Raw genomic sequence first — 72,089 nt, 5'->3', positions numbered from 1 at the left:
ACATCTCCCATCCCGACCGGTTCCTCAAGTTATCATTTTCTTTCTTTCTTTTTTTTGGGGGGGTCACACCAGGCATTGCACAGGGGTTACTCGTGGCTCTGCACTCAGGAATTACGCCTGGTGGTGCTCAGGGGACCATATGGGATGCTGGGAATCAAACCCAGGTCATCTGCGTGCAAAGGCAAATGCTCTACTGACTATGCTATCACTCTAGCTGCCTCAAGCCATCATTTTCTTAGTGATCCCTTCTCTATTTCAGCTGCCTTCTCCCCTTTGCTGACGAGGCAGGCTTCCAGCTATGGAGTAATCTTCCTGTCCCGTGTATCTACTATCCTTAGGTGTCAGCCTCATGTTATGTTGTTTTATACTCCACAAGTGAGTGCAGTCTTTCTATGTCTGTTCCTCTCTTTCTGACTCATTTCACTTAGCATGATACTCTCCATGTCTATCCATTTATAAGCAAAGTTCATGACTTCATCTCTCCTGGCAGCTGCATAGTATTCCATTGTGTAGATGTAAGACTGGCGTAATTTAACTAAACCATGATGACTGAAATTAGTATGTGTTCAAATTATGCAAAGGACTGCCTATCAAATATAGTGTCACATTTCATAGAAATTTAAATTTTATAAATGTGAAATAATGAGCATAAATACTTGAAAGTACTATGTTATCACATAAAGTCTGAAACAATTTAATACTTTCTCTTTTGTTTTTTGATCAAAACCTGGCTATGCTCAGGGGTCACCCTTGGTTGTCCCTGGAGGACCACATTTGGTACTAGCAACTGAACATGCGTCAGCTGCATGCAAGGCAATTGCCTAGTCATTATTCATTATACTTTCTCTCTGGTCCCCATTATCTCAATATATAATTTTTTCGTTTTTGGGTCTCATCTGGCAGTACTCAGGGCTTTTGACTCTACACTCAAGGATCATTCCCGATGGGTGGTGAACCAATATGGGGTGCTGGGAATAGAATCCAGGTAGGTCATTTGCAAAGCAAGCGCCCCACCTGCTTAACTACTGTTTCAGCTTCATATATCTTATGTATTATTATGTATGTATATGAATTTCAGTGCTTTAAAAATTAAAAATATTTTTTAATAGGGCAAGATGTAGCTCAGACATACTTCCCATGTGGGAGGCTCTGAGTTCAATTCCCTAAATATACACAACCAAAAAGCTTTCCTTTTAGCCAAGTAACTGAAGTATTCATTAGATGAATTAATGCTTGCGATATAAAACATACCTGAAAATTATTATCTGGAAACACAACACCGGCTCTTAGTGAAATTTGATTGTGATGTTGTATAGTTGCATTGTAGAGAAGTCTGTGAAATGCTCAGAAAATATGAAACAAAATTACTCTTCTATTTGCTGATTAAAACTTTCTCCAGTATCCACTCTCTTCATCTATTCCAATAGGAAAATTACTAATCAATTTTCTGGGGAGTGAATCTTGCCATGTCTTCACTTACGTTTCTCACATCATCACTACTGTCTTATTTAATGTGGGTTTTAAATTGGATTCTGATTGAAGAAAACTTCAAGCTACAAAATCTCTGTAAGGAACCGCTGAATCTTGAACAAGGTTTTCATGTTATCATTGTTAAAATTTACATATATTTATGATGCTATGATTAGGCAGGAATATGCCTTTATTTTGGTATGAGGAGACTGATCCCATGTTCAAGGTCTGTGTGCTCTGCCACTGAGATACATACCAAACTCTAGGATTATGTCCTTAATCTTTGAAGTTACATGATGACATTTAGGGTTTAAGCTCATCAAAAATAAATATACATCTAGATAAAGCAAATACGGGAAAATAGTAACAGTTCCTGATCCTAGGTGAGAAGTATAGTCTGTCCAAACTTTTGTCATCCTCAGTCAGAGCCAGGAAAATAATATATTGACAAAGGGCATGTTTACATTGTTTGCAGACATTTTCATGCCCTGAAAACCCCATTTTGAGTAACCGTTCTAAGGTTACTCGTTCCTCTCTGAGGCTGTGTGATAAGGCATTTTCTTTCAGCATGTCCGTTTTTAGCCCCTCATAATCGGTATTGCGAGAAATCCTGCGAAGCAGGCATGATCACATCTATGATGACCGCCCAGCACTACGCTGACGCGCCTCCCTAAGAAAAGCACCGCCATCACGCGTTGCGTTTTGTTTTCAAACGTCTGCACTCCCGAGCCTCTCTCGAGAGTTCCCCCGCGCGGCCACGTCAGGACTCGCGAGAAAAGGAAAGCCTCTCGCGCGGCCTGGCGGCCACGACTCGGGGGCGGGGCTTCCGCCGTGAGGGCTGATGGGAAACGCCCTCGCAGGGCCTGTGGCGCACACGCCTCGGGAGCCTGCGGCGGGCGCCGCGGCGCATGCGCAGCCCCGAGAGTTCCGGCCTTCCGGGCGCCGAGCCGCAAAGCCGGAAGCTCAGGTCGCAGCCGGCGGGAGTGGCCGAGGCGGGTGGAAGCCGACGCGGCCTTCGTGCGTCAAGTGGCGCCTGCGGGTCGTTTGCTGCTCCCGATGTTGCGCCCAAGCGCTCTTCGAGAACTGGGGAGTCGTCACGCTCCCACGCCGCCAGTTTAGGGAACGGAGACTGGACACCCCCAGACTGCGTAGGAAAGACGGACCCGGAAGCACATGCCCCTCTCCCGAAAGCGCTTCGCTCTGAATCCCGCCCTGCAGAAGCCTCAGCTCTGAGACACGAGCAGCGCCATCTGGTGGCACTGTTTTCTTTCTGCTTTTTGGGTCACACCGAGCGATGCACAGGGGTTCCTCCTGGCTCCGCACTCAGAATCACTCCTGGAGGGGCTCGGGGGACCCTATGAGATGCTGGGAATCGAACCCGGGTCGGCGCGTGCAAGGCAAACGCCCTACACGCTGTGCTGTCGCTCCAGCCCTGGTGGCACTTTTGTTGGTCGCTTTCAGGGCTCCTCGGTCGCACTTGGCAGTGGCACTGCCTGTCCATCTTGTGTTGGCCTCACTGCTCCTGATTGGGGTTACTTCAAGGAGCAGCTCGAGAGTTTGGGACACGAGACGTCCCGAGATTTGGCGCCCTCCCGGCTTGCAGGTCCCGACCGAAGTGAGCGTGCTCCCTCCCGGGTTACGGGGCCCAGGGACCGGTCACCTGCGAGGAGCAGTTTGACGGCTGCGCTTGGGCCAAGTTGAGCCAGGTGAACGCTGGCTCCCCACGCGGTGCTCTCTCTCCAACACGCACCTCGCTTGTTTCTGTTCTCTGCTAAGCACCCAGGAAAAGCCTATGTTCTCTCTTGAACACGAACGTCTTTCTCTCCCCTCACATTTTTCCCCCTAAATGTTTCAATAAAAACCGTCTTACTTAACCAAGAAAAAATAAAAGTTGGAGCCAAGTTTCAGAAAAGGTGAGCTGGGGCTATGACAAGACCAGCGAACGTGTCAACCATGAGGGAACATGGTTGGAGAAAAGAGATAGTTCCCAGCACTAAGAAAATTCCCAGGCCTTGGGGCTGGAGCAATATCACAGCGGGTGGCCAACCTAGGATCGATTCCCAGCATCGCATGTGGTCTCCTGAGCACCTCCAGGGGTAATTCCTGAGCGCAGAGCCAGGAGTAACCTCTGTGCATCGCTGGGTGTGACCCAAAAACCAAAAAAAAAAAAAAAAAAAAAAAAAAATCTCAGGCCTTATAACAGCCTTGGTTTGGTTTTTTGTTTTTTTTTTTGGGGGGGGGGGGGTGATTAGAGGGCAAGGGGGTAGACTCTGTGCTTTACAAAGGCATCTAACTTCAGGACACAACTCCCCTCCACCAGTGTGCCCAGGTTCTCTCCCATCCCACCAACCTGCCTCCTTAAGCACATTTTCCGTTTGATTGTTGTAGTTTAGATCTGCTTGAAGTCCTGTTGGGTCTGTGTTTTAGATACACATACATACCACCTATCCATACCACCGTTCCCTGTTCCTGGTTCTCTGAACCTCTCATGTCTCCTTCCCCAGCCTTTTCATTTTATGAAAATGAAAACCTAGGGTCAGGTAACCTAGGGTCATGGTTTGCTGATCTTTGATACCTTGCATTTCCTTTCTTCTGTTCTCGAAGTCATCATTTACTTTGATTTTATTTAAAGTCTTTGTTTTTGGCCCACCTCCAGCAAAGTCCAGGGCCTCCCTTACTGCTATATTGTCTCCCCACCCTCACCCTTTTTTAAAGTCTTAGCTCTTTCTGTAGTGTGTGTGTGTGTGTGTATGTGTGTGTGTGTGTGTGTGTGTGTGTGTGTGTGTGTGTGTGTGTATGGGGGGTGCACCCAGACGTTTCTGTCCAGGAGAAAAGATGAAAACCACTAAAAGAGGAGAGAGAGGGACTGTTCTGTTTCAGTTGTGACTTGGTCAACAGATTTTCAGGCATAAAGAAGAATCAGTTTCCATGACCCAGAAACAACTGCCAAGATAGTTAAGGAACAAAGGCTGGGGCTGGAGCGATAGTACAGTGGGTAGGGCATTTGCCTTGCTTGTGGTGGACCCAGGTTCAATTCCCAGCATCCCATATAGTCCCCTGAGCACTGCCAGGAGCATTTCCTAAGTGCATGAGCCAGGAGTAACACCTGTGCATCGCCGGGTGTGACCCAAAAAGAAAAAAAAAAGGAGTAAAGGCCGTTCTTTTTTTGGGGGGTGGGAGGGAAGTGGCCAAAGACAAAAAACAAAGAACTTTTGTTCGCATTATTCTTCCTAAAACAAACAAGAAAATCCTGATATTAAGTATGTTCTTTGGGGGCTGGAGAGATAGCACAGCGGGTAGGGCGTTTGCCTTGCACGCGGCCGACCTGGGTTCGATTCCCAGCATCCCAAATGGTCCCCTGAGCACCGCCAGGGATAATTTCTGAGTGCAGAGCCAGGAGTAACCTCTGTACATTGCCAGGTATGACCCAAAAAGCAAAAACAAACAAAAAAAAAGTATGTTCTTTTGTTTCAATTTCATTGTGGGGGGGGGTCACTTTGGTTATAACTGGTAAGAGTCCTGTTCATGCCAAGCATCACTCCAGTCTGTTGAACTCTTCTTCCCACTTACTATCATGTACTATTTTATTGGTTTGGGGGCCTCATGGTGTGGCAGTGTTCAGGCTTACCCCTAGTTCTGTACTTTGGGATCACTTCTGGTGAGCTCAGGCAACAGGGATTGAACCTGGGTCACCAGTTTGCAAGGCAAGCGCCTTATCCTCTGTACTATCTCTTCAGCCCTTGAAGGCTCCTGGATTTTAAATATCTGAATATTTAAATTGCATTCCCTTTCCCCTACCTGACAAAACAAAGCAAGATATGCTGGCCCTGGAAAAAAAGGAGTTTGAACCATTCAGGTCCACTTATACACAGGTTATTTTTTAAAAACCCATGTGTTAAATTATTGAATTCAAGGCTGAAGAAATAGTGTAGCATATAACGCTTTGGTCTCTCTGGGGTAATTCTCGGTGTGATCCCTCAGCAAAGAGCCACCACTGAATTGGCTCCCTGATCCCTCAAAATTCTCTGGTCCAACCACACTCCACTGAGGAACTCTCAAATGGAGGGTGGGGGGATCTCTATTATATGTGCGTTTTCCATTTCATGGGTGGGCACCTTTAATCACAGTGTTCAAGGGCCGACTGTGTAACACTGATGAAATAACATAAAAACTTAAAAGGGGCTTGCTTACTGGATTACTTCTTAAAACATTACTGTACATTGGAATCACTTGAGGGAGTTTTGAGCACCACAGGCCAGATAACTCAAAGTGCATCATGTGGGATTTTCTTTAAAATAAAAAGTTTAGGGGCTACATTCAGCTATACTCAGGACTTACTCATGGTTCTGCATTCAGAGACCACTCCTTGTAGGGTCCAGGGATTGAGCCTGGGTCACCCTGTGCAAGCAAGCACCCTGCCTGCTCTAGTATTTCTCTAGTCCCCAGGTAGGACTTTTTTTTTTTTTTTCTTTTTGGGGCACACCTGGCGATGCACAGGGGTTACTCCTGGCTCTGCACTCGGGAGTTACTCCTGGCGGTGCTCAGGGGACCATATGGGACACTGGGAGTTGAACCCGGGTCGGCCACGTGCAAGGCAAATGCCCTTCCCGCTGTGCTATCGCTCTAGCCCGGGGACTTTCTTTTTGTTCATTTATTTTTTGGGGTCAAACCCGGTGGTGTTCAGGACTTACTCCTGTCTCTTCACTCAGGGATCACTCCTGGCAGGCTCAGGGCACCATATGGGATGCCTGGAATTGCACCTCGATCTGCTGCGTGCGAGACAAATACTCTACCAGGCCCCTATAGGTAACATTTACTTAAACTGTGAAATTGATGTGCTGCCAGGCTTGGCTATTTCTTTTTTTTTTCTTTTTGGGTCACACCCGGCGATACACAGGGGTTACTCCTGGCTCATGCACTCAGGAATTACTCCTGACGGTACTCAGGGGATCATATGGGTTGCTGAAAATCAAACCCGGGTCGGCCGCGTGCAAGGCAAACGCCCTAACCTGCTGTGCTATCACTCCAGCCCCGGCTGTTTCTTTTTGTGCTTTCTACATGGGCATCAGAATTTCTTGGAGGGGGACAAAAGATAATATAAAGATTATTCATATAAAAATGCTAAAATAGGCACTTAGCGTCTGCCTATCATGGTGGCTGTGGCTTCAATCCTGGCACTGCATATAGTCCTGAGTACAGAACCAGGTGTGGCCCCAAAACAAAACAAATAATAACTTCGGCAGAACCAGGAGTAACCCCTGTGCATCGCCAGGTGGACCCAAGAAGCAAAAATAAATAAATAAATAAAATTCTTTGGAGGCCTTGTTAAAGGTAAGTTCCTGTCCCCAGAACCTCTTGATGTACAAAACGCCGAGTGGACCCATTGCCAGTACTTCCCAGGTATGGTTGAGGCAGTAGGGCTGGAAACCCCATTTGAACTGCTGCTTTGTAGAGAACTGCAGGACAACATTGTTTTGTCCTTCCTGCATAGCCTCAGGTAGTTCAGGTTTATTGGGTTGCTCCCATCACAGTGCTCCCATTTCTCTGTGTTTATTTGTAACTTCTTTCTTTGTGCTCTGTTGACTTGTAAATATTGTTTTTCTCTTCTCCTTAAGTCCTTTGCATAATTAATTCAGAGCAATGTTCGTTTTGTATGGCACAAGAAGACAGTAAATGCTTTGCTTTTGTAACTTGGGAGTTTATTGACTCTCAGGATATTTTCCTCCTGGGCATCTCGACTTAAACCTTACTTCCTAACACCCCCAAAAGCAGGGTCCCCGACAAGGGACTGGATGGAACCTGGGCAAGCAGTAAGCTATATGTTACCCTGGAATCGAGATGGGCCTGGCCACAGTGCCTAATGCTTAACTATAAATTAAGAACTTCGGGGCTGGAGCAATAGCACAGCACGTAGGGCGTTTGCCTTGCACGAGGCCAACCTGGGCTCGATTCCCAACATATATGGTCCCCAGAGCATTGCCAGGGGTAATTCCTGAGTGCATGAGCCAGGAGTAACCCCTGTGCATCGCTCGGTGTGACCCAAAAAGAAAAAAATAAAAAGAGCTTGGTCATGGACAAATGTTGTCATGATCCAAAAAGTAATAACTAGATTCGGATGCTGCTAGGGTTAGGAATGATTAATTTGGCCTGAGCACTGTAGTCTGAGTCTGTGGCAAGACATTCCCAGGAGAGCTGCCCTACAAGCCTCAATGTATCTCTTACTGTATCCATACAAAAATAACTAATATTAAGATGTTGATTGAGTTATTGGACTGGGAAAAGGAGAAAAACACCGTAAGAGGTTTTTGCCCATGAGCTGTCAGGAAGGTCTTTGGAATACCCCTTGAGAGGGCTTTCTTATGTTGATTTTGTTACCTGACTGGGTGTAACCTCAGCCCAGAGTGCTGGGGATTTGGAGAAACTAGAGAGCTGGAGAGAGATGAGAGAGAACAGGCCGGCGAGATAGTGCGAATAGACTAGCAAGGGGGACAAAGGGGAAAAGAATATAGAACACAGGAGCAGGCATGTGGAGAGAGCGAGCCCAGGCTGCGAGATGGGGCACAGAGAGATGAGGGGGAGAGACAGGAGGAGACAGGAATGAGGAGCAGTGTGAGACTAGACTGGGGGGCTCAGAGAGGCTGGGGCAGGCGCGTGGGGAGAATGGAATAAACAGCATCTGATCAACCAACTGGCTTGACCCTCGTTTCGTCTGCCATCTGCCCCATGGCCCAGGTTGCCCTAGCTGAGGGAGCGGCCTGGGGCCCACCTGAACACCGGGGCAGCTAAGGGAAGAGCTGTTAGGGCTTCCCCCCCACCCCCCGTTGCCCCCCCCACCCCGGAGTTTCATACAGAAAACAATTTAAGACAAGCTACCTGAAAGAGATATACAAAAGGTTAATCAACATTTTATGACAAATGCTTTTGGTCAAACTGTTTCCAGGATAAGGTATACCACTTCATAATTTTCATAATTCCATGAACAATGCATGTCATATTTAATTGTCATTATTATTATAGTTTCTGTTTTTTTAAAATCTCCTGATTTTACAGATAGGGAATGTTATTTAGAAAAGAGTTTCATCTGGAATGTCACCTCCTTGACCAAAATCAGTATCAGGACCAGAGTGATAGTGCAGAAGGTAGGGCACTTGCTTTGCATGTGGCTGACCTGGGTTCTATCTCTGATGTCACGTATGGTCCCCCAAGCACTGCCAGGAGTGATTCCTGAGTGCAGAGCCAGGAGTAACCTCTGAGCATCACCAGGTGTGGCCCAAAAAAACAAAAAAGAGGGGGAAAAACACCAACTCCCCCCCAAAAAAAATTAGTATCAGATGGTTTAAATAGTTTATTGATAAACCTCAAGCTGTAAGATGTCTGGGACTCTGCTGCAGGGATCTATGTTGGTTGTAGGGAGGATAGAGGATGCTAGCTTGTTGCAGGTCAGAGCTTTGTGGGAAACATTTTTTTTTCTGTCCTGCTCCTTTTATTTGGGGGGGGGGCACACACAGACGTACCCCACCCAGAAGTGCCCAGGGTTTTCTCCTGGCTCCATAACTCAGGGGTCACTGCTGGTGTTACGCTCAGTGTGCCCTGCTCCTTTTGATACCTGCCAGGTGGATGTGGTTAGAATTGATTTTTAATCCTTTCTGTTAACTTGGAAGCCTAACTCTAAGTTCAGATTCATTTTGTTTTCGTTTTTGTGCCACATCTAGCTGTGCTCAGGGCTTTTTCCTGGTTTTGGGCTCAGGGATAACTCCTGGAGACTCAGGGGACCATATGGAATGCCGGGGATTGAACCTGGTGGGTTCTTAGCAAGGCAAGTGTTTACCTGCTGTACTGACTTGGGACCTGAATTTTTAAAAACTGCAGTAGCAAGGAGAAATGATGAAGCATCCTGACTGATGGAGAGAGATGAACACCCTGTGTGATAACGTTGTGTTTATGTTGTCTCTGAGCTGCGCAAATCACAGAACATTGTTTTGGTCCAGCCCTTGAGAGGCTAGTGGTAGTAAGTGGGTCTCTATCTGATTTGTAGATGATTAGGTTTCAATGGGTGTGTTGAGAAAAAAAAAATCCCTAAAATGTACAGGAAGGCAGGCAGACACAGTTCCTGAGGAACCTAGGATGCAGATGTGGAAACTCTGATTTCAGAAGCTTTGAAAGGGACTTGAAAAACCTCAGAAAATGGTTCCATCTTGATTCCCTAGTTATAAAGTTGAATTCTTGAGGTTAGATTACAGAGTGCAGGGGCTGGAAAGGTGGTAAAGTGAGTAGGGTGCTTGCTAGGTACAAGGTCTGCCCAGTACCCATATGGTCCCCGAGCACTACCAGGAGTAATTTGTGAATGCAGAGTCAGGAGTAACTCCTGAGTATCTTGGGGTGTCCTCAAAAAAACAGATTCCCAGAGTGTTGTTTTCATATACAATTGGGTGTGTTAGGGTGACACTATCCTGTTCCCTTTCAGGGTCCATATACCTTAAGAAGAAGGTCATGCTACAAGAGTACCGATTACTGCATTTGTCATGTCGCTTAAAGGTGGTCAACCTTGGTTTACCTGTGTACTGGTAAAAATAGAAATGTTTGGCACAGCACCAAGGCAGAAATTTAAAAAAAAATCTTTTTTTTCAAAATTTTGCTTTTTGGGTCACACCCGGCAACGCACAGGGGTTACTCCTGGCTCTGTACTCAGGAATTACCCCTGGCGGTGCTCAGGGGACCATATGGGTAGTGGCGGTGCTCGGGGGACCATATGGGATGCTGGGAATCGAACCCGGGTCGGCCGTGTGCAAGGCAAAACGCTCTACCTGCTGTGCTATTGCTCCAGCCCCCAAAAAACATCACTTCTAAGAGTGTGTTTTCTTTTCTTTTTTTTTTTTTTGGCTTTTTGGGTCACACCCGGTGATGCTCAGGGGTTACTCCTGGCTCTTCACTCAGGAATCACTCCTGGCGGTGCTCAGGGGACCATATGGGACGCTGGGAATCGAACCCGGGTTGCCCATGTGCAAGGCAAACGCCCTACCCACTGTGCTATCACTCCAGCCCCCTCTAAGAGTGTATTTTCACCTTCAATCTTTTAAATTTACTCTAAAACAAAAATTGTATGTCAATTTGAATTCAGATTAACCAGAAACTGAGCAGTAAACAAAAAATACTGTAGAATATCTTGAGTTTTGGAGAAAGCAACATTTACGCTGAGCGATAGCACAGCGGGTAGGGCGTTTGCCTTGCACGCAGCCAACATGACCGACCCAGGTTCGATTCCCAGCATCCCATATGGTCCCCCGAGCACCGCCAGGAGTAATTCCTGAGTGCATGAGCCAGGAGTAACCCCTGAGCATTGCCAGGTGTGACCCAAAAAGCAAAAAAGAAAAAAAAGAAAGAAAAAAAGAACTTTGCATGGACCAGCAGAGAATATCTGCGATGGTCACTGGGTTTGCAGATAGGCAGTGATGTAGTCTGTGCTGTGGCTTCCTTGTTCTTTTCTCTGGTGAAACTAGATATTCAGTGACTCTCAGCATTTGAGAAGATATTTTCTCTATTCTCTATTACTGTTAATCTTACATAGTGAAAAAAAATTTTATTTTTGGCTTTTTGGGTCACACCCGGCGATGCACAGGGGTTACTCCTGGCTCATGCACTCCGAAGTAACTCCTGGAGGTCTCGGGGGTCCATATGGGATGCTGGGAATCGAACCCGGGTCGGCTGTGTGCAAGGCAAACGCCCTACCTGCTGTGCTTCAGCCCCCTTACATAGTGAAATAACCCAGCCCAGTGTTGTTTCTCAACCAGGAGCCATATGGCCCCCTACTGGTCACCAGGATCTTCCAAAGAACCACAAGTGAATTGAGTAGATGGGGGATTACACAGACAGGCCCAGGAGTAAACTGTGAGCACAGCTGGGTGTGAGCCTTCCCCCACCCACTAACAAAACAAACAAAACTGCAAGAGTTTTTGTTTTGTTTAGAAGAGGGGCGTGAAAAAAATAAGGAGACAAAGGAATGTTGAGTAGTGTATGGGGTATCGAATGTTGAGTAGTGTATGGGGTATCTTAAATGAGTAGCTCTTCGCCTTTTGGTTGTGTATATAAACATCAAATTTTCTTTGGTAGTAAGGCTAACACTTCCATGTCCACTAAATTCCCTGGTCTGAAATTAACATACCATAGAATCAAAATTCAATAATTAAGGGATATTCAGAGATGGGGAAAAAAAGCCATGAAAAACACAAAGGCACATGATTAGAAATGAGAGTTTTTGGAGTGATAGGACAGTAGGTAGGGCATTTGCCTTGCACGTGGCCAAGCCGGGTTCGATTCCCAGCATCTCATATGGTCCCCTGAGCACTGCCAGGAGTAATTCCTGAGTGCATGAGCCAGGAGTAACTCCTGTGCATTGCTGGATGTGACCCAAGAAACCAAAAAGCCAAAAAAAAAAAAAAAAAAGCTTAAATTTTTCAGATACTGAACAAAGGGAAATACATTCTGCTGGGACACATAATGGCAATTCTTGCCATTAAAAACAATGGCTATCGGAGAGCCCGGCAAGCTACCGAGAGTATTCCATATGCCAGACACAGTAACAACAAAGTCTCCAATGGAGACGTTACTGGGACCGCTCGAGCAAATCGACGATCAACGGGAGGGCCTTTACCTTTACCTTTATAGTTAACAGTTAAAAATATAACACGGGCTGGAGAGGGAGTACAGTGGGTAGGGTACTTGTCTTGCACATGACTGGCTGGCTTACGTTTGATCCCCAGCATCCCATATGGTCCCCCAAGCCTGCCAGACATGATGCCTGAGTGCAGGACCCACCCCCCACCCTCACCCAAAAATGCATTAGAACACTGGCTGAACTGCAGAGTACAGACATTTTCATTGTATGCATTTGAGGAACGAAATAACTCATTGTATATGACAACAAAGAGTTCTTGGCACTTAAATATTTTGAATGAGTGAATTTCAGTGAGAGAACAATCTGAGAAATTCTTCTGTCATTCAGAATAAACAGATATTAGAATATATAACAGTCTTTGGAGATTGTATTAGCGCCGTGATTGACGGTACCATTTAATGAGGATCTTTCTTGTGAATCCGCTGGTGGATGTGGAGATTGGAGCTCTGACTGAAGCCCTTCCCACACTTGCTGCACTCATAGGGTTTCTCTCCGGTATGTACTCTCTGGTGGATGAGGAGTTTGGAGCTCTGGCTAAAGCCCTTCCCACATTTGCCACAATGATAGGGCTTCTCTCCTGTGTGGACTCTGAGATGGATGCGGAGGTCTGAGCTCTGACTGAAGCCTTTCCCACACTCATAGCACTGATAGGGCTTCTCTCCTGTGTGGATGCAACGGTGAATGTGAAGGTTTGAACTCTGACTGAAGCCCTTCCCGCACTCTCCACACTTGTAGGGCCTTTCTCCTGTGTGGACTCGCTGATGGATGTGAAGGTTGGAGCGCTGACTGAAGCTCATCCCACACTCCCCGCACTCATAGGGCTTCTCACCAGTGTGCACGCGCTGGTGAATGTGCAGCTTGGAGCTCTGACTGAAGCCTTTCCCACACTTGTCACATTTATAAGGTTTCTCACCCGTATGAACTGTGTGATGAATGAGCAGACTGGAACTCCTGGTGAAGCCTTTTCCACACCTGTCGCACTTGTAAGGTTTCTCATCTGTGTGGACAGCCTGATGGATGAGGAGGCTTGAGCTCCTGGTGAAGCCTTTTGCACACTGCTCACATTTGTAAGGTTTCTCTTCCATGTGGTCACTCGGACGGAGCTGTAGTGCTGAGCTCTCACCAAAGGCCTGACTACACCAACATTTGTACACTGCCTCAGCAGTGTGAACTTTCTCACTCGGTTGACAGTCTGCGTAGGTGGTATGTGTTTCTTCACAGTCACAACGCTGGTTCGTGGGAGCCTGATGATGACTCCGACTGACTGCCTTTGATTTACAACCATAAATGTCTTTGCACTTATAGTCAATGGGGTCTGAGGAGTCTTTGAACCGGCCATTTTGGCACTTTGCCTCACCACCTAAAAAGGGCGAGGTTCGTTCTGATACCTCAGACACAAGATTCTTTTGAAGGTTCTCTGAACAGTGGTCCATGGGAAGACTTTTCCTCTCCATTGTGCTTCTCTCACTGCTTTCTTCACTTACGGAGAGACTTTTGCTTTCATCATTCTTACAGGATGTCACTGAATTGTCTTGTGTGGTTTTTAGGCTTGCTAAAGATAAGTGTTTCTCACTTTCCATGTTTTAAAAAGTAATCACTTCGAAGAGCCACCGCACTGCTCTTGTTTCTGGAAATAAGTGATACTTTTCTCTATTTCTGAACTAATTTTGTTCAGTGTCCCCATACATTCCCTCATGAAGATTTCCAATATAATCCTGATTGCTAGTTATTGTAATGCCCCATCTCTTCTAATAGGAGTCAGCAAAATCAATTCATCAGATATCTAAGTTCACTCTCTTAAAAAGATATCCACAGAACTTTTCTCCGTTTCTTAGGAAACAAGGGACCTAGTGATGGAACAAAGGTTAGATGTCAATACTTCAGATTTAGATTCCCTAAAACCTGCAGACAATAACTAGAAAAAGTTTAGTCTTGACCTTACAGTAATATCCTTTGAATAAATGTTAAGACAGAAGGCGAGGGAGTTGAGATGATGTGTTCCAATGCTCAACACTGAATGGTCCCAAAGCATTGCTGGGGGTGGCCCTGGTGGCCTCCAGCATCATAGGGTCCTAACAGCACCAGATCGTGGGTTCTTATATTGAGTTGTCTTATGTAATCAGCAGAATACCACTGGGAGTGGCCACTCAATTCTCCAAGCTCTGCCTGGAACCCCCCTCTCTTATCCTCACTCTCAAAAGAGGACTGAGTATAGAAGTGAAAAATTCTTTTTTTTTAATTCAATTTGTCTATTCTTAGTTTTTTTCAAATTGAATCACTGTGAGATACCGTTACAAAGATTAAAGTGAAAAATTCTTTTGTTTTGTTTTTGCGTCACACTTTTTTTTTTGGTATGTTTGTCTTTGTGCCATACCTGGCTGTGCTCAGGAGTTCAGGAGTTACTCCAGGCTCCGCACTCAAGGATCACCTTTGGCAGGCTCAGGGGACCATAAAGGGTGCCAGGGATTGAACCATGGTTGGCCACATACAAGGCAAATGTCCTACCTGCTTCGCTATACTATCTCTCCAACCCCTTGGGTCACACTTTTTTTTTTTTGGCCTTTTTTTGGGTCACACCCGGCGATGCACAGGAACTACTCCTGGCTCATGCACTCAGGAACCACTCCTGGTGGTGCCCAGGGGACCATATGCGATGCTGGGAATTGAACCTGGGTTGGCCGCGTGCAAGGCAAATGCCCTATCCGCTGTGCTATGGATCCAGCCCCCTGGGTCACACTCTTAACTCTACAGAAGGATATGCAACAATTTATTTTTTTATTTTTTATTTTTTTGGGTCACACCCAGCGATGCACAGGAGTTACTCCTGGCTCTGCACTCAGGAATTACCCCTGGCGGTGCTCAGGAGACCATATGGGATGCTAGGAATTGAATCTGGGTCAGTGGCGTGCAAGACAAACGTCCTACCCGCTGTGCTATTGTTCCAGCCCCTATGCAACAATTTTTATGTTGCTGTTGTGTGGCCATACCCACACACCCAGCATTGCTCAGGGATTACCCCTGGCTCTGCACTTAGATGGTTCTCAGGGGATTATCTGAGCTGCTGGGGATCAATCCTGTGTCAGCTGCGCACAGGCAAGCGCCTTACCCGCTTGTATATCTCTCTGGCCCCTGCAAAAGTCTTTTTAAATAAGTATTTTTGCGCTCTTGGGGTCAACGCTAAGAAGTGGAATTACTGATCATATGGAAGTTCTGTTCTTTATTTTTCACAAATTTTTGCACTGTTTTCCATAGAGCATGAATCAGATGACAGTTCCACCAACAGTGGATGAGGCTCCTTTATCACATCTCTGCCATTACTGATTGTTTCTAATCTATTTTTTTTTTATTGGTTGCTGTTGCTGACTGTTTCTGGGTTATAGCTGATGATATCTGAGGCTTACTGCTGTCTCTGTGCTCAGGGATCACCAATCCTGGCGGTGTTTGGGGAACTATACGGGGTGCTGGAGATTGAACTTGAGTCAGCCCCATGCAAGGCAAGCATCCTACCCACTGTACTAATTTTCCAGTCCCACAAAATTTTGGAGCAAAAAGATAAGAGGAATTAAGAGGAAGTGAAATTCTTTAAGAAGGTCTGGGGGTGGGGCTGGAACTATAGCACAGCAGGTAGGGCGTTTGCCTTGCACGGGGCTAACCAAGTTCGATTCCCAGCATCCCATATGGTCCCCTGAGCACTGGCAGGAGTAATTCCTGATCGCAAAGTTAGGCGTAACCCCTGAGCATTGCCAGGTGTGACCCAAAAAGGAAAGAAAAAAAAGGTCTGGGGGTTGGGTTGGGGGCTTGAGAACATAAATTAATAAAAAGTAACACAGGGTCAGGGAGATAGCACGAACTGGAGGACTTGCTTTGCCTACGGGAGCCCTAGGCTGGATTCCTGGCACAGACAGTGCCAACGTGTGGCTCAAAAACCAAAACCAAAACCCCATAAAACAACTAAAAACATCACAGATTATTCTGGTGCACAGCCTTATTGTTGCACATTTATGAGTTATTTGGCAGCCACTAGGTTGCTCTGTAACATTCTACTCATGCTTTTAACTCTTTTTAACCTCCTCCCCCTCTTTTGGGGGGGAATCCAACTCAGGCCCTCACATGTGTAAGGTATGTGACCTACTACATTTATGCTTAATAAATGATTCTTCTTAGTTAGAGAGATAACAAGGCGTTAAGACGTTTGCCTTGCATGACTCCAGCTCAAATACCCGGTACTGCATAGGGTCTCCTGAATATGGTCAGGGGTCACTCCTGAGCACAGACAGAGGAACAGCTCCTGAGATCCACTGGGTGTGGTCCCAAACTAATAAAAATTTAAAAAGAAAAAAAGAAAAAGAAAAAGACTTTCCTTTTGTGCCACACCAGGTGTTTAGGGGTTACTCCTGGCTCTGTGCTCAAGAATTACTCTTGGTGATGTATGGGAGACCATATGGGATGCTGGGTCTCAAACCTGGGTTGGTCACATGCAAAGCAAGAACCCCAGCTGCTGTACTATCCCTTTGGCCTTCCCCCAAACCTTTCCTTCATGTGTAGACTTTTCCCCTATGTCCAATAAACTCATGTATAAGAGCACTACAGATTGTGTTTCTAAGATAATTTAGCATTGGATTGTGTGTGTGTAAAGCTTTCAATAACATTTTGATTCTGGGGATCACACCTGATGGTACTCAGAGGCTAACCTCAGTTTAGTACTTAGGTACATCATGCCCCATTGGTGCCCCAGGGAACATGCAGTACTGGGGATCAAATCCAGGGTCTCTGCTTGCCAGAGCTGCTCTCTAGCCTTTGAGTTATCTCCTTGAGCCTGAATTAACTTTCATTTTGAGTGAAATGCCTAACAGGAGAGGGGAGATTTGTTTGTTTGTTTGTAACACCTGTCGATGCTCAGGGGTTACAAACTGGCTCTGCGCTTAGGAGTTACTCCTGGTGGTGCTCAGGGGACCATATGGGATGCCAGGGATTGAACCCAGGTTGGCAGTGTGCAAGCACCACTAGGTGTGGCCCAAACTAATAAAAATTGAAAGAGAAAAAAGTTCAAGAAAAAAACTACCCTCTGTACTATCATTCTGGCCCAGGAAAAGGGGAGTTTTAAGGGAGAGGAGCAGACCACGATGATCCTTTTCCTAAAAGTTCTCTGGGGAGTTGGCCAAGAACAGGATGCTCAGTGAAAAACAATCAGTTCAGTCAGCAGTGACCCGTGCAGTGCCTGGTGTCCTTAACTGAGAGCCAGGTGTCCTGAGCATTTTTTTAAAAATTCTGTATAATTTTATTTATTATTTATTTGAATCACAGAGAGATACACAATTACAAAGTTGTTAATGGTTGGGTTTCAGTCATATAATGTTCCCAGCATCTTAATGTCTGGGACCCACGGGTGTCTCATAATGAAGTGGGTCAGTACAGCGAAAATCACTAGGCGGGATATGACAGGTGACACTACATAGGCACTCGATGCTGATGCTCTTGCTTTATCCCCTCTCCTCGGCAAGCCAACACGGATTTCTCATAGATGTCCATTTTTATGGAGAAAAGTCCTCAACTCACCTGGCGCTGTCATTTGCTCACCTCGGGACGGCGGGTCCTGGAAAGGGAGTCGGGGAAAGAGAAAACGCCAGGAAATGACAGTCCCGCGACGACGGGAGTGGGGACCCCTGTTCCCCTAATTGGCCGGCCCTCCCCGGCTCTCTTCTGAGGCGCTCCAGGTGCACTCCCCACGCGTCTCTTCGCAGGGTTTCTGAGCCAACACGCCAGTGAGCACTCCCCTCGCTGCTCCCACACACATGCTCCGTCCGCCCCGAGAAGCACCTGCTTCGGCGGCCCGCGGTGCTCGACCGGGTCCGCTTCCAGACGTGGCGTCCCGATGGCCCGAACAGCCGACGGAGCAGGACCTCCGCTCGGCGCCTCTCCGGATGGATTCGTTTCTACGGTGCAGGGGTTCGAAGGCGACCTCCTGTGGGCAGGGAAATGCTGCGGACACTTGGGTCCCTCACAGGAATTTCTCTTGAGCCCCCAAACCTTCCGACCAGGCCAGTGACGGGCTGACAAGGTCTGTGGCCAACGAGGGGATCCTGGGCCGCCAAGGGCGGCTCCCAGCCCGGCGCGGAAATGGGCCCGTGGGAACTCTGGCAGGCTCAGCTCTGGAAGGGGTGTGTGTGTGTGTGTGTGTGTGTGTGTGTGTGTGTGCCGGTGTGCGTGTGTGGTGTGTTTGGGTGTGTGTCTGTGTGCAGGTGTGCGTGTGTGTTGGGGTGTGTGTGTGCAGGTGTGCGTGTGTGTTGGGGTGTGTGTGTGTGCAGGTGTTCGTGTGTGTGGTGTGTTTCGGTGTGTGTCCAGGTGTGTGTCTGTGTGCAGGTGTGCGTGTGTGTTGGTGTGTGTGTGTGTGCGTGCGTGTGCGCACGCGCGTGTGTGACTGCAGCGGGTCGGGTGAGCCGGGAGTGCAGCCCCGGAGCGCAGCCGGCGGCGGAGGTCGCTCGTCCCCGTCGGCCGCCGCGCCCGGCTGCTGGGCTCCGACCGCCCCGAGCGTCCCCGCGGCAGGCCACACCCGCGCGGCCCGGGCCTCGCTGAGGGCGGCAGCGGGCGCGTCTCACCTCCCACGTGGACGCCACGCCTGGAAGCGCGAGCGGCCAGACCCCCGCGCGCGCCCCCGCCGCCAGCCCCGAACTACAACTTGGAGGAAGCCACGGGCGGGGCACGCCCACTTCCGGCGGCGTCTCCCGCGAGCTGCTGCGGGGGCCGCGCACAGGGGCGGAGGAGGGCCGGGGCTTAGCCCGCCGATAGTTGGAATCTCCAGTTTAAAATATTGTTTTTGTCTTGGGACCACGCCTGGTGGTGCTCCGGGATTACTCCTGGTAGTGCTCGGGGTACCATATGGGGGATTGAATCTGGGTAGGCTGTGTGCAAGGCAAGTGCCGGATCTGCTGTATTACTGCTCTGGCCCGCCACTTCGACATTTTTAATTGCTTTTTACAAAAGTGAAGCTATAAATTAAAAAAATATATATATATACACATACACATATATTATATTGTCTTTTGGGGTCACAACCGGTGATGCTCAGGGGTTACTCTTGGCTCTGCACCCAGGAATTACTCCTGGCGGTGCTTGGGGGACCATAAGGTGTGCCAGTGATCAAACCCAATCGGCCCGTGCAAGGCAAATGCCCTACCCACACTGCCCACTGTACTATTCTCTGGCCCCCACAAAATAATTTTATTGAAAGAAATTCACTTAGAGAAGTGTGAGTGTGGGAGAGAGGGAGGGAGAGGTGTTCGAGAGACTGCAGCCGGTGGGAGCGCGATATAGAACAGCAATTAGGGCAGTTGTCTTGCTGGGGTCAACCTGGTTCCATCTCTGACACCCTATAAGCTCCCCCAGCACAGCAAAGAGTGATCCCTGAGGACAGATCCTGGCATAATAAAAAAAAAAAAAAGCGAGGGATTGAGGAATTCTCCTGAGTGGGAAAAAGCAGAAAAGGAATTTTGGTAAGCTATGTCAATTTTTCCAAATTGTCTTGGCCTGTAGCTCTCTGCATACATAAAAGTTAACCAGGATATGTTGAAAGGGATCTTAATTGATCCTAATGCATCTGAAGACAAAAAAAAATACATCATGAAGAGATCTCAGCAGCATATGTCCTCTTCCCATTTTAACATGTACTATATTTGCATCTCTTGGGCTTTTATTTTTGGTTGGTCACACTCTGCAACGCTCTTGGATCAGGATCACTTCCGGCAGTGTTCAGTGTGGCATGGATGAATCCAGAGCATATGCTACATCCTCTTTTCCTTCTTATGGTTTCACCATTTCTCATTTTGAAGTTTTGCATTTTTGCGCTACAACTGGAGGTGTTTAGGGGACCCAGATGTGTGGTGCCTGGGATGGAACTGAAGTTGGCCTCAAGCAAGGCAAGCACTACTTACTTGTTCTTGTCCCGAGCCAGCGCCCTGAGGTGACCTGGGGATGCCCTGGTGTGTTCAGGTGCAATCAGCCAACGGACAGAGAAATGGGGGCCACGCGTCTGGTTGGGAATCAGTGGCCGTTTATTTAAGTCTCACAGCGTTAATTATAGAGGAATAGTGAAGGGTTGGGGGGTAACAATTATACATAGGTGTGGTTGAATATTAGCATAAACAAGGAACAGATGCAAAGCCCTTCCTTTGGGGGAAGTTCTTCTAGGAGATCCACCCGAGGACAGAATCTTATTTAGGGGGACCCGCACTCTAGATTCCTGCTAGATCACCCAAGAAATTCTATTGAAGGGCGCATTGCTTTCTCCTTTCCTTAGCTAGTAATCCATATAAATAATCACAGTAAATTTACTTTTTTTTTTCTTTTTGGGTCACACCCAGCGATGCACAGGGGTTACTCCTGGCTCTGCACTCAGGAATTACTCCTGGCGGTGCTCAGAGGACCATATGGGACGCTGGGAATTGAACCCGGGTCGGCCGCGTGCAAGGCAAACACCCTACTTGCTGTGGTACTGCTCCAGCCCCCAGTAAATTTACTTCTTAATAATATTTCTGGTGATTTTGTATGAACACAGTATTAACACAGTATATATGTGTACATATATATATATATACACATATATGACAGTATATATAACACAGCATATATTAAGTTTAAAGGGTGGCTCTTCCTGGAGATATTTCACTATATATCCCAGACTACAGTTCTCAGGCCAGGTTAGTTTTTCCTAACCCCAACAGGATCCTTACTTAGTTACTTCTTTTTGAGTCATGTCAGAGTTTGTTCCATGACTGTGCTCATAACTTATTAAACTTGTTATACTTCTCATGGCACTTAGCCTGACCCTTCTTAAAGCCAGGGTAGCTTACAGCTTGCCCTGGGTGCATCCAAGTCCCTTGGTGGGATGCCCTTTTGTGGTGTTAGGAACGAAGGACAACTGAGGCTTAAATCAAGTAAATATAACATATGCCTAGGAGTACATATTTGGAATCAATTGGCTCCCAAGTTATAAAAGCATAGCATTCAGTGTCTTCCTGTGTCTATACAAAAAGGACACTGCTCTAAAATCAACTATGCAGAGGACATAAAGCAAAGAGAAAAGCAGTATTTCACTTACATATATAACATCCATAGCCCTCAGAAGATTTGACTTTACAATTTACAGTGTCTGGATTAGAAATATTGGTGACTAACAGATAGGGAAAGAAAAACCCAAAGGAGAGGTTAAGGATAAACACTGAGGATTGGGAGTGCCCAATGGACTTGGATGTGCCTAGGGGGCACTGTGGTGGGTGTAACTCAGTAAACCTAAGTTCCCTGCAGGGGGGTAGGAGGGTAGAAAGGACAAACCAATGGGATTTCTTACAATGTTTAGAACTATAATCCAACACTTACTTACCGACTGTACTATTTTTCCTGCACTCATTTTGAAATTCTTTTTTTTTTTTTGGCATTTTCGGTCATACCTGGAGATACTCAGGGGCACTCCTGGTCCTACACACACTATTGCTCTGCCCCTATTGTATATTTTTAAAACAGAAAATCAATGTATCTTGAACTACAAAATTAACAAAATATTATTTCTAACGTGCCTCCAAGTCTCCCTCTATGCCCTAGGAAAACCAGAACTCAAACTTTATTAGATAAGAAAGATAGATCTCCAAAGTTTGTGTGTGTACCTTTTTTATAGTTGCTGCTACTGGAATTCCTGTATATACTAGCTCCCTGGACTGTTTCTACAATACAAACATAAAATCAGTTGTATTTTTCTGAAAGCTGCAGGAAAAACAATTCATAAGATACTTATTAGTAAAGCAAGTAGCTGACCTATAACATCTATTTGTAGAAAAAAATAAAAACAAAAGCATTTTTTCCCAGGACCTTCACTGATTATAAGACTGGGATGAAAGGAAAATACAGACAAGTAAATTACTGCTGATTTGTTTTCTTTATTGAATTACTTCTACTATAAAATAGCAATGTATATACATGGGAATTTAATGCATCACCTATACATACATACATATATATACACACATATATAATTATACACAACAAGCTTTAAAAGGCAAAATGGAAGTTACAATTATTATGAATATAGTATTTATATTCAAAGACTATTCATAGGTGATTTATTTGGCTATTTTAGCTCGAAGTCGTCGCTTAAGAATCTCATGATCACTTTCCTTCACTTTCTGGTTCATCACAATCTAAAATAAACAATTTCACAATTAAAACAATGAAAAATGAATTAAAAGATATAATGACTGAGATGTTCATGAGCTTAACAATGGAAATAGTAGGTACAGTATGAGATCTTTTTTTCTCTTAAACTGCAGGTATATTATCATTTTTTTTGTATTTTGGGGGTTACACCTTGTGGTGAACTTAGGGTTCACACCTGGCAGTGATAGGACTGCTGGGTATTGAATACAGATTAGCTGTATGTAAGGCAAGTGCCCTGCCCACTGTACCATCATTCTAGTTCCAGATATACTAACTTTATAGAAAATCACGCCCTATCCGCTGTGCTATTGCTCCAGCCCAGGGAGCAATAAAAAACAAAGTAACCCAGGGGTTATTTCTAGCTATGTACTCAGGGATTCCTCCTGGAGGGGCTCAGGGGACCTTATGTGGCCTGGGAATTGAACCCAAGTTGGCTGCATGCAAGACGAGCGTCTTACCTGCTGTACTATCTCTTCAGCCCATATTTAGTATATATTTATCACATAAGAAGTTAACTGTCACTGTCACTGTCCTCCCGGTGTTCATTGATTTGTTTGAGCGGGCCCAGTAATGTCTCCATTGTGACACTTGTTACCGTGTTTGGCATATCGAATACATCACGGGTAGCTTGCCAAACTTTGCTGTGCCGGCAAGATACGCTCGGTGGCTTGCCGGGCTCTCCGAGAGGGGTGGAGGAATCGAACCTGGGTCGGCCAAGTGCAAGGCAAACGCCCTACCAGCTGTGCTATTGCTCCAGCCCCACATAAAAAATATTCTTAAAACATGTATTTTAAGAGACCTGATTTAGAGAGAATAGAAATTCAATCCATTTATACTTTAAATTGTTATCAAAACTTTAGAAAATTTAAGGAAACTGAAATAGCAGCTTACCACTTGGCCAGATATATCAATAGGAGATGAAATTTCCTGTGTGTGCAATTTCCGTTTGGCCCGTTTCGGTCGAGACACATTTTCTTTACTTGCTTCTACAGTTGAGGGCTTTGAAGAACTCATTGTTTCAATTATCTTCTTTGCTGTGAAACAAATATAGACACTAATTCTTGTAATAATTTTCAAACTGCAAAGATCTGAAATTATTCCTTAAGAATTTCAAACCTGGAGCCTGAGCGATAATAAAGTGGGTAGGGCTTTTGCCTTGCACGCGGCCGACCCTGGTTCGATCCCTGGCATCCCATATGTTCCCCCAAGCACCGCCAGGAGTAATTCCTGAGCGCAGAGCCAGCGGTAACCCCTGAGCATCGCTGGGTATGACCCAAAAAGAAAAAAAAAATTTCAAACCTGAGGATGGAGAGATAGTACAGCAGGTAGGGCGCTTGCCTTTCATGTGACCAATCTGGGTTCAATCCCCAGCACCCCCGAACCCCACCAGGAGTGATCCCTGACCACAAAGCCAGGAATCAGCTCTAAGCACCACTGGGTGGTCCATAAACCAAGGGGGAGGTTTATATCAAATACTAAAACCTGTAATCTTGGCAACTTTAAATACTCAGATTAAATTTCTTCAGTAAAATTTTCTTTCAGATTCCCAATCACTACAGTCCTCTTTCATCCAACACTCCTACAGCACTCTGCTTGTAACTTTCATCACTAGTTTAATGTTACCTTAGGCAGATCACTCTGGATCAATTACTTATATGTAGATCTTTCTTTTCCACTTCACATTAAACATTAGATTTATCATCCTATCATCCCCTGAACCTCCACAGTATCTAACATAGGGATTGTTTTATTATTGTTAGTCTGTTTGAAATATAATAATCAGCTATTGACTTTATGTACCAGACATCAGAAAATACTTTATACTTAACATGCAAGGTCATTTAATTAATTTTCAACAAACCTTTTGACTGAAGAATTGTTGGTGAATGTTGTAAGAAGTCTCCAAATTTCTGCAACGTTCCTTCTTTTTTCTTAGTGGTCAAGCTAATACTAACATTGGAGGCTTGACTTCGTAAAGAGTAAGTTTTCTTAGATGAAAGTTGTGTGGAAACCTAATAGACAAACGTGTTTTGTTATTGTTGCTGAGGAATGTCAGAAATAAATACTTGTAAACACAGCTAAGAAGGCAAGCACGGGGTGGGTGGGGGTGGGGGTGGGGGTGGGAGTGGGCGGAGGCCTGGAACAATAGCACAGCGGGTAGGGCGTTTGCTGTGCTTGCAGCCAATCCAGGTTTGATTCCCAGCATCCCATATGGTCCCCTGAGAACCGCCAGGTGTGATTCCCGAGTGCAGAGCTAGGAGTAACCCCTGTGCATCGCCAGGTGTGACCCAAAAAGAAAGGAAGAAAAAAAAAGAAGGCAGACAAAGGGCTGAAGAGATAGTACAGCAGATAAGGCGCTTGCCTGCACTGACCTGGGTTTGACCACCCCCCTCCCAGTACCACATACAGTTCCCTGATCCCTTCCAGGAGTAAGGCCTAAGCACAGTTGGTGTGGCTTTGAAACCAAACCAAACCAAATCAAAACAACATAAGAAGACGGCAGGCACAGGTTATGAAGCCTAAGGCAAAGAACTTATTTTATTAAGTATGTGAAGAACAGGATGAAATGGCCAGAGGATGGCAAAGTACTGCACCAGGAAGAGGGCTAAGACAGAAATAAACACATCGAGTTGTGGCCAAATGCTGATGTTTCTATTCCAAGATGAATGGATGAATGAGAAAGAGATGCTAAATGAATTATATTGAGTAAAACTGGTAATACTAATCAATTTTTTTTGGGGGGTGTGTGGAGGGATGGGGAGACGGTCACACCCGGCAATGCTCAGAGGTTACTCCTGGCTCTGCACTCAGGAATCCATCCTGGTGGTACTCAGGGAACCATACGGGATACTGAGGTTTGAACCCAGGTTGGCCATGTGCAAAGCAAGAGCCTTACCCGCTGTCCTATCTCTCTGGCTCCAATCCTAATCAATTCTGACATCTTTATTTTAATCTTCTAATTACAGTTGTGGAAAGAGCTAATATGGGACAAATCAAAAGACAAACCTGTTGTTCCTTTTTGGGAGAATTTCTGCACTCTGGAAAAGGGGATTTCGGATTGGTTCTGGGAGTAGCATTCTTCTTATTTTCACATTTCACCAAATTCTAAAAATAATAAATTTCACCAATGGTTAATTTCTTAAAAATATTTTTTTCTAAAAAAAAAAATTTTTTTTCTCTACACTTAAAAAACTGAGATCTTAACCAGGTGATCTGATCCCAGGGATCCTGGCTATGTCTGCAGACCACAGAGACAGCGTTGCCCCTGCCTGAGAGATCAGAGATGTGACTAGACAGAACGGGCAGAGGCCAGAAATGCTGCTCAAGATCCTGCAACGCTGAGGACAATCTCATTTGGTGATGGTAAAGGATTGCTCCTGGCTCTACACACAAGAATTGCTCAGAGGACCATATGAGATGCCCGGAATTGAACCCAGGTCAGCTGTGTGCAACGCAGGCGCTCTGCCTGCTGTGCTATTGCTCTAGCCCCATGAAAATTGTTTTTTAATTGTAATATAATTAGTCTTTCTACTTTCTAAGTTATATGCTTGTTGCTATAAAAAATGATATATATTTCAGTAATTATTTTAAGCTATCTAGTATTAAATTCAACACAGTGGAATATTGTGGTTTTAGAATCAGTATTGAAAGAATCTTCTACAAAATCTTTACAGGTATGATTTTCAATAAAGTTAATATATCTGGTGCCAGAGTAGTAGTACAGTGGGTAGGGCACTTGCCCTGCATGCAGCAGACCTGGATTCAATACCCAGCAGCCCCTGTGGTTCCCTGAGCACTGCTGGGAGTGACCCTAGGTGTACTGCTCTGAGGGTGACCAGATGGGACGCCAGGAATTGAATACGGATCAGTCATATGCAAGGCAAATGCTGACCTGCTGTACTATCACTCTAGCCCTGCGATAATATTCTTACAGAGTATAAAATATAAATTATACCATAAATGCTACTCTGTTCTGTAAGAGCAGAATTTAGTAATTTACTTACCCATTAAATATTAAATAAATATCTCCAATATTTGGATGTATCATGGTGAATGAAGTTCCTCAGAAGCAGAGGGGTAAGCACAGAATAATCTCCCTCACCTACTTACATAAAGTAATGTAGTAAAGAAACAAAAATACTCAAAGACAATAGAAGCTGAGAACTGGTCTTTAACAGGAAGCACACCACTGCAGAGGGGATCGGGTGGGAGAGCAGGTGGGTTCTGGGATACAGCCAAGGGAAGATGACACTCTGGTGTAGGGTGTAGCATTCGAGTGGTTTTTGCATGAAACCCTTCCAGTATCAATATGGTAAATACAGTGCCTTTAAAAAAAAAAAGTTCACCTCCTCTATTTCACTACTTTTCCTCTTCCGGGCCTTGGGAATCCTAACCGTCACTGGTGAGGAGCAGCCGGGGTGTTTCACTGCCATTACGTTTGGCCGTAAGGGGGTAAACTGAATCTCTAACTCGGGTTTTGGAAATCGAGTTGTTGGATTATTTTCTGTTGACACTTCACAAGAGTCAATGATGCCAGATCCATCCTACAACAAAAACAAACTTTATTTGAATTGATAAAACATCAACTCTCATAAGTACTGATAAAAGACAAAGAACTGAAAAGGGCCCCCACCCAGAATGACTTGCAATGGCAGGGCCAGGAGTAAGCTGTTGGTGCCACACAGGTGGTACTCAGGGATCACATCTGGTAGTGCTCAGGGGCATCTTCTGCAGTGCTGGGGATCAAACTGGAGTCAGCTGTGTGCTAGGTGAGTAGCTCACCCACGTATTATCTCTCCAACTCCCCCTGTGGCACCTTTGCCTTGATAGTGAGCACAGAAACTCGTAGCGAGCACATAAACAAACGTAGCGAGCACATAAAGTCTTACCAGATTCTTTATTCCTCGAGAATGGCAATCATGTCTTCTTTGAAGTCCCTTTACAACCTCTAGATCTAGGCCTGTACATACTATCTATATAGCAGCAGATCAGCAAGGTTCAATACTGAGTGCTACCAATAAATGTGCTCAAAGATACGTATAAGTATTAATTTTATCTTCAAAATTTGGGGTGAATAAAGTTTTTATCTACTATAAGACAATTAGAAAATGTCTTTATTTATTTCTCAAAATGATACACAGAAATCTAACGTCCACTGAAAATTAAGGAATCTCATTGTGAATTACTGAGATTCAGTGACAAAATTATTGTATATCATTAGAAATCAATACAATTTTGGGCCAGAGTGATAGTACAGCAGGTAAGGCCTTGCATGAAGCTGACCTGGGTTTGACCCCTGGCATTCCTTCTGGTTACTCAAGCACTGCCAGGAGTAATTCCTGAATGCAGAACCAGGAGTAACCCCTGAGCTTCGCTGAGTGTGTTCTAAAACTTCCCCTCCCCAAACCAAACCAAACCAAACCAAACCAAACCAAACCAAACCAAACCAAACCTAAACCCAAGAACAATCCCCCACCCAATCATACAATTCAATAAAATGCTTATTAAAGAAACATTTCAGGGACAGGGAGATAACAATAGTGGTTAGGGCACATGTTGACCCCAGTTTGAGCCCAGCACCACCTGCATGACCGAGCACTGTTGGGACGGTTCTGATGGTTCCTGGTAACACAGGGCCCCAGCCATTCAACCAAATGGCCTTCTTGGCACAGTATCACCTGGACTGGCTCTAGAACTCCACTTGCGAGGCCCTCCCCCCATAATCACCCAAAAAAGTAAAAAAAAAAAAAGATGCTTCTGCAGAGGCAGGGGAAATAAATCAAAGGGCTAGAGTGTATTCTTAGATCTGGAGGGCTCCAGACATGATGTCATGCACTGCAGTGCCTCTTGGATACTGCATCACTGGATGGACCCTCCCTTGTTCCTCCCCCAAGCAAAAGAAAACTTTTGTTTTTGGCGTTTTTTTGGGTCACACCCAGAAATGCACAGGGTTTACTCCTGGTTCTGCACTCAGGATTTATTCCTGGCGGTACTCAGGGGACCATATGGGATGCTGGGAATCGAGCCCGGGTCAGCCGCGTGCAAGGCAAATGCCCTACCCGCTCCAGCCCCCGCCCCCCCCACCCCCCAAGAAAGCTCTTATAAGAAAAAATAATCATCTCTATCTTATCTTTTATAACTTTTTTTTTAAAAATAAATTTTGGACCATATCTGGCAATGTTCAGGGGTTACTCCTGGCTCTGTACTCAGAAAATCACTCCCGGCAAGTTCAGGGGACCCATAATTGTCTAGGGGATTGAACCCAGGGGTCAGCCACGTGCAAGACAAGTGCCCTACCAGCTATAATATCGCTCCAGCCCCCTAAAGATATTTTTGATTCCCCAAGTTTGATTATACTTATGCAGCTGCTATTTTAGGTGATAATTTGGAAAGAATAATATCCATTTGGTAATCTATTCTCCCAAAGTAGTTTCAACACTCCTGAAAAGCTTAATTACTTTCCCAGACCCCAGAGATCATAGAACTGTATATTAAACTACATAATAACACTTACAAAAACTGACAAATTACCTTGCAAATGCTATTCAGTAATTAAAGGCCAAAGGTAGAGGATAAAAATGGATTGTGGAGGCCTTGGCTCAGTGGAGAGCACTGCCCTGGGGGAAGCCCTGGGACTGCCATCCTTGGTGCTGCCAAAAAAAGGGGAGAGGGGGGTAAAGGACCGTGACACCATATACGCACCTCGACTTCATTGCTACAAACTTCAAAACTTGTTGACTGGGGGTCAGCTCTGCCAGAATCTGTTGAACTCTCAGGTCTTGGTTTGCTATCCATGGTCTGTGTTTCCTAAAGTAAGAATATTTAAAGCAACAAGTCATTGTAACAAGAAATTATATTATATTGAATTACTTAACCTTAAAAAAAACCCAAAGAACATAAAAATCACAACTGGGGTAGATTAAACAAATCTTCTACTCAACACTTCTTCAATGACCACCTAATTCTCCTTTGTCCCCTCTTCCATCTTCAGAAATTCAGGAAAGGCTGGTAACTTTCCAGCCTGATTTTTTTTGTTTTTGGCCACACCTGGAAATACTCAGAGGTTACTCCTGGCTCTTCATCAGGAATTACTCCTGGTAGTGCTCAGGGACCATACAGGGTAGGTGATCAAACCTGGGTTGGCCACATGCAAGACATACACCCTATCTACTATACTATTGCTCTAGCCCTCAAAACTTCTTGAATAACAGAAATTAAAAAAAAGCTAGAGGATCCTTTTCATTTTTCTTTAGTCATACTTAGCACTGCTCAGGGCTTCTTTCTGGTTCTGTGCTCAAGGATCACTCCTGGCTTGGCTCAGTGGACCATATATAGTATGAGGATTGAACCCAGCAAAGCAGGCACCCTAACTTACTCTCATTCCAGCCCATCAAGCTAGAGGACTTTTGCAAAGGCCATGATAGCCTAACAGTAAAGACCAAATTGATAACTAAACCTCCCTGTGCTGTATAATCTCTAGCCCATTTTCTTCGTCATAGGATATATTCTACTCCTAAACCCCACTTAAAGTATTTAGAGAGATTTATCAGATTGTTCTTAATCTTGGGCCCATGTGGTACCAGAGCAATTAAACCCAGGCTCTGTGCGTTCCATCTCTGAGCTCTCTGCCTAGCCCTCATAAAAATTTCTTTTGGGGGGAGTGAGGGGGGTTGTCACACTTGGTGATGCTCAGGAATTACCCCTGGATCGTCACCGAGGAATTGCTCCTGTCAGTGCTCAGAGGAACATACGAGATGCTGGGGATCGAAACGGGTTGGCTGCATGCAAGGAAAGCACCTTACCCGTTATATTGTCTCTCTGGCCCTGAGCTGCAAAATTTTAAGTGTAGGTCATGTATTCCGGAAAGACTAGATCTAGATGGGGTGTGATGGGATTCTCGGAGAAGTAACATTTGTAAAATGCGTCCCTTATTCCCTTGGCATTGTCAGGCACAGCCTTTGAAGCCCCCAATACCAAGTGTGGTCCTGGCATTGCTGGGTGGTCCTGGTAGTCTTTGGCCCCTCGAGTAGTGCTATATTCTTGGGCTACTGCGTCTTGTTGGCCAGGGCAGGGGGACAATACAGGGAAGTCACTTGTCTTGCGTATGGCCAACACAAGTTCAATCCCCGGGACCACTGTGGTTCCCAGAACACTATCAGGAGTGACCCTTAAGTGTAGAAACATGAGTAAGCCCCGAGCACTCTTGGGTATGGCCTCCCCACACTCCCCCCAAAACAAGGTACAAGAAAAAAGGCCCGGTTGGCCAATGATCACTAGGTGCGGCCCTCTGGGTAAAAAAGGTGCCCCTCAAAAAAAAAAAAAAAAAAAAAAAAAAAGAAAAGGAATTCTGTTTATCAAGGGCTCCCAGCCCCAACAATCTAGCTTCTGAATGATTTTGTATGTTATACATTGTGTTTATTTTAAAATAGTTTTTTTCTTTAGTAAATAGTAAAAGTAGGATGCCACCAATATTTTAAATATCAGCAGGAATTGAAGTGAAACCACATTCCACCATCCTAAAGTATATTAGGGACTACATTACAAATTACTTATTTCCCAATTAAATTTACAGGGAAGGCAGGACCAAAAGATTCGAGAATGAGTTATTTCTTAATCATTGAAAAACCAATCATAATTAATTCTGAAAACGCAAAATTCACAAGAAATACTCAAATAACTTTTTTTTTTTTTTTTTGCTTTTTGGGTCACAGGTAGCTTGTCAGGCTTTGCCCTGCGGGCGAGATACTCTCGGGAGCTTGCCGGGCTCTCTGAGAGGAGCAGAGGAATTGAACTCGGGTCAGCCAAGGTTGGCTGCATGCAAGCCAAACGCCCTACCGCTGTGCTATCGCTCCAGCCCCAACTTTAACTTTTTTTGAAGTGAGTTCTCTCTGGCCTACTAAAACATGTCTTCTAGCCTCTAGGAATAATTTAATAATTTTTCCTAAGTTCAATTAAAAATAAATGAATGAGAAGAACAAAAGTCTACTGACTGTTTTAGAATTTTCTATGGCACTCTTCTTCAACTGTTCAATTTCATTGTCTTTCTGTATGTTACTGGAGACAAGAGCTTTGAGTTGTATTTCCAATGCTGCAACCAGCTGATCACGTTCTTCTCGCCACTTCTGAAGGTTACTGTCTTTCTCTGTCAGCTGTGCTGTAAGCATTTCCTAATCAGAAAGCCCAGATAAAATATTTCCTCGTAAAACAAATTACAGAATATGTCCACTAAATGACAGAATATGTCCACTATGTTCATGTGCAAATTTTATCCCTATCTGTCCAAAATTTAAAAATCAGTTTATTGCTCACCTCTTTGTTTGTTGTTTGGTTATGGTGACACACCTGGCAGTGATCCTAGTGGGTTTGGGGGATACAGGATAGGGGATCATACCTGGGACCGCATGCAAGTCAAGCATCCTACCCACTTTACTATTGCTTTGGCCCCTTGTTCACCTCTTTTGTTGTTGTTTTTGGGTCATTCCCAGCAATGCTCAGGGGTTACTCCTGGCTCTCCGCTCAGAAATTACTTACGACGAGGTTCGGGGGATCATACAGAAAGCGGAGGATCCAATTAGGTCAGCCTTGTGCAAGGCAAATGCCCTCCCTCTTTACCAAACAATACTTTAACATAAAAAAAAAATCCTCGGGGTCGGAGTAATAGCACAGCACGGAGGGCTTTTTGCCTTGCTCCGCCTCCCCTTGTTCATGTAAAAAAATTACAGATTTAAATTAATATCTGCATTTGCTCAACACCTGAAACATGAGCGATGGGGTCAGAACAATAGAACAGTAGGGACAGCATTTGCTTTTCACAAGGCTGACACGGGTTCAATCCCCAGCATCCCCTATGGTCTCCCACGCAGCTCCAGGAATAATTCCTGAGTGCAGAGCAAGGAGTAAGCCCTGTGCATCGCTGGGTGTGACACCCTCATCCCCCAAAAAAGCAAAGAGAAGAAGTGAGTGGGCAAAATTGCAGTAAAATGACAACAATAAATTGTAACAAACGTTAGAAAAGTAAAAATAAACTGGGTTAGAACAATCATGAAATAGTGAAAACTTGAGGAAAATATAAGATCTATTTGCTTGAGCAGGCCCAGTAACATCTCCATCGTGAGACTTCTTGTTACTGTGTTTGGCATATCGAATACATCATGTACATCACGGGGAGCTTGCCAGGCTTTACCATGTGGGTGAGATACTCTCGGTAGCTTGCCGGGCTCTCCGAGAGGGGCGGAGGAATGGAACTCCGGCTGGCCATGTTGGCTGCGTGCAAGGCAAACGCCCTACCCGCTGTGCTATCGCTCCAGCCCCAAGAGAGTACATACTGTGTGTTTAAGGACAAAGGCTTAACAGTGCGAAGATGTTAGTTTCCTTAACAGATCTTTAAAGCTGATCTAATTCTTAGTGAAATTTCCAGCAGCTGTGGATGTGGCATGTGGCTCCCGGTTGAGCACGCCTCTTCCACTTGTGAGGCCTGGGTTTGAGCCCCGCCCCCCCCCTATTTCCCTCCCCACCAGATTCAGGGCAACTTCTGTGTGTGTATAGAGAAAAGCGGATTCAAAGTAATTTATATGAGGATTCCAGTAGAGTAAAAATGACATTGAAAATGAAGAAAGCAGGAGCAAATTAGGCCATTTTATATATTTTCATTTATATGAAATTTAAAAAATGAACAAAATGGGGATGGAACAATAGTACAGTAAGTGGGGTACTTGCCTTGCAGTCAGCCAACTTGGGTTTGATCCTGGCACCCCATTAGGGTCCCCTGCCCGAGCCAACCAAGAGTGAGCCCTGAGCACGGAGCCAAGAGTAACACCCAAAGCAAGGCAAACGCTCTATCTGCTGTACTATCACCCTGGTCCTAAAAAGCATATATGTATTTTTTAATTTAAAGTTATATTAGTGGAGTTCATGCCCAATTCAATCAGCATAATCAGTGGCTGAATAAATAGCAGTACGCCTACATTAAAAAAATATACATATATATGTATATTTTTTTACTCCTGGGCATCCGTCATAATTACTTGACTCAAGCTTCAGTTGCCGCAGTCTCTAACCCTGAAAGCTGGATCCCAGCCAGCTTTTAACCTTAGCTCCTGGACCCCAGAGAAGTAAGTTTTGGAATGTTTGTTACTGTGTGTATCGATAACTTCACATATCAATAAGAAGTAAACTTAATTTGTTTAATATGTACGAGCAGAGAAAGAGAAACGCAACACAGATGCATATAGCCCCTGAGCGAATTTTTCAGTATAGCCTCAGGCAGAGTGTCTCCTTGAGTTAATTTCCTCCAAAGAATTGTCTCTGTTGAAACGCTTGACCTCTGTAAATGGTAAATCACAATATGTGCAGTTCTGTACCTCAGAGCCCCTCAGATGTTCTATAAGTATGCTATTTGGTTCTGAATTAAAGATTGACTATGCACAATCAAAATAAATAAATAAATAAATAAATAAAGTTAATATTCAAGTATTGTCTGATAATTTTCTTAGAATCAATCACCAACTTCTTTTTTCTGATTAGCAACACTGGGTTTCTGAGTAACCTTTCCATTAAAACAGAAGGGGAAAAAAATCCAAGTTAAAAAATACTTAAAAATCCCCAAGTTAAGATGGAATCACTGTTCAAAAAAAAAATCAGCTGGTCAACATAAAATGAAACATTATTTCTACCAGGGTTTTGTGGAAATGGTATAGTGACTTTAAAAAAAAGTCCTGGGCTAGGGAGATGGCTCAAGAGGGTTGGAGTGCAGGATTTGAAGGCAAGAACCCAAAAACCCAAATCCCCGAACTCTAAGCACTGCCAGGCGTAGCTTAACTCCCCCCCCCAACAAAATGTCCTAATGAACTGGCTTCTAGTAGAATCTATAACTCATTATGTAGAAACTTTTACAACAGAATCAAGGTAACATTGGAGATGAAAATAGATTTTTTAGTACTATTTCTAGACTACATTTAAAAGTTTCTCCAACTTGCAAAATGAACTGCAAAAAGTTCAAGAGCAAAAGTGAACTTGGGACAAGAAGTGAAAGATAAAAACTGGAACAGTAAAATCCTCTTAGGGATTAGTAAACTGCATTGAAAAAGAGAAAGCAGATGGGGCCCAGAGATGCAGCTCAGAGCCTTTCGTGGGGGTCTGAGGCAGAACCTGGAGGTCCCTAGTGCCACCCCCATGCTGCTGAGCGTAATCCCAGCAGCACTGCAGTTTGTGATCCTTGGCACCACAACAAAGTCTGCGATCTCCAGTGTGCCATAACCAACTGCGTGTAAGCACTGCAACCAAAGTGTATGAGACACAGTGCCCTAGAGCACTCACAACAGCAACAAAGAAAAGGGGGAGAAAGCAGAGGAGACACATGCAGAGAATGTATAATCGTTACCAACCACTTCATTTTGTTGCTTTAAACAACGTTCTCTGTCTTCAACAAATTTTTTCATTTCCTTGTTTCTTAGATTCTCAGCTTCTCTTGCTTGAGTGATCAGCATCATTTTTTCTTCCAACCATTTCTTTCTATCAGCTTTATATTTCTGCTCAGATTCCTGTATAGATAAATAATACAGTTAGGAGTTGGAGGGATAAAACAGTGTGTAAGGCGCTTACATAAGCCTCACTCAGGTTCGACCTCAGGGATTACATCAGGTTCTCTGAGCACAGAGCTAAGAGTAATTCCTTAGCACAGCTACGTATGGCCTTCAGCCCCCCCAATAATCTATTTTTATAATGCTAATAAATGCTCTGCACTCATGCAACCTGGAATAAGCTCTGAACACCATCAGGTGAGCCTCTACCACTGGTCCCCCATCGCCCAAAGTACCTAAAATTCAAGTAAAACTTGATTTAACAGAAAACACTATGTCTTGGAGCCAGAGCAATAGTACAGTGGGTAGGGCATCTGTCTTGCATGCGGCTGACCTGGGTTCAATCCCTGGTGCTTCAATCCTCGTCATCCTATATGGTCCCCTGAGCAACTCCAGGAGTAATTACTGCATGCAAAGCCAGGAGTAACCTCTGAGCACTGTCAGGTATGACCCAAAAAGAAAACAAACAAAAACCACTATGTCTTAAAAAAACAACCAAAGCAACCCAATCGATCTACACAACTCTTACATAAGGTGGTGTTGGTAGTTGAGGAGGTCATTCCTGGCAGTGTCTGGGAGGCCAGGGAAGTTCAGGGATTAAACTCAGGGCATTCTTGGTCCTTTTCCCACTTTTTGTTGTTTTATTTTTTATTTAGTTTTTGGGTCACACCCGGCGATGCTCAGGGGTTACTCTTGAATCTGCACTTAGGAATCACCCTTGGCAATGCTCAGGGAACCATTCACAGTCTTGGGGATTGAACCCAGGTCAACAGCATGCAAGGCAAATGCCCTAGCCACTGTACTATCATTCTGGCGCTCCTCCATGTTTTAAAACTTCTTTTGTTGCCAGACTCTGCAGTGCTGAGGGGTTGATCCTGGCTCTGCACTTAGGAATTATACCTGGAGGTGTTAGGGGTGACCATATGATATGTTGGGGATCAAACCTAGGTTTGGCTATATGCAAGGCAAACACCCTACCCACTGTACTATTGCTCTGGCGCTGTTTTAAAACTTCTAAAATCACTGTTTAAGTTAAATTATGGCAGTTCATTCCAGGATTATAAAATATACTTCTAAGATTTGTGATTTCATCATTTTAGAATAATGCTAAGTAGGAATGGAGGGGCTAGATCTATAGTACAGAGGGTAGGGCGTTTGCCTTGCACGTGGAAGACCCGGATTCGATTCCCAGCATCCCATGTGATCCCCTGAGCACCACCAGGGGTGATTCCTGAGTGCAGAGGCAGGAGTAACCCCAGTGCATCACCAGGTGTGACCCAAAAAAGAAAAAAAAAAAAGAAAAAACAAAGTAGGAATGGAGCGACAGTACAGCAGATATGGCATTTGCTCTGCATAAGGCTGACCAGGGTTTGATCCCAAGTATCCCATATGGTCCCCCAAGCACCACCAGGAGTAATTTCTGAGTGCAGAGCCAGGAGTAACCCCTGATTATTGCTGGATATGGCCTCCCAAGATTCCCCCACCAAAAAAAGAATAAGGAAAGGTATACTAATACGCCTTATATGAACTCTCACAATCAGTATGTTTTCCCTGTACTAGTGATGTTCTAGCAGCTTTTGAGTTTTTCACAATAAGAAAGTAAATAAACACATTACAAAAGAAAGTAGTTCTTTGTGTTTTTCTTAATTTCTGACTCTAGAGACTGAATGTAGATTAAATCCCCAATCTTTAAAAAACATTTTAAATGTTAATTAATGTTAATTAAAAACATTAATGTTTGAACTCAAAATTAGTTAGAATGTACTTTTAACAAAATGTATAAAAACTTATGTAGTATTTTGTAAATCCCATGAAAAAAGAGAACCCCATGTTATATTCTATACAGTACGATGAAGCAGAACATGAAAAAGACAAAGATAGTCTTCTTTATAGTTTCGAATATATTATTGTATTTTCATATGTTATATTCTTTTCTAGCTTAAAATTTGAAAAATTTATAACAGTCAAGATGATTTCCTAATGCTCATCTTCTCCATAGCAGTGTTTGATGAGGAAGCAGTAAAAAATAGATATACATTCCTAGGCATCTGCTTGAAGAAAATGGAAACTCTAATTTGAAAAGATATATCCGTTCTTCTATGTACAGCAGCATTATTCACCGTAGTTACCAACATGGAATCAACTGAGATGCCTAATGTCAGATGGCTGGACAAAGAATCTAAAGTACATACATTAAGAATTCCACTGTCATTAGAAAAGATGAAATTGTGCCATTTGGAATAAAATAGCTAGATACTAAGTACAATCAATGAAATAGGAAGTGATAGACAATTACTACATGTTACACCTGTATGTGAAAAATGAATAAATAAAACAAAGAAGTTGGCAAACAACACCAGATGCACAGAAACCAATCTCGTAATTATCTGGCTCTTGGCAGAAATCCCTCCAGACTTACCTAGTAAAATATCAGAAATCCAAAATCTCAATAGTGGCTGCGCGACATCATATGGTTCTCACAACCAGCTATAGAAAACAAAGTATTTCACAATGCCTTTTCAGCAGTTCTGATTGTTGGGGGGAAATTCTAAACAATAATGGTGCATCTTTTGCCGAAATAATGAATGTAATCAAAGTAGAGAGTTAAGTAGAAATCATCTGCCTCACAGGCATTGGGAGGGGTGGGAGGGGGGGTATACTGGGGTTCTTGGTGGTGAAAAATGAGTACTGGTGAAGGGAAAGGTGTTTGATCATTGTATGACCGAGACTTAATCTTGAAAGCTTTGTAACTTTTCTTACAGTGATTCAATAAATAAATATAACAAAAATAAATGAATAAATAATTTTAAAAAAAGAAGGGAAATGGGGGGAAAAGTCAGAGGTCTCTTTTTTGATTGTGTGACAGCACTATGGTGAAATGGATGAGGGAAATACTTGTGTGGAGTGTCAATAAAAAAAGAAATGATAATGAAGAACAGACAATAAGACAAAAAAAAGGTAATTAAAGGATTAATCCTGAAATTATGGAAAAAAAAGACCCAATCATTATGTTTACGTTGACATTTTGTCATCCGTATATTGAAAATTTCCTCTCCATATTATTTCAATATCTATTACTAACAATTTCTGGCTTTTAACTCACCCATATGTAAGTTAATAATAAAACATACACTGAATTTTCCTCTAATGGAAATACGATCGTCAGATACAGATAAATTTCATACCTGTAACTCATCTTGAAGCTTACGGAGCTTTTTACTAAGTGAATCTTCATTATCCTTAAGTTCTTTATTTGATCTTTGATCTTTTTTGGTTTCCAGATCTTTGTACCTTTCTTTCAATTTCTCCAATTCTGATTTAAAAACAAAATTGTTTTAAAATACACGTGGGATACAGACAAGAAATCACCAAAGCCCAGAAGAAGAGACCAAGGAGAACTGATACAACTGATACAACTCCCAGAGATACATGTTAAGTTTTTAGGGAAGAACAACTACTACAAGGAACTTTCAGGTACCCACTACATAGTGTTCAGGTATATTATATTTTAAAATATGCCAATCTTAAAAAAATTATTACTTCTTTGTCTTTGGGCACTACTTGGTAGTGCTGAGGGATGATTTCTGACTGTGTCCAGGGATCACTGCTGGCGGGGCTTGGGGTACCATATGGGATGCTGGGGATCAAACCCAGGTCAGCTGTGTACATGGCAAGAGCCCTACGCACTATAGACATATTGCTCCAGCTCCCAATATACATGCCAGTATTATAAAAAACAGCCTGTAATTCTCAAAAAAAAAAAGTGATGCATTGAGTGATATGATCATACTATTGATTGATCTAAACATTTAAGATGATATAAAGAATGGGACAGAGGTGAAACTTAGTTGAAAAATAATTCTTATTGACAGAGACACTGCAACTTAACATTGTATCTTGAAAATTTCCACTCCAGGGGCTGGAGCAATAGCACAGCGGGCAGGGCGTTTGCCTTGCATGCGGCCAAACCAGGTTCGATTCCCAGCATCCCAATGGTCCCCTGAGCACCGCCAGGAGTAATTCCTGAGTGCAGAGCCAAGAGTAATCACCTGTGCATTGCCGGGTGGGACCCCCCCCAAAAGCAAATACATAATTAAATTGAATTTTAAAAAAGCCAAACTTAAAAAAAATGTCCAAATCTTGATTGAGGAACCCACTTTGGGGAAACCTCCCTGAGAAATAAACCCAAGATGTATAGAGAGCCCTAATGAGACATGTTTGGTTGGCCCTGTGATATTTAAGCCAGTGAAAACTAAATAAATTAAAAATTTTCTCTTCATATTATTTCAATATATATTAAATATTTGTAACTATATACTAACAATTTCTAGCTCTTAAATCACCCACATTTAAGTTAATAATAAAACATTGACTGAATTTTCCTCTAATAGTCAAATACAGATAAAAATATCATACCTGTAACTCATTTTGAAGCTTACTGAGCTTTTGACACTTATTGTGTCTGTGTCCTCATCTTTTTTTTTAATATACAATTTTACTTAGATAAAACTATTTTAGCGGCAAAAGTGATACTACAGCCAGTAGGGTGCTTGCCTTGCATGTGGCAGACCTAGGTTCAATCCCCAGAACTCCATATGGTCCACTCAGCCCACCAGGACTGATCCCTGAGCAGAGTCAGAAGGAAATCCTGAGCACCACTGGGCCCGCCCCCTCCCAATTATTATTATTTTTTATCATACTGAATACAGGACGGACATTGACAAAATACAGCAAATACATTTCATTACGAAATACTCAGCTACTTTAAGAAGTAAAGAAATCGAGGAAAAAGAGGAGGATGTTAGAGCATGCTTTGCAATATGCAGACAATCTTGATTTACCTGTGGCCAGTCTTTCAGCTTCCTCTAATTTAGCTTCCAGCGCCTGATCTTGCTCTACTTGAGTTTGTTCTTGTTCTTCCAGGGTCATTCGCATATCTTCGATTATTTTCTCTTTAGCATTTAGGTCTAAAAATTAGGGGAGAATAGTTTTGCGAAACAGTACTAATACATACTATCCAGATAATTGACCTTTTGAGTTCTAAAGTTAAAATGTAATTTGATTAACTATAAAAAAATGTGAATCCCATATAGGTAGAAACTTTGAGTTGTTCGTTACTGAATCCTCAATACTGGCAAATGCCTAAAACAATAGATCAAATAAATACCAGCTGTACAGTTGGATACAAGAATGATGGCAAAAATAAAAAGGAAAACAAATTTTTAAACAAAAAAAAAACTGAGCATAAATCATGAAACTTAGAAAAACTGTTACTTTTGACAGGATTATTTTGACAAAGCTATTATTTTTAATACTAACATTAAAAAACTAAGACTTTTTCTTCCTAAAAACACTTTTAGCCCCAATCTTAAAAAAAAAAAAAATCACAGGAATATTTTTCCTTTAAATTTGTTCAATTTTTGGTATTTTTTGCCAGACCTGGTGGTGCTATTTCTGGCTCTATGCACGGGGAGCCATGTGTTGTCAGACTGAACTGGGGCAAGCCCCTTTAGCCATTTCCCTGACATGTAATTATTTCTTCTTGAAAATTGTCATTGCTGAATACTTATTACTTTGATAGTTGCTACTTCTGCTCTTCTAGAATGACAGTGCCACAAGTCTTATTAAAGTTGTTTCTGGGGACAAGAGTGATAGTATAGGTAGGGTACTATCTGTACTACCGCCGTACTAGAGGGTAGGGTGTTTGCCTGCACGCGCTGACCTGGGTTTGATCCTCAGCATCCCCTATGGTCCCCTGAGCACCGCCTGTAGTAATCCTTAAGTGCAGAGCCAGGAGTAACCCCTGTGCATCACTGACTGTGACCCAAACAGTCAAAAAAAAAAAAAGTTGTTTCTGGGTGCCAGAGTAATAGTACAGTGGATAGGGTGCTTTCCAGGTTGACCCAGGTTCAATACCCGGTACCCCATTTAGTTTCCTCAGCTCTATCAGGAATAATTCCTGAGTGTAAAGCCAGGAGGAATCCCTAAGCATCACCAGTGTAGCTGAGCTCCTACCCCCTGAAAAAAAAGTGACATTAAAAATGACACAAATCTTCAAATATGATTCCCTTAATTAAGGGCACATAAAGAAGTTAAAACAAAAGAATTACAACAAATCGTATACATGATTTGCTGTGCCTCATTCCACTGACACCAGACTGCCAAGAGTGCTAATAAAACAGAATTCCTTTAAGGATTATTAAAGAAGTCTTAATTTTATGTAATTCATTTCCTTCATAAGCATGATTTACAAACAGATTCATACTATGTTACTAATCATAAATTTATTCAAAGACACTCCTCTATTTTTTAAATTATTTTTTGGTACTGGGGCCACACACCAAAATTGGGATTTACTCCTGACTCTGTGATCAGAAATCACTACTTGCGAAGTTTGGGGAACATATAGAATGCTGAGGATTGAACCGGAGTCAGCTGCATGCAAAACAAATGCCCTCCCCACTCTGGCCCCTGAACCCTTTCTTTATCTTTACATTTCACACTCAATTAGAAGCACAGACTTTATATTTCACTTCAAATTAATAAGGTGGCAATACTAACTAATGACCATCACCTACAATTTTATTTATTTATTTATTTAGCTTTTTGGGTCACGCCCGGCAATGCTCAGGGGTTACTCCTGGATCTGCACTCAGGAATTACTCCTGGCGGTGCTCAGGGGACCATATGGGATGCTGGGAATCGAACCCGAGTGGGCGGTGCATGACAAATGCCCTGCCTGCTATGCTATAGCTCTAGCCCCACCTATAATTTTAAATGCAGGGCCAGTAAAGGGAAAAAAAAAAAAGATAATGTTATTGCCTCCAAATAACATATCACAAAACAATTCAGAAATATGCAACAAATCAAACAACTTCAATACACTTAAGAGGTAGATATCTTGCGCTGGAGACATAGTATAGAAGGTAAAGTGCTCTGCCTTGTAAGAAGCTGACAAGGATTTGATCTCCAGCATGGAAGAGAGTCTTCTAGTATCACCAGGAGTGAGTCAGGAGCACACCAGGGTGTGGCCCAAAAACAAAAACAAAAACAAAAGTGAAAAAGAGAGATAGCTATCCCTATGTGTTATCACAGTAGAACAAATGACTGTCAAATGGACAATCAATTATTTACCATCAGAAAGAGACTCACTTAGAACAATAATGTTCTGGAATACTTTCAAGGAGGAAAGGTTTAGAGATTGAATGTTCTTGAGAGAACATATGAGAATAAGTGGGAAGTGGAAAGAAGAACATCACACACTAGAGACAAAAATGACACATAAGCGTCAGGCAAAACAATGGATTAGAAATATTTCGTGATAGTTTGCACTTATTTCCTATCTGTATACCAGTTATATTTAAGACAGTACAGGACAGAAAAGACAGAACAGGGGTTAATGTGCTTGCTTCGCATGTGGCTAATTCTGATTTGATCCTCGGTACCTCATATAGTCCTGGAAGTCCCTCCAGGAGGGATTCCTGAGCACAGTCAGGTGTAAGTCCTGAGCACAGCCAGGAATGGCTCCCAAGTTGTTTTTTTTCCTTTAAAAACAAAACAAAACTATAACGGATTAGGGAGGACCATAATCCAACAGGCAGTGTCCTTTTAAGAAGGGGTAGGGGCCATGGCCCAGTGGTGCCCAGGGCTATTGCTGGCTATGCGCACAGGAGCTCACCTGGGGGTGTTCAGGGGATCACTGTGGTGCTGGGGATTGGACCAGGATTGGCCAGATGCTATGCAAGTGCCTTAACCCCTATACTCTCTCTCTGGCTCCTTAAAAGAAGAAAATTTGTACAGCACTCTTTACAATAGCCAGAAACTGGAAGAAACCTGAATGCCCAAGAACAGATGACTGGTTAAAGAAACTTTGGTACATCTACACAATGGAGTACTATGTAGCTGTTAGAAAAGATAAAGTCATGAAATTTACATACAAGTGGTACAACATGGAAAGTATCATGCTAAGCGAAATGAGTCAGAAAGAGAGGGATAGACATAGAAAGATTGCATTCATCTGGGGGATATAAAGTAACAAAATATGAGATTAATACCCAAGAATAGCTGAGATCAGCACCAGGAGGATTACTCCATAGCTTAGTGGCCAGCCGGGAATTCTAGAGGAAAGGGCAGCTCAGATAGAGAAGGGAGCACCAAATAAAGGGTGTTTGGAGGATCTTCCCAGGAGGGGAGAAGCATGTCGAAAGTAGACTATGGACTGAACATGTTTGCCACTCAATGCCTCTTTTGCAGACCACAACACCCAAAAGGAGAGAGAGAACACAGGGGATTGCCCTGCCACAGAGGCAGGGGGGGATAGGGGGATGGGGGTGGGGGGGATATTATCCATGGTGGTGGAAAATGGGCACTGGTGGAGGGATGGGTATCTAATCATTGTATAATCGAAACCCAAACACAAAAAATTGTAAATCTACAACTGTACCTCATAGTGTTTCACTAAAAAAAAAAAAGAAAGAAAATTTGGGAATAAATATATATTTTTAGTGAAGCAAGATAGTTTTTATTTTTTTGGCTTTTTGGGTCACACCGGCAATGCTCAGGGGATCGATAATGGGACCATATGGGATCAAACCCAGGTTGGCTGTGTGCAAGGCAAATGTACCCTCCACTGTGATATCCCTCTGGCCCTGCAAGGTGATTTTTACTGAACAAAACTTACTTAGAACAAAGGAGAAATATTTCCTCTCCAGAGTGGGGGGAAAAAAAAAACTTAAGATGCACTGACACAAGCAAGCAAGATGTGTACATATTCAAGGGAGAATATGGGCTTGAAGGAGACAGGATAAATGCATTTTATTATTGGAATCAGGGATTTGTTTCTGACCTCTGCATACTTTCTCATACTGTTGAATAGCTTCTTCTGCTTTTTGGTTATTTAACTGCTCCTGAAAAATGAAGCAACATGAATTAAATTAAAATATAACTTAAAACACACAGAAATACTTAACAATGGGAGTTTCACTTTGGTAAAAAGGGAGAATGGGAAGTGTAATGGGAAGAAACCCGTTATACTTTATGGATAGGAGACAACTCAGGGCTGAGCATATGCTTTGCATGCAGGAAGGGAAGTCCACACCACCCTGATACCACATATGGGATGCCAGTGATCAAACCAGGTTTGGCCGCATTCAAGCTAAGTGCCCTAATGCTGTACTACTATTGCAGCCCACGAGACAGTTTTTATTGAAACTTATTTAGAAAGATGTGAGGGGAGGAAAAGCGGTGTGTTTTTAGAATACAGCTTCCCCAGATGGGAAACAAGGAAGCAAAGAGGCAGAGATGTGTTTCAGGGCGACCACGGGCTTGAAGAGCAAGCCAACAGAATCTTTTCAAGCCATTCTTAAAAGCAAAATTTACCGTAAGTTGCTGAATGGTTCGCTGTTTCATATCTATTTCCTGGGAACACTGGTTTTTCTTTTTCTCCAGTTCATTAATTTTAACCCTCATTAATTTCTCTTCATCACGCATTACAGATACCTAGAAAGTAAGATTTATAAGAGATTAAATATTTTTATTATGAACAAAAATATTCATTATAAAAATTAATAAACGCAACAAATAGAACTTTTGTGGTAGGTTTTTTCCCCTCTTGGGGTACACCCTGCTCAGGGCTTACTCCTGGCTCTGTGCTGAGGAATCAATCCTGGCAGGCTCTGGAGGCCCTATGGGATGCCAGAGATCGAATCCAGACTGGCCACATACAAAGCATATGCCCTTCCCACTGTACTCTCTCTACAGCCCTGGCAACAAGTACTTTTATTTTTATATGTGTTTGGGGTGGGCTGCAGCAATAGCATTAGCGGGTAGGGTGCTTGTCTTGCACATGGCCGACTCGGGACGAGCCGGGTTCGATTCCTCTGCCCCTCTGAGTTACCGAGAGTATCCCTCCCGCACGGCAAAGCCTTGCAAGATACCTGTGACGTATTCGGTATGCCAAAAAACAAAAAACCCAGTAACAACAAGTCTGACAATGGAAACATTACTGGTGCCTGCTTGAGCTTGGGAAGACAGTGCTACAGTGCTATCTTTTTTGTGGGGGTAGGGATTTGGGGCTACACCAGGCAGTGCTCAGAGGCTACTTCTGGCTCTGCACTCAGGGGTCACTCTTATTAGTGCTCAGGAGACTGGGGATTGAACCAGGGGTTGGCTGTAGGAAAGGCAAGCAGCTTCATTCCTGCACTACCCATGAACTATCGTTTGTAAAAAAAAATTAGGGTTGACAAATTTCAAACTCTAAATGTCTAAACTATATATACATATTAAGGAAAACAGCCCCAAAGCTACATAACCTTTCAAATTACACACCTCTTTCTGTACTTGCTCAATTTGCTTTTTGGCGTCAGCCAGTTTCTCTTTCAGTTCAGCATAATCTTCTTCTTTCCTCTGAAGATCTGTTTTCAGAGTCTGGGTAAGAGCAGAGCTTGTAGAGAGTTCTTCTTTCAACCTAAAATACAAGACTTTTCTGTAATAATATACCACTAATCACTTAGGATCACACATGTGAGCGAGAAACAATCTACAGAATTTTTTTTTTTTTTTGCTTTTTGGGTCGCACCCAGCAATGCACAGGAGTTACTCTTGGATCTGCACTTCTGCACTCAGGAATCATCCCTGGCGGTGCTGGGGGACCATATGGGATGCTGGGAATCGAACCCGGGTCAGCCGCGTGCAAGGCAAATGCCCTACCCACTGTGCTATCACTCCAGCCCCCAGAGACTTTTTTTTAAGGTCCAGAACAGCATATTCCAAAAGGTGCACCAATGAAATGCAAGGCAAATGCCCTAACCGCTGTGCTCCAGCCCCAAGAATCTATAGAATTCTACCTTTCCACAAATTTGGAAAGTTCAAACCATGAATAAGTCCTGTATGGTTTTATAAACTTGATTTTATAAGTAGATCTATAAACAGATCTTTGGATATAATTTAATTTTAAAGTTTATGTAAATTCACATATCATACATAGGTATTCCAACAGGGTGCGTTATGTCTACCTAAATTACATTCAGAGTTACACAGGAAAATCAATAAAATCAATGCTTTGCTTAGTTTAGTAACATTTAGCTTACTTTTCAATTTCTCGTCTGTTGGTTTCTTCTTCTTTATCTTTTAATTTAAGTGAATGCTTTGCATTTTGCAACTCATTAGTTAAATGTGAGATTTCCTGATTCAATTGGATATCCCTTTCATTTAGTTCTTTGGTGGTTCTGATAGACTCCTGAAGATTTTCTTGACATTCATTCAGGTTTCTTTCTAGGTGTAAGATGACAGACTCCTTTTCCAAAATTTTTTGTTCTAGCTTCGCTAAATGACTACACTCATCTCTTTGAGTTTCTAAGATGGCTTCAAGGTCTTTTATTTTCACCTGATAGTTAGTGATATCTTGTGTAAGTTCCGAAAGGGCTCTCTTTTCTTCGGCTACAAGCTGTACTTGAACATCAAGTCTGGTGTTTTTTTCTTGCAGTTCATCTTTTAGTTGCTGTATATGACTTTCTTGTTCTTTTAACAGAATTTTTGTCTCCCTCTCCTCTATTATCAGTTTGTTGTTTTCATCCATAGAGCCTCTTAATTCTGATTGTAAGTTTTTAATTTGTTGTTCTAGTCCTTGTAGCTGATGACTTTTTTGGGAGGAAGCCTTTACAATTTCCTTGCATTCTTCCCAAATGGCTTCAATACTAGAGTGGAAAGAATTTTCTCTATTGATCTCTTGAATATGATATTCCTTAACTTGCTTACTTACCAAGTAATCTTTATTTACAAGGTCTAACTGTGTATTTGACACATTATCCTCTTGAGAACCCCTGGACAGATCCCTGAGATTGAATAAGTCTATGTTTGAGATCTGAGAAACTGAATCAAGAGTTCGGAGTTCATCTATTTTTTCTTGCATTAATTTTATTTGCGAAACATTATTTGTGATGTTTCTTCGAGCAGTTTCAATCTCCTCCGACAATTTCTTGATTTTCTTCTCCTGTTCTTGATTTATATTTCTTTGTACATGTAATTCAGAAATTGCACTATCATAATTCGATTGAATTTGTTGAATCTCTACAGTAAGAGTAGAACTCTTTTCTTCAGAAGTAAAAAGATTCTTCTGCAAAATAACAATTTGTTCCTTTAGTTCTGCTTTTCCTTCCTTTTCATTTTTAAGTTCATTCTCAACAATAAATAAATGTCTTTCCAGCTTTTTATTCTTTGCGAGTAAAACTCTATCATTTTCCTCATCTTCTGAAATGGTCTGTTTCATTTCTTCACTTTTCTTAGGGTTTTCAGTGACAGTTGGAATACCACAAAATGGTCCTTAAAACAAACAAACCAAAACCAATAAATTTGACAAACCTTAATAAAACTACAAAATTACCATATAAGTCAATATTAAACCATATGAAAGAGAAATTGGAAAAAAGGGAAAAAGCTTATTTAGTAAAAAAGGAAAAATAGGTCATAAAGCACTCAGGCACCCAAGCAATGGGTACAAGCTATTAAAAATGAGCACCTTGAGATTTTGATAGAAAAAGGAATTATAACTACAAAACTGATGACTGAGCTATTATAAACCCAGGAGATTAAGTGGCGTTCAAAAGTGTTGAAAGACCAGTTGTTGAGAACAAATTCATTAAAGTCAGCTTTAAATATCCTCTCAATCCAAACTATAAGTTGAGACCATATATAGGATTATAAAACCATAATTTTATAATCCTATATACTGAGGATTATGAATTGAGGATTGTGAAACACTTGTTTTACTATAAATCTATAATTTATTATCAATAAGTATTTGACTTGAATGCCATATATATATATCTAGGGTCATACAAGAATTTCTTGGAAGAAATTGGTTGTGGTGACTTGAAAAAGTTTAAGGAACCCTAGCTATTAGCAACATAAGCATAAAAGTTTGTGATGTGGGGCTGGAGCAACAGTACAGGGGGTAGGGCGTCTGCCTTGTACGTGGCCGACCCAGGTTCAATTCCCAGCATCCCGTATGGTTCCCCAAGCACTGCCAGGAGTAATTCCTGAGTGCAAAGCCAGGAGTAACCCCTGTGCATTACCGGATGTAACCCAAAAGGATAAAAAATTTTTTTTTGGTGATGGTTAGATTAGCTTCCCCGCATGTAGTCAGTAAATTTCCTCCTACTTATATATTAGTTTGGAACTTGCGTTAAAAGACTAGTGGTGCTGAGGGCTGGAGTGATAGCACAGCAGGTAGGGTGTTTGCCTTACATGCAGCCCAACCCAGGTTCGATTCCCAGCATCCCATATGGTCCCCTGAGCATGGCCAGGAGTAATTCCTGAGTGCATGAGCCAGGAGTAACCCCTGTGCATCGCTCGGTGTGACCCAAAAAAGCAAAAAAAAAAAAAAAAAAAGAGAGACTACTGGTATCAGTTGAAAGCAATACCTTTCTTTGCAGGTGGTTCCTCTTCTTGAAGTTCACTTTCATTTAATCTTTTTCTTCCTGAATAGCTTTTAGTTTCATGGTCCTCCAGCATTTCAACTTTTTCATTACAAGCCAATTTATCGTTTATCATTAAAGAAGATCTATCAGCCTTGTCCTAAAGTAAAATAAAGATTAGTCTACATATAGAAAGCCATAAAACTATACAGATGTTTCAATATGTCTCATTAAACATTTCAGTTTCCAAATTATTAAAACTTTTTTGTGTGTGTGCTGGGGGTAGTGGTCAAGGATAACTCCTGGCTTTGAACTCAGGAATCATTCCTGATGAGCTACGAGGGACAATATGGGATGCCAGGGATCAAACCTGGGTTGGCTGCATAAAAAGCAAGTGTTCTATCCACAGTGCTCTCTCTCCCCCTTAAAATTATTTCTTAAGACTCATTTAACTCTGTATTTCCATATGAAAGCAGAAAATACGCATATTAAAAATTTTTGTTTTGTTCTGTTATTTTAGGCCAACCCAGGGGTGCTCAGGAGCTTACTCTTGGCTCTGTGCTCAGGGATCACTCCTGGCAGGTTTATGGCACTATGTGTGGTGCTGGGGATTGAACCTGGGCCGACCACATACAAGGCAAATGCCTTCCCCATTATACTATCTCTCTGGCCTTTAAAACATTTCCTAAGTTATTTCTTAAGACTCATTTAACTCTGCATTCCCATATAAGAACAGAAAATATGCATCCTATAAAACTACCAACCGATCCTATCCAAGCAAAAAAAAGGAGTCAGATACCTTGTTCAAAGACTTAATTTTTTTGGTTTTTGGGCCACATCTGGCAGTGCTTAGGGCTTAGTCCTGGCAGAGCTTGGGGGACTATATGGGGAACTAGGGCTGGAACCCAGGTCAGCAAAATGCAAGGCGAGCGCTCTACCTGCTGTACTACCTCTCCAGCCACCAAGACTTTTTCGTAGCAGATAAAGAAAATGATGACTGAACTATTACAACCCCAGGAGATTGACAATCAAGAAGTGGTGAAAGACCAATTTTAGTACGTTGTAATAAATAATTTATATTTATTTAAAACCTATTTTTCATTTTTACTAAATAAGCTTTTTAAAATTTCTTTCATTAATTTTCATTAAAAATAAAAGTAGGGGCTGGAGGGGGAGCACAGCGGGGCGGGTAGGGCGTTTGCCTTGCACGCGGCTGACTTGGGTTCGATTCCCAGCATCCCATATGGTCCCCCAGCACTGCCAGGAGTAACTCCTGAGTACAGAGCCAGGAGTAATCCCTGTGCATCGCTGAGTGTGACCCCCCCCCCAAAAAAAAAAACAAAACAAAAAGTGAAGATTATATATTTAAATTTTAAGTAAAGTTTCTTACTTTTTTAGTAAGATTATACTTTTTTATCTATTATATAATCTCTAGGCCTCTAATAAGAATTGAGAAATATAGTCACAGTGATTGTGAAATTAAGGAGTGAAAAATTTATGATCCAGGGGCTGGAGTGATAGCACAGCGGGCAGGGCATATGCCTTGCATGCTGCTGACCTGGGTTCGATTCCCAGCATCCCATATGGTCCCGCCAGGAGTAATCCCTGTGCATTGCCAGGTGTTACCCAAAAATCAAAAAAAAAAAAATCTAAGTTTACTTAATCTACATAGCTAAATTATTCAAGGCTAACTAGTACAGTTTTTACATAACCATCCTCTTTGTGAGTCAGAGTCTCCTACCCTATGCCTGACTGTCTCCACCAGGGCCCAACAGCTGAAGACCATCGAGGCCCAGCCAAGGCCATGCTGGGAGCACTCTCCACACACTTGGATGAGCCTCACGCATAAAAGAACTGACAGAGGAACCCAGGTGTGTGGGACCCGGGGCTGAGATCTCCAAGCCTGCACAGTTTGGGACTGGACCTGCCAGTAACTAGACAGTTACACCCACCAACTGCCGTGTAACTCCAACAACGGCCAGGATCCAGAGATCATCACACTCAGCATTCGCGGCCGCGCGACATCTTATCATCTCATTCCTAATTTGGTCAAACTGGCAGGCTACCAAATGTAACATGCCCACACGGCAGAGTCTGGCAAACTCCCCGTGGTATACCCAATATGCCAAATACCAGTAACAATGATGGGTCTCATTCTCCTAACCCTGAAAAAGCCTTGAATATGGCACTTAAAAAAAAAAAATCTCAGGGCTAGGACGAAGAAGACGTTACTGGCACCTGCTCGAGGCAATCGACGAACAACAGGGTGGTCGTGATCGTGATCCTCTTTGTGAATGAATTACATTCTTTTTTTTTCTCCCCATTTTGAGTCACACCTGGCAATGCACGGGTGTGCTCTCGCTTGTTCTTGCCCATCTTGACTTTTGAGTTGACCTACTGATCCTATATCACACTCCCAATCTCACAAAGTATATTATGAATGTTGAGTCAGGGGTGCATGTTTTAGGTCCCCCAGTTATTTCAAAATAAGTTTCTAAGTCAACTGATCATGTTAGAAAATGTAAAAATGAATTGGTTTGGGGTATGAGCAAGAAGCTATGTAGTTAGTGAATTTTAGGACAAGTTGGTTTGCCTTCATTACTAAGTTTAAAAAGAATAATGTTAAAAAATATCGAGCTCAGGGGTATGGTGCCGCCAGCAGGTCAATCTGTACCTGTGAGGCGAGTGTATCAGCAGCCTGATGGGGCCTTCAGACTTCCAGATACCCCAAAATTGCTACTGTGCCTTTAGCCAGACCCCAAAAACTTGGGGCAAAGTTTACCAAGAAAGTAAACGGCTAAAAGTTAGGTATGTGGAAACACACCCACAAACCACCTCCGGCTCAGCTATATAACTGGAGGCAAGGCCTCTTTGGTTCCTGATTGAACTGCTTAATGGCCATGATCCCAGAGACTCAGAAACGAATCTCGGAACCCAGCGGCTTTTGGCAGAAATGCGTCCGGTCCCTGCAGTAGGTTACCGGTGCTGGGCCAACCCAGGTGGAAATAGGTTTCATGCCTTGGCCTGTTCCCCACAGCAGCCCAGTGGCCCGCCATCCTTCAGAGGCCACTGGACAGTCAGGTTTGGGCCCTCAGTGATGAGACACGCAGGGCCTCATGGTATGGGGGTGGAGCCGGTCCTGTCCTCCCCACCCCAAGTCATCGCCCACAAATGGCCTCTCTGGCTCCTGATCAAGCTGCTTAATGGCCATGATCCCAGAGACTCAGAAACAAATCTCAAAACCCAGTGGCTTTTGGCAGAAATGCGTCTGGACCCCGCAGTAGGTTACTGTCGCCAGGCCACCCCAGGGGGGAAAGGGTGTTGTCCCTCCGCCCTGCTCCCCCTTGGCTCGGTGGCCGTCATCCTCCAGAGGCCATTGGACAGTCAGGACTGGGCCCACGAACGGCCTCTTTGGCTCCTCATCAAGCTGCTCAACGGCCATGATCCCAGAGACTCAGGAGCAAATCTCGAAACCCAGTGGCTTTTGGCAGAAATCTCTCCAGATTAAAGTGTTAAAATTTCAGAATTTCAAAATCACATGGCCCAACTGCAGCCACACGACATCATATGTTACTCATAACCAGCAATAGAACACAAATTGTTTACTGTTGCTTTTTCAGCAGATCTGAGTGTTGGGGTAAAATCTCAAATAATAATAGAGGGTCTGGTGTTGAAATATTGAATGTGATCAAAGTAGAGATAGAGTAATGTAGAAATCATCTGCCCCACAGGTAGGGGGAGGGTGTGAGACGGGGGTATACTGGGGTTGTTGGGGGTGGAGAACGGGCATTGGTGAAGGTACGGGTGTTTCACTGTATGACCGAGACTTAGACCCGAAAGCTTTGTAACTGCTCTCACGGTGATTCAATAAATAAAATTATAAAAATGAAAAAAAAATCGAGCTCTTCAGAAGGACAAATTCAAGGATATATATATATATATATATATACACACACACACACACACACATATATATTTTAGCTTTTTGGGTCACACCTGCCAATGAACAGGGGTTACTCCTGGCTCTGCACTCAGGAATTACTCCTGGAAGTGCTCAGGGAACTATGTGGGATGCTGGGAATCGAACCTGGGTCAGCCATATGCAAATGCCCTACCTGCTGTGCTATTGCTCCAGCCCCAGGAAAAATACTTTATTTTCAGACTTAACATTTTGGTTTTGGTATGAGTCCTGGCTCTGCACTCAGAAATTATTCCTGGTGCAGAGAACCATATGGGTTGCTGGGATCAAACCCAGGTTGGCTACATACAAGCCAGCGTGCTGTTCTGTCTCTCTGGCCCCTCTCCTTGGTCCTTTCTTGCTAGAGACTCCTAAGCGTAGAACTGTCAGAATTACTTCAGCGCCTCTGTGAGCCACTGGGGTTTGGACTTGTGGCCTTGTGACCTTGTGCTTGCCATTTACATGCTTTACTGAGTCATACGCTGGGTCCTTCTTACTAGGAATCACAGACTATCCTGATTATCTCACTACATGCAGCAGCTCTAGGATTTGAACTCACAACCTCATACTTGCCAAGCAAGTTCCTTAACCTACTGAAACATATTCTAGATTCCCTCAAGCCCAGTTTCATTAAAAAAATTTTTTAAGTCATGTTTATTCAATCAGCAGAGCCTGGCAAGCTACCTGTGACGTATTTGATATGCCAAACACAGTAACAACAAGTCTCATGATGGAGACGTTACTGGGCTCACTCGAGCAAATCGATGAACAACGGGAGGACCGTGACCATTTATTCAATAACTTCTCCTTAATTATTTAAAAATAAGTATATAATCATAATATATGCTTCTTCAATTACTTATTTTAAGTTCCCTGTTAAGACCAAATGAAGCTTAAAGTATTACCTTATTAGATTTTTCAACATCTTGAGTCAATGAATGTAAGTTAATTTCTGATTCTGGAAAAGAACATTGAAAATAAATATCTAAGCATTCATTAAAAAATAAAGTATATCACAGACGAAACATTATTATATTATAATATTATTATATTATAATATTATTATAAACACTTGAACTACTATTATAATCACTCAGCAAGTAATTTCATCACCAGAGGGCAGTTATTTCTGACACAGCCACTTCCCAAAACACAGAGGTTTCCTATTTTCCATCCATCTTGATTCACACAGAAAAGCAGCATATTTAATCAGATTCTCTTTTGGGACACATGTAACAGTACTCAGGCATCCCTACTGGTGGGCTCTGGGGACTATATGGGATGCTGGGGACTGAAGCCTGTTTGGCTAAGTGCAAGGCAAAGGTCCTATCCACTGTACTATTGCTCCAGTTCCATCATTAAATTCTTTTTTTTTTTGGTTCAACTTAAGGTGAGTTTATTTTTTAAAAAATTTTTATTAGTGAAACACCATGAGGTACAGTTGTAGACTTACAAATTTTTGTGCTTGGGTTTCAGTTATACAATGATCCAGTACCCATCCCTCCACCAGTGCCCATTTTCCACCACCATGGGTCCCAGTATCCCTCCCACCCCCCATCTCCTCCACCTCTGTGGGAGGGCATTCCCTTTTGTTCTCTCTCTCCTTTTAGGTGTTGTGGTTTGCAAAAGAGGCACTGAATGGCAATCATGTTTGGTCTATAGTCTACTTTCAGCACCATCATTAAATTCTTATCTAACAAACATAAACAGATCACTTCATTGGAATCACTCTACCTCAAACTTGTAGGCCCTGAGCAGAATATGTTACAATGAATTCATTTGGTGAACAAAATTTACAGCTTTACAATTTCCTACGAAATTTCTTCTTTTTAAAAATTTATTTTAGTTTTGGGATCACACCTGGTGATGCTCAGGGGTTACTCCTGGATCTGCACACAGCAATTATTCCTGGCAATGCTCGAGGGACCATATGGAATGCCAGGGATTGAACCCTAGTCACCTACATGCAAGGCAAATGCCCTACCTCCCACTGTACTATCACTCTGGCTCCTCCTATGAGATTTCTTAGCCTACTGACAAAGGTGACAATTTTATAAAGAAAACTATTTCCTTCTTCTTTTTCTTTTTGAATTTTGGGTCATATCTGGCAGAATTCAATACTCCCTGGCTCTGTGCTCAGGGTACTTCACAGTGCCAGCAGCTGAATCTGGTCTGCATGCAAAGATACATCAGGCACTGGGATCTTTTTCTTTTTTTTCTTTTTGGGTTATTTTTGGTCACACCTGATGATGCACAGGGGTTACTCTTGGTTCATGCACTCAGGGATTACTCCTGGCCGTGTGCTTGGGGGACCATATGGGACGCTGGGGATTAAACCCGAGTCGGCCGCATGCAAGGCAAACACCCTACCCGCTGTGCTATCGCTCCAGCCCCACTGGGTTCTTTTTCTAACCCCATGAAGCTCATTTTCTATTAATACTAGTTTAAAGGCAAGTGAAAGCAAAAATACTTTTTTTTTTCTTTTTGGGTCACACCTGGCGATGAACAGGGGTTACTTCTGGCTCTGCATTCAGGAGTCACTCCTGGCCGTGCTCAGGGGACCATATGGGATGCTGGGAATCGAACCTGGGTTGGCCGCATGCAAGGCAAACGCCCTACCCGCTGTGCTATCTCTCCAGACCCAAAAATACTTTTTATAATAGGTTACTATAAAAGACAAACGGTCACAATTTTAACGGTAATTCACCAAACAATTTTCTAGTTGCTATGACCAGAAAGTCCCATAAGTTTTTTTTACCCCCCTCTTTTTCTTTTTTGGGAAGGGCCACACCTAGTGATGCTCAGAAATTATTCCTGGTGGTGCTCGGGGGACCATATGGGATGCTGGAGATTAAACCTGGGTCGTCTGCATTCAAGGCAATTGCCTTACCTGTTCCTTTTACCTGGCCCCAGAAAACTCCACAAAACTCTTATACTCACCTACTGTCTTCTTATGCATCTATAACATGATTATACAATATGGTTAAAATACATGTACTTACCCTTTTCTCTCTTTTTTAACTCTTCTTGGCTTTTAATTAATTCCTCTTTGGTTTTAACTAATTCAGCTTTAACTTGATTAAACTTTAGTTCTAAAGAAGCAATAGACTCCTGGGGGTCAGCAAGAGATGCAATATATAAGTGAGCAATTTCAGCCTGTTTCTTAATATCAGTGACATCATCTTGAAGAGAGTCAATAACATCTTCAATTCCTACATAATTACGTGCTTCCTAAAAATACCAAAAACCACATGCCTATTGTTAACAGTGGCTTTCACTTCTTACAGCACGGCACCATCTGACTTAGACAATTCAAAAACACAGCAAACAAATTTTTTTTTTTGCTTTTTGGGTCACACCCAGCGATGCACAGGGGTTACTCTGGAATTACTCCTGGCGGTGCTCAGGGGACCATATGGGATGCTGGGAATCGAACCCGGGTCGGCCGCGTGCAAGGCAAACGCCCTCCCTGTTGTGCTATCGCTCCAGCCCCAGCAAACAAATTCTTAACTTGAAATTTTAAAATATAAAGTACATATAAGAATCTGCAATTATAAAAAGTTATGCCATTACTCATTTTCTTTTTAAAAACATGGAATGCATTATGAATATCCATACATCCTTGCCCAGGGACCTTTTTTTTTTTTTTTCTTTTTGGGTCACATCCGGCATTGCACAGGGGTTACTCCTGGCTCTGCACTCAGAAACTAGTCCTGGTGGTGCTCAGGGGACCATATGGGATTCTGGGAATCGAATCCGGGTTGGCCGCATGCAGGGCAAACGCCCTACCCGCTGTGCTATCACTCCAGCCCCGGATCTGCTGATCTTTGTATCATCCCAATTTTAGTATAGGTGTTGCTGAAGTAAACACTTATTTTCTGTTTCATGAGACATTTCCCCATAAAAACAATTAAAAACTTTGATAAATTACAGACAATTAGGATTATCTTTCAGGCATATTGTGTTATAAATACTAAGAGGCTTTATTGCAGCGTTTTCCACAGTGGAAAATACAGCTCCCTGGAAAATGACAGAAGATTCCAGGAGGGTATAACCTGGGATCAATTTATTCTCTTAGAAAAGTTCTATTTCCAGGGGATCGTTGAGTAATTTTTTTTTCCTGAAAAGCGGGCAGTAGGCTGATTGCATGTGGGAGCCTCTGCTGATTGGGACAACCAAGGGAACAAATCTCCATTTGCACAACTCAGACAAGAACCAAACTGAGTTAGGAACACCTAATGATGGTCTAGTAGCCAGGATACCACCATACCAGGCCATTCCGCTCAATAATTACAACAGCAGAACAAAACGACAAAAAGGCACTGTCAGTTTCAGCTTCAGGTGAAAGGATAATAGCTTGTCAATAGAGGGGAATGGTTACTGGGTCATTAAGATTTATCTTTTTTATTAATAAAAAGAAATTTCCTATTGCTGGAGATAAACCTAGGGCCTCACACAAAGTGAGGCCTGTGCTCTCCTACTGAGCCACCTCCCTAGCCCAAGATTTTTGTTTTAATTATAGTAGTAATTAACTGATCCCTTGGGTTCTGAACACCTTTAAGAATCTTTAAGACAAATTTGATAAAATATTGTCAGATATACACAAAAATCTATAATAAAAGACAAGTGACGTAATGAGATGTAATCAGATGTAAATGAGATGTTACAAGTATAAAATATTTTCCAAGTCCAACAATTAAAAACTATTTATGCTACATTTTTAGCAAAGCATGCTTAATTACCTGTAATAATTGTACTTTTTTAGTTTGTTTTTGGGCCACACCTGGCTGTGCTCAGGGCTTCCTCCTAGCTCTGTGCTCAGGGATCCCCTGGCAGGCCCTGGAGACCTTATAGGGTACCAGAGAGCAAACCTGTGGTACTTTCTGCCTCCCTGCGCTTTTTAACATTTTAAATTAATGTTTCTCATCAATGAATATGGCATAATAAACCCTAATATAAAAGTCTCACTGGATATTTTAAATGTCTTAATTAACATACTTTGGTTTCAACTTTCATGGCATGATCTTCACTCACTGGTGCTTCTTGAGCGTCCGATTTACCAACCAAATCCTTAAAGATCGCCAAACGACAATCAGCATTTTCTTCTAATCTCTCTCGTTCCTGAAGGAGAGTCTCCCTTCATGACACAAATTAATCCCATTAAGAGAAAACTTTATTTCAAATTTCTATGGTAAAATACATCAGAAATTAAAAAGCAGATTAAGTTAGCAAATTATTTTCAAATCTGTATCAGTTAAGAGGTCAGAATTGGGAAGTCATTAATTATGAAGTTAAAAGCAATTTAAATAAGCAAATCCAATTCTGAGTTTTTATCAGGTCATGAAAGAACTAACATACTTAAAATCAGCTTCCCGTTGAGCCAAATATTGAGAAAACTCCTCTGTAACTTCGTCACGAATTTTCAGTTCCAATGTTAATTTTTCTTTTCTTTCTTTTATCAGTTTTTCTTTCAGGTCTTCTATTAAATCCAACAGTTTCTAAAACATATAAACATTAAATGTAATAAAAACAAAAATATCTCAAGAGAAATACAGTCCAAATGTTAAAATATAGAACCTTTTCTATTTAGCTGATAATTATTTATCTTACTTTTCCCCTTGGCCATACCCAGTGATGTTCAGAAGTTACTCCTAGCTTTGCACTCAGGAATTACTCTTGCTGGTGCTCAGGGGACCATATGGGATGCCAGGGATCGAGCCAAGGTTGGCCACATGCAAGGCAAATGCCCTATCTGCTGTACTATTGCTCTGGCCCAGTTATGTTTCTTTTTGATAGCAAATGTGTTTTCACCGAGAATAATATATTTACAGAGATTCAAGTATACTTTTCTACACTTTGTAAAGAGACATAAAATAACTCAAATATCCTGCTACCTAGATACTCTTTCTTTTTTTTGCTTTTTGGGTCACACCCAGCGATGCACAGGGGGTTACTCCTGGTTCATGTACTCAGGAATTACTCCTGGCGGTGATCAGGGGACCATATGGGATGCTGGGAATCGAACCCGGGTCAGGCTGCATGCAAGGCAAACGCCCTACCTGCTGTGCTATCACTCCGGCCCCAACCTAGCTACTCTTAAAAAAAAAAAAGAAGGAAATTCTGGGCATTTACTATTCACAAGAAACTAAATTGGAAAGTTTGCATTTAATTCACAGAATCTTCTATGAGTATTTACATTTCATAGATGGGGAAAGGACCATATTATGGAAAATGCTTAAGGTTGATTTCTGTCAAAATCTAAAATCCAGTGATATACAGAGCAGTTAACTAAGAACTCCAGGGGCCAGAGTGATAGAACAGTGGTTTGAGCTATTGCCTTGCATGTGGCCAGCCCAGGCATCCCTGGAGGATCCTGTGGATCATAGCTTGGAAGGCCCCCACAATCAAAAACAACAACAAAACCCAAAGCAGGGTGCATTCACATACCCAGAGAGAAATAAGTGAATATGGTAAAATACTAACAACAAGCAAATCCAGGTAAAGTGTAAATATGCATCGACTGCATTAATCTTTTAGCAGGCTTAAAAATTTCAAGGTTGGGGGCCTGAGTGATAGTACAGTGGGTAGGGCATTTGCCTTGCATGCGTGCAGCTGACCAGGGTTCGATTCCCAGCATCCCATATGGTCCCCCTAGCACCACCAGGAGTAATTCCTGAGTGCATAAGGTGTGCTAGATGTGACCCAAAAAGCAAAAAAAAAAAAAAAAAAAAAAAGCAAGCAAGGTTGGGGCCAGATAGCACCGTGGGTAGGATGTTTGCCTTGCACCTGGCAAATCTGGGTTCAATCCCTGGCACTTCATCTGGCCTCCCAACCCTGTCAGGCGTGATTCCTGAGAGTGGGTCCTTAGCACTGCACTGCTGATTTGGCTCAAAAACAAAAACATAATTCACAGCTAAAAGATAAAACGGTTTTTTATTGAAAAATAAATGGTAGAGAAGATTTCATAAGAATTGTTAAAGGGGGCTGGAGAGATAGCACAGCGCGTAGAGCGTCTGCCTTGCACACGGCCAACCCGGGTTCAATTCTCAGCATCCCATATAGTCCCCAGAGCACCGACAGCCGTAATTCATGAATGCAGAGCCAGGAGTAACCCCTGTGCATCGCCGGGTGTGACCCCCCCGCCCCTCCTCCCCAAAAAGAATCGTTAAGGGGCTGAAGCGATAGTACAACGGGTAGGGTGTTTGCCTTGCATGCAGCTGACCTGGGTTTGATCCCCAGCATCCCAGATGGTCCCCTGAGCACCCAGGAGTAATTCCCACGTGCAGAGCCTGGAGTCACCTTGAGCATCACCAGGTATGGCACAAAAATTTAAAAAAATTGTTAAGGTGCTGGAGCGGTAGAACAATGGATGGGTAAGGTGCTTGTTCTGCACTTGGCAGACCTGGCATCAATCCCCAGCACCACATTTGGTTTTCTGAGCATAGCCAAGAGTGAGCCCCAAGTACAGAGCCAGGAGTCAGCCCTAAGCACAGCCAGGTATGACCCAAAAACCAAACCCAAACCCAAAAAGAATCACTGCCCCTAATTAGTGAACAATAAACCAAGTTCAGAAGTGTAAGTTCTTAATACATACTCTCTTCTCATGACTGTTGAAAGCCGTGTCTTCCTCTACTGTTTTATCTAGATCGTCATCAGTTAGTTCAGTTTCCATACTTGGCTTTTCTTCATTTTTTTCTAGATCTTCAACCAAATCTTCATCTTCCATCAAATCTTCTAGGTTACTTTCCCATGCAATAGTGGATCTTTTTACATTTAATACTTTATTTTCTGAATTATTAATGTCAAGTGATACATCTTGAGAAGATCTGATAGATCCAAAAGATTTCTCTTGAGAGGAATTTAAAGACTCTGGAACACAAACCTGTCAAAAATTCAAAGGTGATTTTTAATAAATGGAAAGAACTGTCCACTAATAATTAAAAATTTTAAGTAAAATGACAAGTTGATTGCCTTAAAAAAAAAACCCACAGAACACATAAGGATCAACCCTTGAGAAGGGCAACTAAAAAAAAAGTGAACTACACATGCAAAGTTATGCTCAGAAACATGTACTTTCTTCAGTTAAGTTCTCATCCTAACAAGACCTCCTAATTTATTACTAAATGAACCAGAGAGATGGCTAAGTTGAAAATTAGTGTAAGAATATCCATCAATGGTCCCCTGAGCACTGCCAGGAGTAACTCCTGAGTGCAGAGACAGGAGTAACCCCTGTGCATCGCCAGGTGTGACCCAAAAAGCAAAAAAAAAAAAAAAAGGAATATCCATCATATATAAGGGATATTATGAATATTTATTACTGAAGTCATTTTAAGCTTAGAAGGGGTAACTTTCAATCTTTCCCATTTAAATGGTTATTGACATTTAAAAGTTTCAATAGGGGCTGGAGCAATAGCACTACGGGTATTGCGTTTGCCTTGCATGCAGCTGTCCCGGGTTCGATTCCCAGCATCCCATATGGTCCCCCAAGCACCGCCAGGAGTAATTCCTGAGTGCAGAGCCAGGAATGACCCCTGAGCACTGCTGGGTGTGACCCAAAAAGCAAAACAAACAACAACAAAAAAATTTCAATAATTTCCTAGGTTTACAATTAAAAGAACAATTTCTTTTTTTTACCTACACAAAGAAAAACAATGATATTCTATTAAGTTCTATGAAAACTTGAATATATTTACCTTTTGTGCAATGGCTGAGAACTTCAACACATTAAGTGTTTCATCATAGGCAAAACAGCACTGGCTGATGTTGACAATCATAGATATTTTCCCTTTACCATTAAAAAAGCTTTGAAAATAGTGAGTCAGTTTACTTTCCCTAAAAGGCACGTGTTGAAACCTATGAAAAAAAGTTTCACAAGAACTTTAAGTTAAAACAAATCAAGTGAGGGGCCGGAGTGATGGTACAGCAGGTAGGGCGTTTGCCTTGCATGCAGCCGACCTGGGTTCAACCCCCGGCATTCCATATGGTCCCCAAAGCACCACCAGGAGTATAACTGTAGAGTCAGGAGTAACCCCTGTGCATTACCAGGGGTCACACACACACACACACACACACACACAAAACAAAACCAACTCTAGCGAAGTCAAGATTCTAATAAATTTTACAGGGAAGTAATTAATCTATTATAGATTTAAATTCTAGACTAGAAATTAGTTACTCATGTAATAATAATTTTTTGCTTACTTATATTTTAAAAAAACTACCACCACAATTAACCCACTAGGCAAAATGTTAAAAAAAAAATACCAAACTGGGTTGTGTTCAGCAGTGTAGAGCAATTTTATATATATATAATACATATCATTAAACACTTAGAAACAGGCCGGAGAGGTGGCTCAGAGGCCCAGAGCTCATGCCTTGTGGGCAGAACAGATTAAATCACTTGCACTATATGGTTCCCTGAGCACAAGACTGGTGTAATCCTCAAGCACAGCTGAGTGTAGTTCGAAAACCAAAAACCGTAACTACTAGTGATGAAGTCTAATTCATAATTTACTCAACCTAAAATGCTTAGGCAGAAATCAGTCACATCTAGAGCATAATTATAATGAACAAACCAGCATCATGAAAAGCTTATTAGCTACTGACATGTATTTTCTATGAAAACCTTTATTTACTTGGCAAATCACTAACATTGAGACTGTGTTTTCTTTCTTCTTCTCCTTTTTTTTTTTTGATTTTGGGCCATACCCATTGATTCTCAGGTTACTCCTGGCTCTATGCTCAGGAATCACCCCTATCGGTGCTAGGGGATACGTGATGCGGAGGATCAACCAGGTTGACTGCGTGAAAGGCAAGTGCCCAACTAGCTGTACATCTCTCTGGCTCTTGTGTTTTATTTCTATCATTATTAAAAAAGAAAAAAAAAGCAATCATAAGCCACTGTCATTACATAAAAAAAAAAAACAGGTTAAGAAAAAGAACTTTCTGGATCGGGGAGATAGCTCAAAGGGATAATGCATGTTCTGCATGTCCGGGCCCCAGTTTCCATCTACTACTTGGTTCCGAATACTGCTTGAAGCTGGCAATGCTGGAAGTAGTCTCCAGCACTACCAGGTGTGACCCCCCCATGTGAGCCCTCCACAAAGGAAAAAGAATTTCTTAAAAGCTTAAGTATTTTAATACTAAATATGCTAGTAACACTTATAACACTTACTTTGACTTTTCACTATTTTTCAAAACATTAATACACTTTCCCAGAGTCAATAAAGAAGTGTTGATGTTCCCAGTTTCTCTTAACCTTTCACCTTCATTTTGTGTCTTCATGCTTCTTTCTGAACCAGCAAGATCACACAATGACAGTCTGAGTGAACCAAAAAGAAAGAAAAAAATAACAAAAATAACTTTAAAGGCTTTTCAAACAGAACAATTCAAAATAACAAGAATTTAAAGTATGCCCAACTTACTCACTGACTCGTGTTACACGAGGCATCTCAGAATCTTTGATCTGCAATATTCGTATAGTAAATATGCTGTGACTAAAAGAAAGATCAAATGTTATCTTTTATTCGTAATTTTGGCATTAAAATATTCTAGGAGGCAATTAACTAAATAAGAAATCTATTTATGTCCTGATACGAGCAATGGTTCCAGTAGTATATTTTCTAACTAGCTGCCAGAGAGCTCAATTCAGTACTTGGGTGTCACCTATACATCCACATGTATAAAATGAAATCTTTCATTTCACTTAGACCACATGCCTTAAACTGAGTAACAATAAAATCTCAATTTGCTTGCAAAAGATCATACTCTTAGTTTAAATGGTATTTATTATACACAGTTCTCTTAGAATTATACCATTTGACCTATATATATGCTTGTCTGGATTATATATTCTCATGATAGACTGAGAAAAGAAGGACAGGATTATTTACATCTTAAGAGAAATCTGTTTGAAGTATCTCATTGCTGAAACTTGTTTTAACTTTGTCTCACATTCTAACTCCTTACCTCTTCCCTTAACCTCAAGATCTGGGCAAACCCAGGTTGCAGAAAAGCTATGTTCATGGGATAACTGGGTAATGCAAAAAAAAAAAAAAAATTCACCAATACTTGCAACTCTGAAAGGAATAAGCTTAGATATTAACATAAAGAAAAGCGCCTGAGAGACAAATTAGTAAATCCAAGAATAAATGTTCCTGATAAGTTTTATTTTTAGAGTGCACTTCATGTTACAGTATTCTGCACATCTGTGAAAAAACTTAACAGCAGATAACCTCCTACTTAGTTTGATCTTAATTAGTTTTATTTAAATTAGCATAGAATAGTCTAGGTGCTTTGGGTTTACGCCAAAGGATGCATTCTTTACCTTCTACTTGAAGCACTGTTCAGTTTAGTAAAGGCAACACTCTGATTCTTTATTCCTAGTTTTAAAAGTTTGTATGCTTCTTTGGAATCACACACTTGAATCCAATGTAGATCTTGATAAAGAAGGCACAGATCAAAAAAAAAAAAACACACAGCATTTGTCATATAACATAAAGTCATATAAATATATGCCCTAGAGGTAGAATCAACTCAGCTTTACACAATTTTATTAGAAGGTATAGAAAAGGAAGACATAATGTCACAGACATCAAGTTAAAGTTTTTTTTTAAATTTTTTAGTGAGACATCATGAGGTACAGTTGTAGACTTACAAATTTTTGTGCTTGGGTTTCTTTCAATTAAACAATGATCAAATACCCATCCCTCCACCAGTGCCCATTCTCCACCACCACGGATCCCAGTAGCCCTTCCACCCCCCATCCCCTCCATCCCATCCTGCCTCTGTGGCAGGGCATTTCCTTTTGTTCTCTCGCTCTTATTGGGTGTTGTAGTTTGCAAAAGAAGCAATGGGTGACAAAGTTAAAGTTCTTAAATAGTCTGACAAACAGAAAATCTTTTCCTTAGAAGTAGAATCCAGAACATAAAAGGAAAATACAGTATAGCTTAAGCCTATAGTGGTGAGACAATGCAGATTCAAATTAAGTAGTCATAAAACAAAATTTACTCAGTCATAATCAGTATTATGTAAAATTAAGTTAAAAAAAAGGTGGGGCTGGAGAGACAGCTGATGTGACAAAGAGCACAGGGCTTAAGCTCTAGCACCACCTGGTCCTTCAAGCACTACAGGCTGGGAGCAGTCCTTGAGCACTGCCCAGTATTGCCCCCAAATCAAAATTATTATATTACTACAAAGGTTATACTTTATAGTAAATAAAATCTGAGGCATAAATATACATGCATGTATTAGTGTGCATATTTATATAGATATGCAGGTACTAAGTCACGACAGTATTGATACGCTGTGAGTAAGATTTTCTATCACCTCTCCTTCTCTCCCTCTCTCTAAGAGCCAAACCCAGGGCCTCACTATCAAAACATGCACTCAACCACTGCTCTGAAAACAGGTCACTTTATTTTTTGTTTTTGGGCCATACCAGAGATGCTGAGGGCCTACTGCAGGCTCTGTGTTGGAGTAGGTGGGTCTCTGTCCTCCCGGTGGGGCTGGGACCACATGGGGCTCCTAGAATTGATCCCAGGTGGGCTGCATGCAAGGTAACCTACTATACTATCATTTTGGCCCCCATCTAAGCATTTAAAATGGCCTGTTCAGGGGCTGGAGCAGGTTGGGAGAATAGCATTTCGATAGTTGTAAATTTGGACACTGTTATAGGGCAGAATAATATGAAAACTCACAGCTTTTCCCCCTTGTGTATCCAATTAGGGATATTTGGGATATTTGGCAACGCCATGGCAACACTCAGGTAGAGCCCTTTGTATTCAGGTTTAATTAACATACTTCCTAAACACAATCTTTTCATCTTGAATTTTAAAAGAATAAAATAATTTCAATTTCTGGTTTGTTTTTTTTTTTTGAGGGGGATCATTATGATCGGGGTTACTCATGCGCTGCACTCAGGAATAACTAGTGGCAGTGCTTGGGGGACCATATGGGGATGTCAGGGATCAAACTCAGGTTAGCTGCATGCAAGGCAAATTCCTTACCCGCTGTACTATCGATCTATTCCTTGGTTTGATTTCTTATAGCTTTAACAAAATCTAGAAAGGAACTTTGAATCAATAAATAAAATAAAAAGTACTCATTACTATACCTTTTATAAAAGAGTAGCCCTTTACATCCTGAGAAAGGCGTAGCATCTTTCTCTTTAGGAGCTTAGAAGATACAGGAACAAACAAGTCATAAATACATTCATTGTAAATCTCAAAGAAAGAAATCCAAATAGAAAACTTTATGCTATCATCCATGTTCAAGCAGGACTGTTCACAATCTTTCATAAATTCTTCAAACTCTGAAGTATTCAAAGAGTTCGTCAAACTCCCTACAAAAAATTTTAAAAAGGATAATCACAATTCAGCAACTCATTAAAAACAAGATAACAGGATAGAACAAGCCTCCTAGACTTGAAAACTAAGTATTCTTAATCATTTAACAGCAGCTCATAGATTTCAGATGAAACAGATATCTGTTTGTCAACTAAAGTTTGGCTTATCTTTCTTTTCCTTTTGGAAATATTCTAATGAACCAAACTGAAACCAAAGTCAAAGGACAAAGAAAAAAAATTGTCTTGTGAATTTAAGATATTTGAACTAGTAAAGGGCTATTTATGCTCTAAATAAAACTTTAGAGAGATTGACATTTCATACTAAGTATCATTTTCTAGATTTGTACTGTCACAAAAGAAATTAAATCAACAGGAATGATTAAAATTTAAAAGCTTTTCATGTATTTCTTCAGACAATACACATTTTAAAGATTAGTGAAAAAGGACACCTTACCATGAAGAGCATCATAACTGTCATTATGCATAGCAGCCTGAAAATAAAAGATTAAAAAAACTTTAAAACCATGTTAAGATAGTTGATCTACTAAATTTTCCAGTCAATTAAAAAAATACATTCTCAGGCCAGAGAAACAATATAGGGGTTACAGAATGTACTTTGCGTTCTGCCAACACTGGTTCTCATTCTGGGCACCAAATAGGGTCTCCTGAGTATTGCTAGGAGTTACTCTTGCACACAGAGCCTTGGAAAGTCCTTGAGCACCGCAGGCTGTGGCCCAAGTCACTCCCAACCCCTCATAAAGGGAAAGCTGGAGAGACAGTACAGGAGATATGGCCAAAGCATCTCCTACTCCTCCCCCTCTCAAAAAAGGGGGGTGGGGGGCTGGAGAGATAGGACAGGACTAGGCACTTAGCCTTCCATACTGCTGCAGCAAAAAGTACTAAATTACTGGTTTGAATTCTTGATACTATGTGTGGTGCCCTGAGTAACACTTCTGAGCAGAGCCCAGAATAGCCTCTGAGTAACAATGGCTATGATCCCCACCCCCTAGAAAAGGGGTCCAGGGATAGTGCATTGGGTAAGGTGCCTGCCTTGCTTGCAATTATTGGCACCCCATATGGTTCTGAGTGATCCCAGGAGTATGCCCTGACTGCAGTTGGTAAGGGCCGGAAAACAAAGCAAAACAAAACTAAAACCCACCCAAAAACACAAACAAAAAAAGAAAATCTCTATCAATCCCAAGGCAAGTGTCCAACCCACTGTACTATCCATCGCCCTGGCCCTATAGAAAATATTCTGTTAAAGACTTTTACAAAACTATATACATGGGGGCCGGAGAGGCAGTAGAGCAGAGAGGGCGCTTGCCTTGTGTACAGCCAACTTGGGTTTGACTCCAAACATCTTATATGTTTGGAACACCTCCAGGAGTAACTCCAAAGTGCAGAATCAGGCGTAACCCTTAAGCATCACTGGGTATGGCCTCCCCCACACACACAAAAAAAAAATACAAAAAACCCCCACAAAAATACATACAAAAACTTTTTTGTAAGTTCTTTCTGTATAATATGAATAGTTTCTAGTCTGGTAACTTTGTTCTTTAGGAAGAGAAATGTTCACTTTATATTTTACACATTCCCTATATTTTTTTATATACAAAATACTTCTACAATTAAGAAGTACTTTTAAGGGCACCAGAGCGTAGTACAGTGGGTAGGGCGTTTGCCTTATATATAGCTGACCTGGGTTTGATCCCCAGCATCCCATATGGTCCTCTGAGCACTACCAGGAGTAATTCCTGAATGCAGAACCAGAAGTAAACCCTGCGCATGAGTGGGTATAGCCCAAAAACCAAACCAAACAACAAAACCTGCCCCCCACCCCCACCCAATAGCCCAATTACCATCATACATTCCACTATAGGCTAAAATAAATGATGGAACTTTAAAAAGGCTATAATGTGTATATTATATACTAAGACAACTCCAAACCTCTTTAATTTGCCGAAGCAATGCACTTTTGCTTGTAACTTCTTCTTTCTCTTGATCTGGTGACAATCGTAAATATTCTCTGGATCTATGTGGTTTAAGGTTCATCTTCGTATATAGTCTTCCCTGAAGAATGTCAAATAGTACATTCAAAGTCCGAGGCAGGATGCCAACATTCTCTTCTGTGCCTGTGGAAAGAATTTTTGTCATTTTCTCTGAGAGTACTGTGAAGGAAAAGAATTTCTGCACTATCAGGGGTCCTTTTATGTCACCAATAGGCACTGTAGCACTGTCCTTCCATTGTTCATCGATTTGCTCGAGCGGGCCCAGTAACGTCTCCATTGTTAGACTTGTTACTCTGTTGGCATATCGAATACGTCACGGGTAGCTTGCCGGGCTTTGCCCTGTGGGCGAGATACTCTTGGTAACTTGCCAAGCTCTCCAAGGGGGCAGAGGAATCGAACCCGGCTTGGCCAGGCTGGCTGCGCACAAGGCAAATGCCCTACTGCTGTGCTATCGCTCCAGTCCAATAGCCAAACAAAACAAAACAAAAAAATCCCTACAGCAAAAGCAAGGAGTTAAAGGATTACTAATTTTTCTTTCACTCTGGTCTCTGTTGTACAATCAACACTTTGTAAACTATTATTCTGATACAAAACCTGAAATTTTACATTCTGAGCAAGACTTAAAAAGTGCAACCACTCATAATTATAAAATATAAAATGTTTTTGCTTCTTTGCTTAATTCACTATGTTGTATCAATCCTTTTACTGGTTTCTTTTTTTGATTTTTTTCTGGTTTGGAAGTGTTTACCCACTGTATAACACAGTGGGTAGGGTGTTTGCCTTGCACACTGCCGACCCGGGTTCGATTCCTCCTCCCCTCTCGGAGAGCTCAGCAAGCTACCGAGGGTATCTCGCCCACATGGCAAAGCCTGGCAAGCTACCTGTGACGTATTCGATATGCCAAAAACAGTACCAACAAGTCTCACAATTTGTTGTGAGATGTTACTGGTGCCCGCTGGAGCAAATCAACAAACAACGGGAGGACAGTGCAACAAATGTTTAGGGTTTTCTTCTGACACTGTGCTCAGAGATTACTCCTGGTGGTATTTAGAGGGATTTTATGTAGTGCTGAATTTCAAGTACTGTAAATCAAGTGTGTCTTACTGGCTTTACTACTTCTTTAGTTCCCTATTTTTAGTATTATCTATGTCTCTTTTTGGTTTGTTTTTCAGGGCACGCCCAGTCCTGACTTTGTTCTAAGAGATCATTCCTGCAGGTGCTCAAGAATTGATGTGGAGATACAATCAGAGTCAGCTAAATGCTAGATAAGCAAGCACCTTATCTCTCTTCAACTCTCCTCATCATCAAATTCTTTCATATAGGTAGTTGTACTAATTAAAAAAATCAAACTGGGCTGGAGCAACAGTACAGCGGGCAGGGCATTTGCCTTGCGTGCAGCCGACCCAGGTTCGATTCCCAGCATCCCATATGGTCCCCCGAGCACCACCAGGAGTGATTCCTGAGTGCAAATCCAGGAGTAACCCCTGAGCATTGCTGGATGTGAACCAAAAAAAAAAAACAAAACAAAACAAAAAAAACAAAAAAAAACCCCAAAATCCCAAACTGAATTAAAAGTCACCAGCAATACATATTCAATATACTTAAAAATGGAATATACTAGGTAGCGAAAATATAATTATAAACAAGTATATAAAAATCTGTATTGGTGCTTCTTTATTCTTTCCTTAAGAAATAAAACAATTACCCTGAAAAGTATATGTTTTTCCAGAATTTGTTAGCCCATAAGTAAAAATCAGCCGACTTTCTCCTTTCAAGAGGTCTTTTATTTGCTGCATAGTACAATCTCGGAAGAATTCCTTCTGTGTAGTTTCTGGGCCAAAAACCTAAAAAAATTTTTAAAAAGAAGACCTTTAAAGAAAATTTCAGGACTCACAAATGAATCTTAGAAAAGAGCAGCATGCTGCAGAGATAGATATCTCCCCACCCCTCACCAGGCTGATTCCACCGGGCACCTAGGAGGGGGGCAGGTGTGTCCATGTGCCTGCCCCAGAGGAACCCGAGCAGCCTCAAACCTCCAGAACCCAATCCCAGCCACGCTCACAGCTGACCTTCACAGGCTCTTCCCGAGCCCCGCTTGCATGAGAATGAATCCACTAAAATACCCAGGAATGCAGGAACTGTGACTGAAACCCCAGGCTTCATGAAGTCAGGAACGGGCACCTCACCCCCATATCCCCACCCTTCTGGTTTCCTGGAAGTCACCACAGAGATGCCTCTGAATCCCAAATATTTAAAATTTTAGAATTCTAGAAGCATGCAGCCACTTTCGTGGCCATGCAACATCTCATACTATTCACAACAAGCAATACAAAATAAATTAAATTTAACATCTGCCTGTGGGGCAGGCGGGTGGTAGTGGGAAAATTCAAATAATGATGGTGGAACTAGAGTTGAAATATTGAATGTAATCAATTATTGTGAATAGCTTTATGAAGATAAAATTTAAAAATTTAAAAAATAAAGAAAAGTTTAATAGTTACTATTAACAATGGATTCCTCCCCATCCATCACTCATACTTTAAAAATTAAAATAATTTGTTTTAGAAGATTCATTCTTAATATAGTACTGTATTCCTAACTCTTACAAATATTCTTGATAAAATTTTTTAAGAACCATACACTGATTTGTTCACTACCATTATACATGTATTAAATTTGGCATTTAAGTCCTAGACTTGAGAAAAAAAGTACCGGTGCTTAAGATCTAAGTTCACAAGCACAAAATACACACACACACACACACACACACACACACACACACACAGAGCAGTCTGTTTACACAATTTTGTAATAAATCTGCCTAAGTTTCCCTCTCCTAAAAGAAGACTTTTCAAGTTCACATTTTCCAATGTACCTACCTTAGAGAAACTGAATTTCTGTGCCATCTGCGTAGAACTTTTCTCACTTAACCTACCAGGGATGCTTTGAGGATCTTTCAGCATAATAGTCTGGGAGTCTAAACTATAAACACAACCCTAAATAGAACACAACACATAAAATGAAACTTAACAAATAAATGAAAATAATGGTATTTTGTTCATTCAATACAAAAAGTAAAAGAATAAACCCCAAGCAAACTCAACACAAACCTGAGTCTCTTGTTCTTTTTCTGATTGTGTGAATGGTCTCACTCGAAGATAAACTTGGAGATAATCTTTGGGTTCCAAACTGCTTGTCTTAAAAAACAAAAAAAAAGGGAGCAAGATAACTTTATGTTAAAGATACAAAATAGGACTTTTCATAGGTCATCTTTCTTTAAAGTGGGCTGTAAAGACATTATAGAGGTATAAGGCACTTGCCTGCATGGGACTAACCCTTTTTCAATCTCTGGCACCACAATCCCATATTCCTAATTTGGAAAATGAAAGGGTTGGGGAGGAGTAGAAGTGGGTAGGAAGAAAGAGACACTCATAACAGAATCTATAAAAAGTGACTAGATCTATTAATTGGAACACCTTTTCCTCCCCAGATGTCTAACGATACACCACCTGATGTATCTGTTGAATGTAATCAATTATTGTGAATAGCTTTATGAAGATAAAATTTAAAAAACAAAAAAAATTTATCAGTTACTATTAACAATGAACACATCAATAGTACTGTAAATCATGGTATCTCAATTGGGAGTAAACCATGAAAAAGTTACTAAAATGGAAGGTTGCCTCAAATCTACAGATTTTTTACTGTGGAATGGTGGTGCTCAGGGGCTACGTTCTGGTTTGTACTCTGGAGGTGCTTTGTGACCAGAGTTTAACCCAATTTTCCTGCATGCAAAAGATGCATTCAGTCTGCTGAGCTACCTCTCCGACCCAAAATCCAGTCAGAAAAGCTTTATTCTAGATCTACCATATTTCCATGCAGACACACATTTCCACTCAATTAAGATAGTCAAAACAGTGCTTTTCTTGTACTCACCTCATTGTTTGAAGCAACTAAGGAAAATTCATGTGAGAGATCAAGCTTAATGGCATCAAAATTTATTTCTGAAGGTCTTACCACTGGGTCAGCACTAATAACATAAGATAGTCTAGGCAATTCATCCAGATTTAAATTGGACGCCATCCTGCAAGAGTAACAACTGTGTTAGTCAACTTTATTTATTTTTTTGGGTCACACCTGGCGATGCTCAGGGGTTACTCCTGGCTCTGCACTCAGGAATTACTCCTGAGTGCAGAGCCAGGAGTGCTCGGGGAACCATATGGGATGCTGGGAAACGAACACCAAAGCAAACGCCCTACCCACTGTACTATCACTCCAGTCCTTTGTTGGACAACTTTAAACCAACATGTATGCCACAATAATTTTGAAAGACTGAGTTGAGCAACCACTGCAAATGATATTCTAATGACATGCTGAACATTTGTGTGTTTCTGGAAGGCCAGCGGCACTCTATCTCTCCCGCCGCCCATGTTCTCTCTCCT

At 42.2% G+C, this 72,089-nt stretch overlaps 2 protein-coding genes across 2 annotated transcripts; both read right to left on the bottom strand.

The window, feature by feature from the left end:
* Window positions 1-12,506: 12,506 nt before the first annotated feature.
* On the bottom strand, window positions 12,507-13,896 carry ZNF239 (zinc finger protein 239). Its single transcript, XM_056121069.1, has one exon. The coding sequence runs from the start codon at window positions 13,720-13,722 to the stop codon at window positions 12,538-12,540; it is 1,185 nt and encodes a 394-aa protein (XP_055977044.1). The 5' UTR covers window positions 13,723-13,896; the 3' UTR covers window positions 12,507-12,537.
* Window positions 13,897-22,180: 8,284 nt separating this feature from the next.
* KIF20B (kinesin family member 20B) lies at window positions 22,181-71,731 on the bottom strand. The gene is made up of 31 exons (XM_056121070.1): window positions 71,584-71,731; window positions 70,758-70,844; window positions 70,527-70,643; window positions 69,353-69,491; window positions 67,586-67,770; window positions 66,093-66,129; window positions 65,408-65,635; window positions 63,620-63,731; window positions 62,718-62,789; window positions 62,468-62,614; window positions 60,987-61,146; window positions 59,888-60,175; window positions 57,652-57,791; window positions 57,292-57,430; window positions 55,296-55,524; window positions 53,199-53,251; window positions 48,342-48,495; window positions 46,011-47,241; window positions 45,250-45,388; window positions 44,302-44,421; window positions 43,769-43,829; window positions 39,765-39,890; window positions 38,109-38,236; window positions 34,729-34,884; window positions 31,336-31,512; window positions 29,048-29,152; window positions 26,692-26,889; window positions 25,352-25,450; window positions 24,207-24,357; window positions 23,237-23,379; window positions 22,181-22,329 (listed from the first exon to the last, which is right to left on the bottom strand). The coding sequence occupies exons 1-31, from the start codon at window positions 71,728-71,730 to the stop codon at window positions 22,252-22,254; spliced, it is 5,346 nt and encodes a 1,781-aa protein (XP_055977045.1). The 5' UTR covers window position 71,731; the 3' UTR covers window positions 22,181-22,251.
* Window positions 71,732-72,089: the final 358 nt, after the last annotated feature.

The sequence above is a fragment of the Sorex fumeus genome, unplaced genomic scaffold (genome assembly GCF_029834395.1).
Source record: "Sorex fumeus unplaced genomic scaffold, SorFum_2.1 ptg000043l, whole genome shotgun sequence".
In the NCBI taxonomy this organism is placed as follows: Eukaryota; Metazoa; Chordata; class Mammalia; order Eulipotyphla; family Soricidae; genus Sorex; species Sorex fumeus.
This window is presented reverse-complemented; position numbering and strand designations above follow the sequence as displayed.

Coding starts and splice junctions, on each gene's coding strand:
- ZNF239 (XM_056121069.1), bottom strand. CDS start 13,722: ATGGAAAGTGAGAAACACTTATCTTTAGCAAGCCTAAAAACCACACAA.
- KIF20B (XM_056121070.1), bottom strand. CDS start 71,730: ATGGCGTCCAATTTAAATCTGGATGAATTGCCTAGACTATCTTATGTT. Junction 34,885..38,108: donor AGCTTCAAGATGAGTTACAG/GTATGAAATTTA, acceptor TTATCTATACAG/GAATCTGAGCAGAAATATAA. Junction 22,330..23,236: donor TTGATATATCTGGCCAAGTG/GTAAGCTGCTAT, acceptor TGTTTATTTTAG/ATTGTGATGAACCAGAAAGT.